The following is a 60561-nucleotide window of genomic DNA, read 5'->3' on the forward strand; positions in this document are numbered from 1 at the left end:
TGACCGAGTGCCACGCTTCCTCGTGGAGGATATAAGGATTAAAGAACATCGCGACTATGCGTATGGAAGGTACATTAGATTCCATGACCATGTCCGCCTAGGAGAAACGCTGCTACATGATCTGCTCTCTCGATGAGATCTCATATTGCCGATCCCAAGGAACAATCATTGCATGTCCGATGGAGGATTTTTCGAGTATCGCGAGGCCGCGCATCCGCATCTAGACGATGATGGGGATGAATTAGTTGAAGACGAATAAAATGAGGTTCTTAATGGAATGTCGAAACCTTAGAATGATCATGATTCGGCATTGTAAGGATGGCTTCCCTTATCCTCCTTTTCGAGACCATCACTGGGCGGCGGCACTCGAAAAAGAGAGCTCTTCATTCTGGAATGATTTGTCCCAACGCGATAGACACACGTTCATTCATTCACAATGCTGCGAAAGGACGACAGCACCGTCTAAAAAAGTTTATCGTTGGGTGAACCACTCCCTCCCAAATCGTCCGCTAAGCCGAACGGCCCGCCGTGGCTAGATTCTCGAAGCACCACGTTGCGTCCTGCCTGACAGGTGATTTCCTGAGGACCACTTCGGTTGAACTGAACTACGACTTCTCGCCCTTGTTTGCTACGGGAATCTGCTTCTTATCGCTTGTCTGAACACTGTTCGTTTTCTTATGTCGGGATTATGGCTGACGATGTATTAGGCGCAACTCGTTCTTTTTTCTTCACGGAGTCCGGCATCCTTAGCTTGCTAGTCAGAAGGTTCTCCGCCGGTGTCCTTCCACGACCATCGACATCGACCAATGAGGGGAGGAAACGCACGAATGTAGTAGCCAAGGCTAGAATGAACGACGAGAGTCCATTCTCATAAGAGGAGATATGAAATGAAGAACGCGCGCACATCGTTTTTCGCTGTCATTGTACAACCTCAACCGGAGGTGTTAGTTGTCTTCAACATCATCGCAGGGTGGAGGGAGAATCGAGGAAAGTTTCAACGATTAATTTAGCAAAAACTGAGGCGATCCTGAAGAAATAGATCCATCTCTAGCGGAGGAGAGATTCTCCGCAAAATATATGTTTAAAATCAGAAACAGGGAATTTCTGGGTCCATCAATGGACATAGCGTTTCCAGAACAGTTGATTAGGACTAATCAAGGTATGCTGAGGGTTTCTTGCCCTCAGTTTTTTCAGCCTCCGAGTCTTCGTTCCGACGTTCTGCGAGAACGAGCCTACTTCTTGGCCTGTATTTTATGAAATAATCAAGATAAGGGGGAAATTGATTAGCATGAACGGTGCCTCATTCCCAGCCGGACATATTCAGCCATCACCATTTTCATTGTCAAACGCTCTGTTTCAGAGAAATAAGCTCGACAAGTTTGTTACACGGGTGACTCGCATGGAAAAAGTGCGTAAGCCTCCAGCAGACGGCTTCAGCACATACGCATGCTATTTCCGAGATTCGAATTTTTTCGAGCTTTGGCCCCCCAATACTCCCCATTGAAGTTGGTGCCCGTTACCGGGGGCTATAGCGTAGTTCTACGCTAAAATGTGTCCCGTGAATAATAAATAATTGATCAAATACCTCTGATCATGTAGAGCGATGCGCCGCCTATACACCGGAGTCCTCGGGAGGTACGGCGTAGCGGACCATGGATCAGAGGCTCTCCGGGCTGGAGGGTACAGCTGCGCAGGGCGCGTCATCTTCTTGATCCCTGGTTACCCTCCGGTACTCACAGCTGGATCTCAGAGAAGGGGAGGGGGATTTTCCGGAATCGTCGTCATTGATCCGAGAAGCGATGGTATCGCGATTCAATGAAAGGCTATACACGTTTTCTCCCCACCTCCGAATGTCGGTGTAGAATGAACGAAGAATAAATAATCTATCCAGCGGCGTTCACACGGTTTTTTTCCAAAGTTCTTCTCTACAATTCTCTCCTTGATTCTACTCACGGAAACCTCGACGCAAACCCTTACAAGAGCCCCAGAAAAACCTTCACGGAAATTCTAAAGCGAAAAACTACCGGGGAAACATTGCGGCGAGAAACACCAGATGCATTCGGTATGTGTTTTTTGTTCGGTGAAGCAGCTCGCAAGGGGTGACCCTATATTTCTCAGACGGAACTGCGAGAGCGGAAGGGGGGAGGGGACTGAGGTGAAGGTCGAATGAAGAGGTGAGAGCCATAGGAAAAAATGCGTTCACGCACCACCAAGACAAGTGGAAAGTCTAGCTGGAGTGAGGGGCTCATGTAAAGAATACCAACTAAAAAAAAACATAAGGCTTTTCACCTGTAGGGAGAAAGCGGATGGTGTTGGATCTGAAGAGTGTGGGCTCATACGTTGAAGAGAAGACATGAGGGGGGAAGGCATTCCATAGAAGGGATGTGCGGGAGGAAAAGGTGGAGGTGAAATGAGTAGGTAGTCCAATAGGAAAAAATTTGGACAGTATTGGGGTGTTGCTTAGCACTCTTTCTGGTCACACGAGCGGGTACCGGAAGAGAGGGAGAACGACGGAAGAGCATTTTCCATGCGTTTTGTAATACGATGGGAGTAATTCGCGAGCCCGCGCTGAGAACTATATTCTCACCGTGGCGAGGGAATATCAGCGAGAACCTTACAAATACAGCATTTTATTTGTCCTGGGGAGGGAGGCTTTAAATGTCTCAGCTCTCTCCTTTAGAACTTTGCTCATTTCCGCTGCGAATTGTCGGGAGTAGCCTTCCATCCGCATACATACTTTCGTCTCGAGATCCGGACATTGAGGGATATCATCAAAGAAATGTTGCGCGCTTTCCTTTTGCTCTCGATTTTTCATCCAAGCCATTTTACCACAGTCGAGTGGATTGTCTGGAAAAAATGGGTGCTTCCAGATGAAATGCTCCCAATTTGCACGTCAAGCGAGGTGCATTCGAAACCTGTCTGTCCCTCGTTTTCCATCCTTGTCATCGTTCATCCCCCCTTACCGGCGAGCCAGAAGGCCGGCCTAGTATTTCTCTGTGTGTGATCTTCCGGTATACTCTCAATATGGTTGCTCACAAGGCCTAAACAATTCAAGCGCGGCGTCCTGGTCCAGATGTCAGGGTTGATGGTCTTGATGCCGCAATCCCTGTTGGTAAGTAATCAGTAATCATATCCATCTTGATAGACTTGTTGATCCCCATCTGATCATTCGCTTGCGCCAGCTCCGGATTTCAACTATTCACAGACTTTCCTTCCTTGACTCACGTAATGTAGACTTCTTCGAGCGATTCTGCTGAAAGATTCAAATCCGTTGTCTTCAGATCGGTGCTGTGAAAACTCGCTCGCCGCAGGTTTTTCAGATCTCGCAGATTCGGCTCCGCTGTAATAGAATTCCTGACGATGATCGACTCAATTGGTTCAGCAGATTCACACCTACGCACTTTCGACACAATCCTCAAGAAAGCACTGCTCGAAAGCGGAGCCGGCCCAATTCTTTTCCGAGGAAGAGAGAGACGCTATGTATTTATATCCAGGAAAACTGTGAGGCCACGTCAATTCAGTAGACCGGAAGAGAGCCTTACCGCCGAAGGTACTTTCAGCAACGGAAAGATAATAGAGTCCCCTCAAGTTCTCGAGTCCGGTGATATTCTCCTGCAGGTACAATTCGAGACCAAGATCGCGAGCGCTATTCCGGGAAGAACGAAAGATGCTTACTTCAAGGGACAAGCTACGATGGAGTCACATTTCAGAGAACGTAGGTCTCGAATCTGAGATCTCGGTCAGGTACCCAAGTAATGAAAGGGTGGGGCATGGATACAGTCAATCCTTCAAACCCACATGAAAATGAATGCGTCAGGCTGACGTCGAGGGTAAACGATAGCGGAAGTAACTGAGATGCCATAAGGAGATTCGAACATTCGAGCATACGTATTTTAGATTGAGCAGGGGCCGGAGCGCAAGCCCTCGACATGTGTTTCACGGCATTCCCCGCAGATCCCGAGCTGCATGCATCGATTTCAGCCCATCGAGAGCGGCTCGGAGCGCCTCCAGATTACCAAAGCGATGCCTCCGGAGCTCGGTCTCCAGCACATCTCTCACTTCAGAATAAATAGGATTCGAATTCGGGGTTAGTGGAGGCCACGCATGTTTGTCGACCAAAGCCGGTTTGATTATCGCAATCATTTGCTTGCGCTCAGCCTTGTTAGGAGAACCAATCTCTGCTGGGACGGTTGGTGTTTGCCCAAAGGACGCAGCACGATTTCAAGATCTTCGATTTCTTATACGATTTCTTTCTCGATGTTCTGAAGGGCTCCGGGGGACCCAATGAAGTTCTTCCGAGGGCAGTGGATGCCGGATTTTCCATGGTGGATAGATCCAACATGATATTCTCTATACAGAGTTGCGTGAGCTCGAGGTGTCAGTATTCATGCCCCTTCCATTGTATGGATGTAAGGTGATGAAAATGATGAAAATGGTGGTCAGCGCAGTGTGGCAGGATTGGATACTCAATTGGAGAACGGAGCTCGAAGCCGAGTTCTCGACGGCTGAGGTCCACGAGGCTGCCACCAGACTCCCTCGGGGCAAGGCATGTGGAATGGACGAGATCTACAATGAGTTCATCAGCAGGGCGATAGAGCTCATCCCCCTCTGGAATGGCCTGTTCAACGAATGTCTCAGAAGAGGAGTGATCCCGGAAAACTGGCGGAACGCCCTCCTGGTCCTCATCCCAAAGGGCAAGGGGTGCCCTACCGACCCTAAATCCTGGCTCGGAATAGCCAAGAAGTCATGCGTCTACAAACTTCTGTCAACTCTCTGGACTCGCCGTCTCACGCCGTTCCTCGAGGCCTGTGGCGCGATTCCCGCCGACGAGCACGGTTTCAGAGCAGAGAGATCCACGCTGACGGGCTGTAAGATCCTCAAGGATAAGATCGAGAAGAGACTTGAATGCCCGCGGCGATCGCTCTACGCGCTGTTCGTGGATTTCAGGAGCGCCTTCGATACAGGCTCGAGATCGACTGTGATCGAAAAACTAGCCATGAGCGGCGTCCCGACGAAGATCCTCAACCTCATCAGCGCAATACTGCAGAAGAACCTGCTCCTGATCGATGACGGAGTGGCTGTAAGAGAACCGATCGAACAGACGATCGGTTTCGCAAAGACCACAACCTTTCACCCCACTATTCTCCGTCCTGATCAACGATCTGCCATCGTCAATCTCCACGAGGCATCCGCTCGTCGAGACTTTGATGTACGCTGACGATGTCTGCGCGTTCAGCCCCAGTCGCTTCCACCTCTCTCGAGCTCTCGAAACGCTGAATGAACACGCGAAGCGCCTGGGCCTGTCAATAAACGAGGCGAAAACCGACGCCATGAAATTCCGGCGTGGAGGCAGGCTTTCCACCGACGATAAGATTCAACTCAATGGAACGCCAATCAAGTTCGTCAACAACTTCACGTGTCTTGGGATTGTATTCACGTCTAGTGGGTCGTCCTTCTCTCGACACATCGAGGAGAGATACAGGAAGACGCTCGTCGCCGCAGCCACTGTCCCAAACCCATACCGTCTCTCGGTAGGAACCGCGTCGAAACTTTTCGCGCTCAAGCTAGCCCCGTGCGCTGCGTACGGAGTCGAGCTAGTGTGGGAGCACCTGAGCGTGCGAGACCTCGCGATGCTAGACAGAGCTAAGTCCACATTCCTAAAACGAGTTCTCGGAGTTCACCCGAACACGCGAAACCGCCTGGTCTACCTTCTGATCGGCGCGAAGCGATTCGTCGAAGAGATCCGCCAAAAGTTCAACCTCGAGGAGACAGCCGCGTACAGGAATTTCATGGACAAGGAGAGGGAGGAAGTCGATAATGTGAACCCAGCCATGACCAATGCCGCCTGGAAGAGACCCGACCGGACGAACAGACACGTGGTGGTGAAGTTCTCAACCCATGGCTACCACCATGTGGTTTGCCAAATGGACCTGTACCACGACCCTTCGGAGACTTGCTTCTGTAAATATCGCGAAGCACCTTGTGATCTGTACCATGCCCAATCTTGTACATATCCCCAGTCCCTTAACCACCTAGAGAAGCTCAAGAAGACTCTCCTGTGATGCGACCCCACTGTACAATTATGTACCTCTTACTTAGGTGAAATATTACACAAACTGTGTGAACAAAAGATCATTGGAAAATGATGAGGAGGAGTAGACTTTACCAGTAATGGCACCGCGTCAGCTGGCGGGACGCTGCGCGCAGAATAGGAGAAATTCCAGATGCTAATAACCTGGTATACATATTTCAAACCAGGGGATCAACTAAACACCTAAGCTTTCCATCAAGCTTCAGCTCCAGATACCAAAGCATTGAGCTTCACAATTTTGAAAGGAATGCTGAGCTCACCTCATCGATTGTGTGAAGGACGGGAAGTCGACTTTGGCGTTCTCGAACTTCCAGAAAGGAATCGGGCAGTCAGGAAGTTCACCGTCGTAGATTACGTGGCTGAGTGTGATATATCTCAATCTGAGTTTGCACAGACTTGAGAAAGGATCCTTGCTGCCCAATCGCGTTCCTTTTCCGACCTTTGATATAAATGACGTATTGTAAAATACAATATATTCCGATATTGACTTACGGTGTGATATCATTTGACGACTGTCTTGTATCATGCCCCTCCAACGGGTGTTCGTGGGTCGACATCAAGGTGCCGTACAAGGGAAGGATGCTCCGCTCGGCGTACCGCTCGAGCGCGACTGATATAATCGAAATACTGATTTACTCGGCTAGTGAGAGAGGATAATCGCTGGAAGACGATGGAGTAATGCTCCGCAGCATCCTTGAACCTATTGTTCACTGGATTGAGGTGAATGCAAATCTCGAGATATGTTCAACGAAAGATCCGCACATCAAGCATCCCACGGAACGAATTGATTTCGTCTTGCCAGACCTTTCTGTGCAGTACAAACGGATGTGGATAGCCCGACTCTAGAATCGTCGATCAACTTTCTAAGGATCAACTCACTATCTTCTTAGGGAACAGGCCTCTTCTGGGTTCGTCCTCCATTCGGATGGTTGCGTTGCCCTTTAATTCGAACATCTGCAAGAAGGATGGAGTAAGAACAGCAATCGACTCATTCCCTCCGTCAAACTATCTGGCACTCCGGGCGACTCATTTAACATTGATCAGATTTCTGGATCCGAGCCTCGGGTGCCTTCCGTTGGAAACAATCGATGGGAATAACAACATGATTCAGAGTCGTCGTGGGAGTTCTTACTGATATTAAGGAGCCGCCGGCAATCTCCGCAAAGCGGCGTGAGTTTTCCAGGCTCCACATACGGGCATCACACGTGTAAGTGCAACCCTGCCAACCTTTACCGCCGGTGCATCCCAGAGTTTGCAGAGTGTCCTTGTCGGGGCAATACACATTCGCCTCAATCATTGCGGCAAGCACAGCCCAGATGAGCACAGAACGAAGCCTGGAAGGTCCATTGAAAATCATTTATTCTGAATACCAGCCGTCAACTTCTTCGGTCTTCGGTTCAAGCGGAACGCGAGAGCAACGAGAAACAGGATTCCGTTTCATTCTTCACTTGCGAAGACCCGTGGGTCGCGCCAGTGAGTGATGCCACTATTGGAGTCTGATTCCGGAGTCTCGAGCGAAGGTTCCCCCGCATGAATTCTGGAACTTCAGCACGTCGTGGCGTCGAAAAAAGATGGAGCATCCGACACGAGGTCGGAACGCGCAACAAATAAATAAGACATAAGAAAACTCACATGATTTCGGAGTTGTCAATCGACGAGACCGAGATATCCAGAGCACGAGTATAGAACTGAATTCGAAGTCTGTTCGTCCGAATCCCTGTATGCTGCTTTTATGTATGAGAACAAATCGTTCAAGCTTACTCGGTGTACTTTTCTTCTCTCATCAACAGACGCCACTCTTTCGGATCAGAGTTTCGCTCCGCGGTCTACCCTGCCTGGAGCGAACGATTTGTCGCTTCAACGTCAAAAGTCACTCGAAATCAAATTCATGCGGCTTTCTACTCGTGTTCGGCTCGATGACCGACCGAGACTCTCATTCAAGTACTCGTCTCAACAATCAAGCCCTTCACCCCAACCGAACGGCAGGATGAAAATCTCAATAGCCCCGAACCCATCAAGGCCGGTTTTTGAAGACAAGCACCGAGTGAAAAACTGCTCTATCAGAATCGTTCCGGTCGAGCACCTCTACATCATTGGGGTAAAAAGGTCGCCCCGAAAAAATCATCCGGAAACATCTCAAGTTCATCGCGCTCAACTCGCTGTGCGAGGAGCAGCACAAGCGGGGGTTCGAGGGTTGGGCTTCGGTCCAGAAACCCTCCGCGGAATCGACACATGCTACCGTTCAGCGCGAAGATCGGTGAAGGCCAGAAGGAGCTACACACAAAAACATTTTCTCGGGATTTTTCCTGATATGGATGGAACAGGTCCCCGGATGAGCTGCTAGAATCTTCCGAAGCCTGAAATCCGAACATCCGACGGTGCTGCTCTAACAGGGAAGAAGTCGAGTCGTCCTCGGGGCAAGTCTTGGTGAACGCAACTATTTTCCGCTATAAAGATCGGCTTGAGCACAATGACGAGTCTTTCCCACCCGTGGTAGGGCGAGAGCCACTGCGGGCCGTCTCCAGAGACGAGCTCATCGGTGGCTTCACGCTGAAATCCGCCTCCTAATATCACGCGGACAGTCTCCGAAGGGAAGGATCCGGCCCGAATCACAGGCGGAGATTACCTGTACGATAAGCCGGACAAGGAGCAGCTTCCTTCCTGACGCATTCGACACGCTTGAGAAAGATCCAGTTCCTAGGGATTCCCTTGCTCCGAGACATTTTGTTTCTCAAGAGGTATGAACAGCGGGAAAAAAGTTCTCTCTCGCTTTTGGAGCTACACAGGCGTGAACATTAGGACGAGTCGGTTGAATATCCAGATGCAGCTCGTGGGCTGTAACGATGACGGAGGGTTCGCCATGACGCAGAGGGAGGGGAACACCAGGAAAAGCGATCACGAAGCCCACCGTGTTACTACTCGATTCGAGGAACATTTTGGAGTCTCTTCGCTATCGAACGGTGAAGAGACTTGGGGATCGGGTTTCACGCAACGGATGCTCTCTCGCTATCTCGCCCCTGTCGTACTCTCTCTTGTTAGAAACTGTCGCCTGCAGACCCTGAGCCTGCGTGAACATCGGCAGGCGTCTCCCTCCGTTTCCCCCTTGATCGCCTCGGGATCCACGAGCGAAGCAAATAACAAGATGTTCGATGCAGAGAGTCGGTGGACTCGAAGCTTCGAACAACATGAGGAATGAAAAGTGGTACAGTGGATCCGGATTCCAAGCTATTCATTTGGCGCTCGAGTCATAGAGAATACCTTGCGCTAGAGACACAGGATACCGTGATTCCTCAAATCAAAGGGCTCCATGGCAGAACCAGGGGGCATGGAAGGTGATTTCTGGAGGCTCTGAGCAATTGTGGGCCATGCTCCTATTGAGGGGCATCCATGCCTCGGATGAAAAAGAACAGATAGAGGACATGACTCGTAGTGTACATACAACACATGATTAGATACATAGATCGTGATCGATCAAAACGTAATCTCACTCCATAGTCCACCACCCACCCTAAGACTAGCGTTCTCTCCGCCGTAGCTCGACGGAGCTCGAAAAAAGTCCGTTGTTCCATAATCTGATAGAAATTTGGAGGATATGCCCCGATCGGAAAGCATGTTCGACTTTCTGATCGGAGGGCCTCCCTCGCGAGGGTTGAGAAATTTTTGGAAAGAACCTTCAATTAGAGAAAACGCGGTATAACGAAATGTGAATTGAATGTACGAGAGTTGACTGTGAATGCCGAGCTCTCACCCGACCCTCTCGAAGTGCTGGAATGTCGGTTCGCGATGAGTGCCAGCAGGGATCGTTCAGATCATCACCGCTGAGAGAATAATTTCGGGGGATGAGGGGGCTCGAGTCTGAAGATAGTAACGGATTCCGGAATGTGCGGTGAGGGACCCTCTAATCCATGATCGACCATGGGAGCGAGGTGATTCTTGTATAAAACAGCCCCACTGGCACAGATGCGGCATGAAAGCACCTGGAGTCGAGAGATCTCCACGACTCCGTCTTATTCCAACAACTGAACCTCGAGGCTTCGGTACCGAAACTAGTCGACATGTCGCAGAACAGCCGAGACCTGGAGAAGGGCTTGAAAGATGACGCCGAGAATTTTTCGGGAGCTTGGAGTGCGAGCCCGGTCCTGATGACAGTGTTTCTGGTGTTCGTGGTGATCTCAATGCTCGCTGCCGTCGGCTTCGTGTTCACGATGACCTAGAACCACACCGAGAGGTTTACTCGGGAAATCGCACCGCGGGAAGCCTCTCCTCTTAGGGTACGCCGACCTGAAGATCAGCGATTCCGTCTTCAGACATCCGGCGACTGCTTCCGCTAGCGAAATAGGAACCGCTGCTTCATACTCGTTATACACAAGAAGCTCGCTCTCGAATTCGGACTGGCCCTCAACAGTGTTGAACATCTTTCCGTGGCGTCAGAGGATCGGTAAATTTGAATAAACAGATTATTATCTTTGTTCGTCGATCATATATGGAGCTTTCACTCAGTAGTTTGGGTCTGGGGCGATCTCTATCCTCTTCCCTGGCTTGGGAGGGAAAACAATCGGAAATCAATCATTAGGAGATTAGGAGCAATGGTTGTTGCAAGGGGGTGGGGAGGCTGATACTCATTCCAGCCAGCCTTTAGCTCCCCTCCCCCGAGTTTCTCGCTTTGGAAAACCGAGATTTCCGCGCTTCCAAGACCCCTGGGGGGTAAACCGTGCGCAGGGTCCCCACTAATACAGTGCAACCCGCTCCATAGGGACACGTCGGTGTCGATCCCTTTTGGTCAGAATATGAGGTTGGATCGATACCGCGGGCCGGGGGAAATGGATCGGAAATACCGTTTTCTCAACTCGAATCGCGGTCTCGACAGCTGATGAACGCTCCGACGATGGAAGCATTGGCGCCATGTGACAAGAAGAGCATCGATTAAAGTTTATGAGAGGAGCTTTTATTCCTATTTATTATGTCAGTCCCCTTACTCCAGTCATTTACATTTAGTCATTTGCGATTGCTTGATTCTGTATGAAATCGGCGCAGAGGCTCAGAGATAAATGCGGGCAAGGAAACTCGTGATCCTGATTGAAGAATCGCCGAAGAGTGTTGATGCATTCAGCAGCCTCGCGAACGCTGACGGAACAATATATTTGGCGCAATACAGTGACGCCAAAGCCTTTTTTAGGTGGACAAAATCAAAGATACGAGGATCGACTCCGGAACAGGCGGGAAAGACGCGCGGGGGGTCGGCGTTCAGGGAGCCAGAGGCATAAGCGTCAGCTGAGCGCTCACTGATTAATGCGCGGCTATCGAAGTCATCTCCCAATCAGTGGTATCATACGGAATTTCTTTTCCTATCTGCTACTTTCGCGAAATGTGTGGCTCTGACCGACTCCGATTAGCGGTATCAATGCTTTGACTTCAAGTTCCGTCCGAGTTCCAAGTTTCTAGGCGATTCAGACTCATTCGCTACTCTCTCATGTCCCCGAATCGGAAAATCTTTATATGTATCGAAATCATCAAAAGTGGATATTGACGAGGGCGGGAAAGCTTGTATTCCACATTATTTCACCCCGAATCTCTCGGCCCGGGAAGTCTCAGGTCTGCTTATATTTAATAAAAAAAATTGAGACCCGGTTCTACCCGGTTCCCGAATACCGAATATTCCATTCTTTGTTCAAAATGCGGGAATCCGAGGCAATCTGCGGAAATCCCAGCATATCGATCGATTAATTTCTTTTTTAGTGCGGAATGTTTCCCCCGAGATTCTGAAAGGTCATCCTGGGCTCATCAGCCGCTCCCTCTGATGCTCCGAGCGCAGATCTATACATCTTACGCCAGTCGGGATGCTCACGGAAGAGTCCTGAGATCGACGACGTTTTCGACTTCATAATACCCGGAAGAACTCGCGAGAAAACTCGGATTACGATCTCTTCTCTATGTTGATGATTTCGTCGGATCCGTAGGTCGCTAACCTCCGAAACGTGAATCAAAGAGCATCGACCCACAAGTTTCATCCTTGCTCAAATGCAGCTTCGTCACTGAGGAAGATACACCAATGGAAGTTGAGAATCCCTCAGGTTCAGAGGGTCCTGAGATCCCGATGGATTGCGACGACCCCGGAGATCCGAATTCACCGCTTCCATCCGGAACTTCCGGGGAAAGTTCCAGTGATAGCGACCTCTAATATCAAGAAAAGTGCTCGCGAGAATACCATCGTTCATCCATCAGTGTCAGTGTCTTGAATACCCCGATTCCATTCAGCGAATAGGCTATTAAACTTTTTCTCAAGCTTCTCCTTCTCTTCTGAGTCATTTATGATCGGAAAATCTCATATAATAATTTTGTCCACCTAAAAGTGGCTTTGGCGCCACTGTGCGTCCCTTCATCATCTGACACACTGTCTCGTTCAATTTCGGCAGTCGCTCTCATTTCCTCAACAATCTCATCCTCAAGAGGCCGAGACCGCACAAGATTGGATCTCTTCGTCGATGCGGACAAGGTCCTTCCGCTCATCGGTTCTGCCTCAAATCGAATACGGTGATGACATGACCTCTCCGAGCGTTCGGGGAGCTCCTATGGAGACATTACGCCATTCACCGATGGCATACCTCGAACGCATGGAATCTTCTGAGACCGACCGATCAATTTGGGGCATTTCGTGAGGAATAATCAAGAGATAGAAAACACGGTCTGGATCAGGACTGGTCCGACTAAGCGGGCTCATGGTCCGACTAAGCGGCTCGAGTTCGGCTTGAAAAATCCACTAATCAATTGACTAATTCCTCGTACTATTCTCTCGAACTTCCAGAATGCCGGACCGCGATGAACGCGAAACGGAATGAATGAGAGCATGCATCGTTCTACACCGCTTAGTGAATGATTCGGGAGGATCAGGGGGCACGCGTCTGAAGATAGCGAGGCATTCCGCAGGGTTGGGTGAGGGACTTACAATCTCCAATCGAACATGAGAGCGGGGTGATTCTTGTATAAAATAGCCCCACTGGCACAGATACGGCATGAAAGCACTTCGAAGTCGACAAAGCGCAAATTCATCCTCTCGACTCCTCCTTATCCCAATAACTAAACGTCGAGGCTGTGATACCGGAAAAAGTCAAGATGCCGCACAACAGCAGAGATTTGGAGCAGGGCTTGAAGGTTGACCTCGGAACCTCATCGGGAACTTGGATCACGAGCCCGGTCTTAATCACAGTGTTTCTTGTGTTCTTGGTGATCTCAGTGCTGGCTGCCGTGGGATTCATGTTCAAGATGACCTAGAACCAGATCAAGAGGCTGGCTTGAGGTCTGGCTCCGCGTGAAGCCCCTCCTATTTTTGTCCGCCGCCCTCAAGATCGGCGTCCACGGGCCCTTCGCAGCGGTGAACATCTCCGCTGTACGTTGGGGAATCAGAAAATTCCAATAAACAGACTATTTTTGTCCCCCAATCACTCATGGCCCTTTCACTTTGTTGTTTGGATATGGGGCGATCTCTATCCTCTTATCCAGCTTCATCCGCCTGACTTGAGGGTCAGTCCTTCCTCGCCTCTCCTGACATCTCCTTCGAACATGGGAAACTCGGTCCCGATGTCGACGCTGGGCCTCCCGAGAGCTCAATCAGAAGATCGTCCGCCTTTCGAGGCTAGCAAGGCATTACATGAGAACGAATATGGAATTAATGCTCAGAAAAAATCGAGTCTAGCATGAAGGCATCATTCACATGCATCTTCGGCGATGCGCGAGTCCTTCTCACAATCGGCTCGATTGTTGCGCGCCCTCGTTACTCTAAAGCGGGGCAGGTCGGAGTACGGACCGTGGTCCGCATGTGGCCCGCGGGATAGTCCCCGTGCGGTCCGCGAGCGGCTTCGGAAGCATTTCTCGCGACTGAATCTCGTTTCCTTTGCCCTTCGATCGAAGGGATCTGCCCAACGCTCGGAAAATCGAGCGTGGGATTCGCTCGAGAGATGTTCATATGAGATTTGACATCCCTACGATGACTCAAAATGGAGACTAATTCGATGCGGAGCGCCGGTGAACTTGAAGCTTCGAATATCCAGCGAGGAATGAAAAGTGATACAGTGGATCCGGATTCCAAGCTATTCATTTGGCGCTCAAGTCATAGAGAATACCTTGCGCTGGAGACACAGGATACCGTGATTCCTCAAATCAAAGGGCATGCTCCAAATAGAGGGTTCTTTTTGGAGCCTCTGAACAATTGTGGGCCATGCTCCGATTGAAGGGCATCCTACCCCCCGGATGAAAAAGAGCAGATAGAGGACATGACTCGTAGTGTACATATAACACATGATTAGGTTCATAGATTGTGATCGATCAAAATGAAATCTCACTCCATAGTCCACCACCCGACATAAGACTAGCGTTTTCTCCGCCATTGCTCGACGGAGCTCGAAAAAAGTCCGTTGTTCCATAATCTGATAGAAGTTTGGAGGACATGCTCCGATCGGGAAGCATGTTCTACTTTCTGGTCGGAGGGCATCCCTCGCGAGGGTTGAGAAATTTTGAGAAAGAACCTTCAATTAGAGAAAACGCGGTATAACGAAATGTGAATTGAATGTGCGAGAGTTGACTGTGAATGCCGAGCTCTCACCCGACCCTCTCGAAGTGCTGGAATGTCGGTTCGCGGTGAATGCCAGCAGGGATCGCGCAGATCATCACCGCTGAGAGAATGATTTCGGGGGATGAGGGGGCTCGAGTCTGAAGATAGTGACGGATTCCGGAATGTTGGGTGAGGGACCCTCTAATCTGTGATCGACCATGGGAGCGAGGTGATTCTTGTATAAAACAGCCCCACTGGCAGAGATGCGGCATGAAAGCACCTGGAGTCGAGAGATCTCCACGACTCCGTCTTATTCCAACAACTGAACCTCGAGGCTTCGGTACCGAAACTAGTCGACATGTCGCAGAACAGCAGGGACCTGGAGAAGGGCTTGAAAGATGACGCCGAGAATTTTTCTGGGGCCTGGAGTGCGAGCCCGGTCCTGATGACAGTGTTTTTGGTGTTCGTGGTGATCTCAATGCTTGCTGCCGTCGGCTTCGTGTTCAAGATGACCTAAAACCACACCGAAAGGTCTACCCGGGAAATCGCACCGCGGGAAGCCTCTCCTCTTAGAGTACGCCGACCTGAAGATCAGGGATTCCGTCTTCAGACATCCGGCGACTGCTTTCGCTAGCGAAGTGGGAACCCGCTGCTTCATATGGAGGTGCTCGTGATACACAAGAAGCTCGCTCTCAAGCTCGGACGGGCCCTCAACAGTGTTGAACATCTTTCCGTGGCGTATGAGGAACGAAAAATTTGAATAAACAGATTATTATCGTTGTTCGTCGATCATACATCGAGCTTTCACTCAGTAGTTTGCGTCTGGGGTGATCTCTTTCCTCTTCCCCGGCTTGGGAGGGAGAACGATCGAAAATCAATCACTAGGAGCAGTGGTAGTTGGAAGGGGGTGGAGAGCAGAGTGGGGCACATTCGTGTTCGTGAATACGAGTACAAATATTTACGATAATTTTATGTTTTCGTGAATACACCCGTATTCATACGAATGGGACTTCCACTGTATAATGAGGCTACGAAGACGAGCTGAGAGGCTAATTGAGGGTTTCTGGGCACGTCGAGGTCGATTCCGGGGTCAGGTCTCACCTGAGAATTGCGCTATCGCTTACAGCCCTATTCGAATGAATATTGGCGTATTCACAAATATCCTATGAATACAAGTATATTCGTACTCGTTTCCATATCCGTATTCGTGAACGAAATTTGAAATTAGTCGTACTCGTATTCGTATTCATAGGCTGATACTCAATCCAGTCAGGCTTTACCTCCCCTCCTTCGAGTTTCTCGCTTTGGAAAACCGAGATTTCCGCGCTTCCAACAACCCTGGGGGAGAACCGTGCGCAGGATCCCCACTAATACAGTGCAGCCCGCTTCATAGGGACACATCGGGGTCGACCCCTTTTGGTCCGAATATGCGGTCGGTCCGATACCGCGGGCCGGGGGAGATGGATCGAGAATACCGTTTTCTCAACTTGTATCGCGGTCTCGACAGCTGATGAAAGCTCCGACGATAGAAGCATTGGCGGCATATGACAAGAAGAGCATAGATTCAAGTTTATGGGAGGAACTTTTATTCCTATTTATTATGTCAGTCTCCTTACTTCAGTCATGTACCAGCATGTTCCTGAACCTTATGTCAGAAGAACCCGATGCTCTTCCCACTACAGAGTCGGTCGGATTTGAAATACTTCTTTAACACGTTCGCTGCTATGAGGTGCGCCGGCGGCCCTCAGGTTTGCTGACGCTTGAGGAGCGCCGGCGCACCTCATTGGACTTTGAGGTTTGGGCTCCCTGGCTGAGCGGGATTCCGCAGCAACATGCAGTCCAATGTATCGACGGCTTCTCCGATCCGCGATTGACCACCAAGTACAATGGTCAGGGGCTGGAGGCCTCAGAACAGTATTGGATTCCAGTGTTTCCAGACATGAATTTCGGGAAGTCATCCTTGTTACCTCAACGGTAGCGGCGGGCATGATCTCTCTCATTCCTCAAAGCTCTGAGGACGACGAAGCGGTTCCGTTACTGCACTTACTGCGTCATGACTTACTGCGCGGTGCGCCATATTGGAAATTCAAAGTCAAAGGGTACTCAGATCACGTCGGCACACGCACGCTGTTCTGTTATTTGCTTCGTACTCGTGGGTCAAGAAGGTCATGGATGAAGCGGGTTGCAGCCAAGATCCAAGCCGCTGTCTCCGATCTACTAGGAGGCGAAACAGCACAGTGGTAAGAGATCAGGAGACGTATGATTTCTTCAACACCTCCAGCGACAGTGAAGCAGGTCTCTACTCGGGTTCGAATCCGGAGTTCTCCCAGGACTGCGAAGACAGCGACACCGACGACACAATATCTTACCAGACCAAAGACGTGCCGACGGAAGAGACCCCAGTTTTCGTGTGGGGTGATGTTAGAGAGGATGCCCTGAACCGATTGAGCTTCTCGGGTCGAGAGCTCTTCCAAACCCACGTTTCCTACCCGCTAGATCTTGACTCCCTGCGACCTGCGCAAGTCTACAGAGTTTTCCTCGATCAAGATGTTATCGAGCTCATAGTATCCGAGACAAATCGTAACGCCAGGAGGTTCATCCAAGCTGGAGGGATCAGTTCGAACAGCAGAGTGAAGAAATGGAGAGACACGGACCCCACCGAAATGAGAAAATTCCTCGGCCTCCTCATGTACATGGGCCTCGTGAAATATCCGAATATAACCGATTATTGGCGCAAGGATTGCTTGTATCGGAATGAACTCGTTGCCTCAGCAATGAGCCGCAATAGATTCCAATTGCTCCTCCGGTTCATCCATTTCTCCGACAATGAAGAGGCTGACATCGCTGATCGATCTAACAAATTCATCAAGATTCTGACTCTATTACAAGATAAATTCTGTGAAGCGATCAACCCGGGCGAGAAGCTGACAATCGATGAAACCATGATCCCCTTCAGAGGTCGTCTGTCCTTCTTGCAATACATGCCCGGTAAAAGCCACAAGTACGGGGTAAAAGTGTTCAAGCTCTGCAACCCGGATGGCTATACCTTTCGGATGAGAGTCTACACAGGCAAAAGCGATGGCATTTCGAAGAGCCTCCCGTCTGGAATCGTTCAAGAACTTGCGGAGCCATATCTCGATGCCGGACGGACCTTGACAGCGGATAATTACTTCACCTCCGTGCCTCTCGCGAAGAACCTCCTACGGAGGAAAACACATTTCTTGGGAACTCTGCGCAGCAACAGAAAGCATCTGCCCAAAAGCGTTGTCAACTCACGCTTAGCTCGAGATCAAGTTGTTGGGAAAATGTCAAACGAGGGTATCGTTGTGGGGAAATGGAGAGATAAACGAGACGTGTATTTCCTGACAACTAAGCATGATCTACGAATGGTGACGTTGGGTCGGTCACGGCGAGACGGCGTCGAAAGGGCCAAACCAGCGGCGATACTAGAGTATAACAAGACCAAACAGGGGGTGGATAAGTCAGATCAGATGGCTAGCTACCAATCTCCGCTTAGAAAGAGCATCCGATGGTACCACAAGGTTGTTTTCGAGATCCTGCTCAACACGGCTGCTGTCAACTCGAGAATCATCTTCAATGAGCTCACGGGGAACAATATAACGATGAAAAACTTCCGAGAAATGATCGTGCAGGATTTTCTCGGGTTCCAAGACCGTGCCCCGACGCCCCTGATGCCACGTCGAGATGAACGTCACGAGCTCATCCGAAGCGAGGGCTCGGACAGAAGGAACCGGAAGAAAAGAGGCAGATGCCAAAACTGCTACGCCAAGATCGCGGCTTCCCAGGGTAGAAAAGCTGCTCAAGGCCTCAAAAGAGTGAATACAATGTGTGGAGAATGCGAGAAATGGCTGTGCGTTCCTTGTTTCGTCAAATCGCATTGAGGGCGCGACAGCTACGATCTGATGTTCAGCCTCCATTGTACTATTTCACTTATGCGCATTATTCGATGTCTCTTACTCAATCATGATACAATCAATACATTCAAAGCTTTTGAACCTTCTCAATCGATTTTTCATTCGAATTTCGAGGTTTGAGGGTCTCCATAAAATTTACGCTCTCCTATTGCCATGAGGTACGCCGGCGCGCCTCAGTCCCGTTAGTACGGGTGGCCCGTGGCGTACGGTTTCCGGTCAACATGGATGGCAGGGAAAGTGTTAAAGAGGTCTGTCGTTACTTTGCGATTGCTAGATTCTGTATGAAATCGGTGCAGAGGCTCAAAGATGTTTGCGGGCAAGGAAACTCGTGATCCTGATTGAAGAATAGCCGAAGGGTGTTGATGCATCCAGCAGCCTCGCGAACGCTGACGGAACAATATATTTACCCCGTCCCTTCATCATCTGACACACTGTCTCGTTCGATTTCGGCATTCGTTCTCATTTCCTCGACAATCTCATCCTCAAGAGGCCGAGACCGCACAAGATTGGATCTCATCGTCGATGCGGACAAGGTCTTCCCGCTCATCGGTTCTGCCTCAAATCGAATATGGTGACGACACGACCTCTCCGAGCATCGGGGAGCTCCTATGGAGACATTTCGCGAGTAACCGATAGCATACCTCGAACGCATGGAATCTCCTGAGATCGACCGATCAATTTGGGGCATTCCGTGAGGAATAATCAAGAGATAGAAAACACGGTCTGGGTCGGGACTGGTCCGACTAAGCGGCTCGAGATCGGCTTGAAAAATCGACTAATTAATTGACTAATTCCTCATACTATCCTCTCGAACTTCCGGAATGCCGGACCGCGATGAACGCGAAATGGAATGAATGAGAGCATGCATCGTTTTACACCCCGTCGTGAATGATTCGGGAGGATCAGGGGGCACGCGTTTGAAGATAGCGAGGCATTCCGCAGGATTGGGCGAGGGACTTGCAATCTCTAATCGACCATGAGAGCGGGGTGATTCTTGTATAAAATAGCCCCACTGGCACAGATACGGCATAAAAGCACTTCGAAGTCGACAGAGCGCGAACTTAACCTCTCGACTCCTCCTTATCCCAGAAACTAAACGTCGAGGCTCCTACACCGGAAAAAGTCAAGATGCCGCACAACAGCAGAGATTTGGAGCAGGGCTTGAAGGCTGACATCGGAACCTCATCGGGAACTTGGATCACGAACCCGGTCTTAATCACAGTGTTTCTGGTGTTCTTTGTGATCTCAGTGCTGGCTGCCGTCGGATTCATGTTCAAGATGACCTAGAACCAGGTCGAGAGGCTGGCTTGAGGTCTGGCTCCGCGTGAAGCCCCTCCTATTTTTGTCCGCCGCCCTCAAGATCGGCGTCCACGGGCCCTTCGCAGCGGTGAACATCTCCGCTGTACGTTGGGGAATCAGAAAATTCCAATAAACAGACTATCTTTGTTCCTCAATCACTCATGGCCCTTTCACTTTGTTGTTTGGATATGGGGCGATCTCTATCCTCTTATCCAGCTTCATCCGCCTGACTTGAGGGTCAGTCCTTTCTTGCCTCTAGCGACACCTCCGTCGAACATGGAAAACTCGTTCCCGATCTCGACGCTGGGCCTTCCGAGAGCTCAATCAGAAGATCGCCCGCTTTTCGAGGCTAGCCAGGCATTACATAAGAACGAATAATGGAATTAATGCCCAGAAAAAAATCGAGTCTAGCATGAAGGCATCATTCACATGCATCTTCGGCGATGCACGAGTCCTTCTCACAATCGGCTCGATTGTTGCGCGCCCTCGTTACTCTAAAGCGGGGAGTGCGGACCGTGGTCCGCATGTGGCCCGCGGGATATCCCCGTGCGGTCCGCGAGCGGCTTCGGAAGCATTTTTCGCGACTGAATCTCGTTTCCTTTGCCCTTCGATCAAAGGGATCTGCCCAACGCTCGGAAAATCGAGTGTGGGATTCGCTCGAGAGATATTCATATGAGATTTGACATCCCTACGATGACTCAAAATGGAGACTAATTCGATGCGGAGCGCCGGTGAACTCGAAGCTTCGAATATCCAGCGAGGAATGAAAAGTGATACAGTGGACCCGGATTCCAAGCTAGTCATTTGGCGCTCAAGTCATAGAGAATACCTTGCGCTGGAGACACAGGATACCGTGATTCCTCAAATCAAAGGGCATGCTCCAAACAGAGGGTACTTTCTGGAGCCTTTGAACAATTGTGTGTCATGCTCCGATTGAAGGGCATCCAACGACCCGGATGAAAAAGAGCACCCGAAGTGTATGTATAATGCATGATTAGATACATTGATTGTGATCGATCAAAACGTAATCTCACTCCCTGGCCCACCACGCACCATGAGACTGACGTTTCCTCCGCTATCGCTCGACGGAGCTCGAAAAAAGTCCGTTGTTCCATAATCTGATAGAAGTTTGGAGGACATGCTCCGATCGAAAAGCATGTCCACTTTCTGATCGGAGGGCATCGCGAGGGTTGAGAAATTTTGAGAAAGAACCCTCAAGTAGAGAAAACGCGGTATAACGAAATGTGAATTGAGTGTGCGAGAGCTGACTGTGAATGCCGAGCTCTCACCCGACCTTCCCGAAGTGCTGGAATGTCGGTTCGCGATGAATGCCAGGAGGGATCGTTCAGATCATCACCGCTGAGAGAATGATTTCGGGGGATGAGGGGGCTCGAGTCTGAAGACAGTGACGGATTCCGGAATGTTGGGTGAGGGACCCTCTAATCCGTGATCGACCATGGGAGCGCGGTGATTCTTGTATAAAACAGCCCCACTGGCACAGATGCGGCATGAAAGCACCTGGAGTCGAGAGAGCTCTACGAATCCGTCTCATTCCAACAACTGAACCTCGAGGCTTCGGTACCGAAACTAGTCGACATGTCGCAGAACAGCAGAGACCTGGAGAAGGGCTTGAAAGATGACGCCGAGAATTTTTCTGGGGCTTGGAGTGCGAGCCCGGTCCTGATGACAGTGTTTTTGGTGTTCGTGGTGATCTCAATGCTTGCTGCCGTCGGCTTCGTGTTCAAGATGACCTAGAACCACACCGAAAGGTCTACCCGGGAAATCGCACCGCGGGAAGCCTCTACTCTTAGAGTACGCCGACCTGAAGATCAGGGATTCCGTCTTCAGACATCCGGCGACTGCTTTCGCTAGCGAAGTGGGAACCCGCTGCTTCATATGTAGGTGCTCGAGATACACAAGAAGCTCGCTGTCAAGTTCGGACGGGCCCTCAACAGTGTTGAACATGTTTCCGAGGCGTCAGAGGAACGGAAAATTCAAATAAAGTAATTACGAAAACAATTACGAATTAGGAACGCTTACAGGAAGCCCAAAATAAGGCTTGCGATGGAGGAGTGATGGCTGCGTTGAGCTCACTATTGGCCAATACAAATCCTAACGCAAAACGATTCAGAATGATGATGGAGGTCGAAAGTCAATTAGCGTCTGGGGAGCGTCAGCAGCCATCGGTTCTCAGGATTGTTTTTGAAGAAACTACGCAGAGAGGTCTCGCTGCTAGACCATACGACTTGCCAACAGCGAACGAGGTCGCCGTAGTTTACGTCGCTGATGAGGACGACGAGCCCCCAGCGCACTCGCTGACAGTGCACCAGAAGCGAGGGGGTTTGCAACACATATCTGGACTAGACAGAAGATGCGACACCTTATCCTATCCGCTCTTCTTCCCCTCGGGTGTCGATGGCTGGCATATAGATCTCAAGAATGCCGAGGGACGCAGAATTCCTCAAAAAGTCTAATACTCTCATATGCTCTCGATCCGACCTGATGGATTCAATCCCTTACTTTGCGGTGGAAAATTGCTTGATTGATACAGGAATCGGTTTGCGGCCAGCGTGAATGAGGATCGAGATATAAGAGCGCAAAGTGCGACAAGTTAAGGCTATTTGGATGACGAAGTACATCGAACAGGTCACCCGAGCCTGGACAAAGACGTTTTCACGTCAAAAGGTACCTAGTGGGGAGGGAGGTATGCTAAAATGTACCCTTCGCTGCGATTTCACTCCGGTACTGAAGGCTCCGTTCTCGTTCGTGTTCATCCCGTGAGCGCGTAGTCTGCGGATTACGTGGGCACCCATTCGAAGATTCATGCAATTTTCAGTGTTCCTTCGTAAGTAATTAGTCTGTGAGGAAAAACGAAAAACTGTGATCAGGGAGAGGGAGCTTTCTGGAAAATCGAGCCCCGAAGAGGCCACAGCGGGGTGAGCTGAGTCTTTTAATAAGTTTAGCGACTTCGAATACGGTGGAAAAAGTGCGAACAGCCAGGTTGCCATAGGGAAATCGAGGTCCTGATTGGACAGAGATCAGCCTTTCATATATATATAGGGTGGTAGGGGGAATCTAGTCTCATCCCGGCTATCAGCCCCTCGCCGAGCCTGGCGCCGAAGGCGAACCACTTGCTTCGACATTGGGCGCTCTGGATCGAGATGATCCCAAGCTGCTCGCAGACAAAGAGTTCAAAAAACTCCGTACGTTACTCGGCTTTGCTGGGATTCATGCAAGGATGATACCGAACTACGCCCTGATAGCGGCGCCGTCGAACCGGTTATTTGGAGAAGTTCCATTCGTGTGGGGAACCTCAGAGCAAGAGGCATTTGATAAACTAAAAATGTTGCTGTCGAGCGAGCCTGTGATTCGGCCGTTCGACCTGAAGCTGCCGATCCGGGTGACGGCGGATGCGTCGGGCTCCGGCTGGGGGGCTGTCCTGGAGCAAGAGGGACGGCCAGTCGAGTACTGCTCGGGGAAGTGGAACACAACGGAAGAGAAATGGGGTATCTCCAGGAACGCGCCAAAATCTCCAAATCCTGCTACTCGAAGATCAGAAGGGAGCTAACAGCCAGGGAAATCTCCCTCGAGCCTCGATTCCTCACGGTCCGGTGGATGCGAGGCAGTCGCTGCGACTACTCTCCCGAGGGCTGACCATGGTCCGAGGGCGATTGTAACCAAGAGTGACTCTGCAGACGCGTTCGAGGCGCTCCGGAGGGAAGTCATCCATTGCTCCGATGAGTCGTTTCCCCGATTTCACTCTCGCTACACTCGATAATAATTCACGGTTGCTGAAGTTGCATCGGTGGCTTCTTCTGCACGCTGTTGACCGTCGACTCGATCTCCGACCCGGAGCATCTCGTTTGAGTTCAGGGTAGTTCATTAGCTCTTTCGCAAGAGTTTTGAGCGTTGTTGAGTCGTCGTCCAGTTTCCCGAGCGCACGCGTTTGGAGCTCAAAATCCTCTCCTAAGCGAATTGACGAGGATCCAGCATATGAGGTTCTCGGGCGTCATCTTCGCAAGACCCGCTGATTCTCCTCGCGTATTGATGATTCCGACGAGATCCGTAATGTACCGACCTTCTCTTTTGGTTTGGGGGAATTTGGACCGTCGCCTGAACAGGGGAGCTGGTTATCCGGTATCCGGTGTAGTATCTCCGGTAAGTGGGCGGAAGGTCTGAGGATAAGAGAAAACACGTGTGGTCGCATCGATAGGCAGCATCGGAATGCTGCGATTTTATTCTTTTAGCCTAACATGGAGCCCGCAACAGATAAAGAACACAACGAACGCGCCCGGCGGCTTCGTCGCTTTCGGCGAGCTAACAAGCAAGATTAAGAATCGGGCGCTCCAGCAATCGGGAAATTCAATTTCCAGACGTCAGCGATGACAGCAACTACGGATGATCAATGATCAATGATCAATCGATAGTCAATACTCCTCCCCCAATTCGGGGAGAATCATCGCTTCGATGAATCGAATCGTGATACTCCTGATCGCGGAACGAGTCTAACAAGGCGGCTTTTAACTCGGATCTCCGGGAGTTAGATGATCAGAACGAATGCTGGCATGACATCGGTAGCGTTTGCGAAGCCACTATCTCTCTTATGGTGGTTGCTTTTATTTCGTGTGCTCTGCCGCCGATACGGTCTCAGTTATTCTTCAGATTCGAATCAGTCGAATCCGACTCTACTCAGTCCTCAGTCGGATTCATGTTTTCTGAGCGGGACCTTCGGGCCTAGTTTGTACAACAGAAAATTATATGCTTTTATGCAGAATGGAATTGGTGGCGGGGCGATGAGCCTTTGGAAACAACGAGACTTTCGCTGGCAAGGTTCTGCCAGCATCATTTGCCAATCAGCCGCCGTATTTCAAACTACATAGGTCATAAGTCATAAGTCATAATTCATAACCGTAAAACGGAGGTGTTTCCTTCGGGTTCGCTTGTAGCATTCAGACGAGGCACCGGGAGCTCGCGAGGGCCACGTTCCCCTTGCGCGTCTCCGTCGACAAGGTATGTGATATTCGTCCGTTATTTCCGGACGATGCAGGGAGATTCGTTTCTGGCGGCCACGGCTCGAGCTCCTCCACCGTGTGACGCGATCGACTGAATTCAGCCCTCGAAGCTAGTGCGCCTCTTGTATTCCGAACATCTGCAGCTGGGATGAGGAAAGCTCCTCGGTCGCATTGGAAGCGGGAGCCCATAGCAGACCTGGTGGAGGAATATCAGATCCTGCCCATTTGGCCTCTTACGAGACGAGATTAGCTATCTTTCGAGAAAGCTGCGATAGACTCTCTGAGAGAATCTCGAGGCCAGGAAAGAGAGCTGCGCCGCCGATGAATCGAGTTCAGGTGAAATGGCTCCCCAATGTCCAAATGAATGAAGGCGCTTGTCTCATGTCGTCTGTCATGCTCGGCCGGCGGTTGGTCCCACGAGAGAGTCCAGGCAATCGGCCGCTGTCTTGGCTGGAATGCTGGCGACCTGGCGACTGGCGACTCATCGCACTGTTTTCTTCCGGATTAAGGTTCTGAAAGCGGGGATAGCTCGTGACTAGAGCTGGGATCTACATTCATGCGAATTCATAGGAAAATGCAAGCAGTAAACCCTCGATCATTCGTGGATGGATCCATATAATCGTATGATTCGCTGTGCAGAGATACTGCATTGGGCACCTACCAAGGCGGGGCGTAGTTCGGCGGGAACTACATCGTGCTAGATACCGTTCCCCGCTCGAGAATTGAATCGTCCGGCTTTCATTCAGAACATGGAAGGGATTTGCGAGATTTGGTCCAACAGTTGGAGCATCCCCCTTATATCCCCCTTATTTATATTTTTTCTAATAGAATCGCTCTGTCTGTCTGGCACCAAACTAATTTTTGGCGCTTTCCGTCTCCGAACAAACCCCGAAGCTTTCCCGATCGATGTGCAATCACCTCTGTGAGGTCGAGATGAATTCTTCGAACTGCTCAGCCGCATGTTCTCCGTGAAAATTACGTGTTTGTCCAGAAATCGTTATTTTCTACAAAATGTCAAGCCGCTTCATCATGATGTCATCAGTCACCACTCATCTCAGCTCCTTTGGCCCGAGCCCACAGGCTAAATTAAATCGCCGGTATCAAGGAAGGATTCTCTACTCCTTGTTGTTTTAGCCTTCGGTGAGCATGCCGATCAACGCATCCAGATCTCAATATGGTAGTGCGACAATATGGTAGTCAACGTCCAAGTCCACCGTTCGCTTGGAGGACTGAAGCGTCCACGATGCTGAAACGCCTCAATGTGCTCGGGCAATAATCATGGACGCTGAAGTGGCAGCCCAGGAGCTCGCGGGTCGACAAGTCCATACAAACTGCCGTGAGACAATCTTTAGTCTCTTCCATGAGGGTCAATAATCATTATGTTCAAGCATTCGGGCTAATGGCCGTTGGGGCGCGAAGCGCCCTCACGGCAAGTCTTATTATACAGACTCCGAATTCGTAGAAATTCGAGTCTCGCGGGAGACCCCGGAAGCTATTGGCCGCGGAAAATGAGGGTTTTCTGAATGTGCGGGCTCTGCGGAATTCCCTGCAGTTTTCCGCACTGTCAGCACTGGGTTTTTCAACTTTGCAGCGCCTCCTTCCGTCATTGTGTTACCGATCTCGAGGAGAGCTCACGGAGAACTAGGCCACATGGAACTGATGATGGAAGGGTTTTTATTCCTGCGGGGTGCCTGCCTTCGTCGAAAGGAAAAGTAAGGCAAAGCCTGCGCGTGGTGAGAGAGATACATCATTGTGGAGTTCAGCTTCCTCCCTGACCCGTCAGCCTCACAGCTGACTGAGAATCTTCGAAGATCTCGCGTCGGGCCCTTTCGTGTGTAGGATCCGCGGGCAGCAAAGCCTTATTTTTCAAATAGCTCAAGAGCCGATTGGTGGTCGAGAATAGAATGCCCAGTCAACACTCGAGGAAGCTCAAGAGCCGCTCATTATTGTTCCGGATTACTGCGTGACCGGGATGACCTCCGAGGAGACCTCGTGATTGACTTCTTTGAGAAGTCTGACACCTTTCGGACTCATCTGGCTCACGCGTTGGCGCAGGCATCGGGGCTACTTCTGTGGGATGATCGGGCAAGCTCGTTCGATCGCGAGATCGTGACGGCGTTCGAACTCCGCATGCAGGGGAAAACACGGATTGTTCCGTATGCCGTCGATTATGACTTCTCCGGTCGCGCGATACTCTTTGACGTAAGCCCCCGAGTCCAGAATTGGGTTGTGAATGCCAGAAATTCAAAATGAACATTGTGCCCGCTGCGACGATTTTCGCGTGTACGCGACACCGCGCGCTCTTTTCTCGCCTTCCTCCTCTTAAGAGTCGACTCAGTAACTGAGCGCTCAGGATGGGAAATTGAAAGCGAGGTGCCTGGCGCAATGCCGACTCTGAAGCGTCAAAACTGATGGCGCGAACCATTCTCATCTCCGAAACGTAGTGATCGCACTAGGGATGAACTCTCGCAATCATTTCGGCCTAAGTGAAGTCGAAGGTCGTTCAGCAGTCCGAATCTTTTCCTGTCGAACCGGTTATCACTCATTACGGGGGCTGGGAAGTTGGCGCGATCACGCCGAAAGCCGTGAATTTTCACGGTATTTTCAGGCAATCCTCCATAGGAATTCAATAGGGGTGAAAATTGCCGTGAAGTTTCGGGATAAATGCCGTGAATTATTCTCAGCCTTACTCATTATTGAGCGCGGGATCACTCCGGAGTCTCTGTAAAGAACGATGTTTCCCGACATGTTTCTAATGCGCGATCTCGCCCCGACACCTGCGCTCTGGGGGATGTACGGTGTGACATCCGAGTATTGGAAATCTCATACATCTAATGTCAGCATGTGATCTCGGGATACTCTTTCGAAGTTTCCGAAATTATTATTTACATTTCAAATTGACCTACGTCACTTCCCTATATATAAAAATCTCCGCAGGGTTTCTATGTTCCCTATGCTCGCCAAAACTGCTGAACGGATTCTCAAAAACTTGACAACATTAAGCATACCCATTGCGGGATGGTTTGTATACGGTCAAAACCCTATTTCTGATTCCCCAAACCCCCCAAGTTTGCCTCTTGCCTCAGTCGGCTCAACATAGTCGTCTTTTTTTGCGTTCCTCGAGCGGTACAATCCGCTCGGTGAGGGGTAGCGAGCAACCTTACACGACCGAACGGGTCACCCTACCCTATGACATAGTCTCGTCGTAATGGGAGTTCGATCGCTCTCTTCGTTTCATCGTCCCCGTGAAGTCTTGAGGGTCGGAATCAAGATCGGGGACATCGGGGGCCAACTCCATACGGTCAAAACGGGAGTCTTATCGCTCTCGCGGTCATCGTGCCCGTCCAGGCTTGAGAGTCAGGGTATCGAGAACGGGTGCCGTCCACGCGCGTGCTCTTTCTTCGATTTCCATCGAAGATATTGAGCATCGAGAATTGAGGCCAAGGATGCACCGCGTTCATCAGTCATGGCTCACGGCTCACGGATCACGGACTATCGAATCGCTCCGCGTTGCGTTCGATTTTGATTCCATGCACCTCCTGACGTGAAACGTCTCAATCGAAATGGCTTTCGAGGCGTCGGGAGGTGTGCTCTCGAGCATGGACATCGAGAGCCTCAATGACTGATTAGAGCAACGTTCCTCAAACTAAAGGGACGCGTCTCCCGGATTGAAGGAAAAAAACCTTGGCAGGTAGTGTCAGCGACACTACCGTAAGTTCGGACTTGAAACGCATTCTCGATTGCCCCAAAGGATCCTTAGGTCTAGATTCGTATATCATCGGAGTCATCGAGGTACGCATGATTCGGTTTCGTCCGATGTGCAGTTTACTTACACGAAGACGAAGTTTAGTTGGAAATACCCCTCAGTAAATTTAAAGACATTTCACGTCAAAAGACGTTTCACGTCAAAAGTTCACCAGGGCTCGATTTACACAATCGAGCACTGACCGCTCCTCGATCATGGGAACCCCGTCCAGGTTCCATGTAGAATCGGGAGGACACCGATTGAATAAAGAAAACTTCACATCGGACGAAACCGAACCAGTTGTACCTCGATGATTCTGGTGATATACGAATCAAGACCTAAGGATCCTTTGGGGCAATCGAGAATGCGTTTCACGTCCAAACTTACGGCAGTGTCTCTGACACTACCTGCCAGGGGCATTTTTCATATTGTCGACTCTCTGTTGTCGATGTCGGTGATAGGAGCGTCATATGTTCATCCTGCCGTGAGTTGTAAATCGAAAATTAATCCTGGGGAGCATGCGGCGCAGGTTAGAAATCGTGATGATTCTGTGTGGGAAATTTGAGGGCGGAATTCCCGATCATACCGACCGACAAAGTTCGGGTTCAAACGGCTGCGATTTGCCGTGCTTCCCGTGCGTGTCAATAAGGCACAAGGTCAATCACTGCAGGCATGCGGCCTGATCTTCGAGAATCCATGCTCATATCGCACGGATGACTATTCGTAGAATGTTCACGTGTCGGTGAATCATCGAATTCGTTTGTTGTGTACGCACCGGATAGTGAGACAAAAGACTCCGTTTATCTTCGAATGATCAGTTGAAGATTTATATGAGCATCATCTGCTCATGGTTGGGAATAAATCATCGGGGTACATTATGTGAAGGTGGGTGAGTGTGATGTGTAATGTTTCGGTATGGGATTCTGATGATGTCCGAAGTTCGGACTTCAGAACAATGCTTTCGGCACAAACCGGATGGTGAGACCAAAGGTGTGTGTGTGGTGCCCGTCAGGCTTGAGAGTCTGGGAATCGGGAACGGGGGCCAAATTCTTTCCGTCGAAACGGGAGTCTTATCGCCCTCGCGGTTATCGTGCCCGTTCAGGCTCGAGAGTCAGAGAATCAAGATCGGATTTATATGAGCATCATATATGTTCATGTTTGGAGATGAATCCTCGAGGCATATGATGCGCAGGTGGGTAAAACTGACGTGTACCCCCCATGCATACTTAGAGTGGATATGGTCAAATGACAAACGAGAAAGACTAGCTCAGTGAGGTCTGTTGCCGTCGGCTCAACAAAGTTCCCTCTCATTTTCCCGTTCGGAGAGATTCACAGCGATGTAATATTCTACCGTGACCATACGTCTTCGCCTAATCGGTTGACCATAGCGATCGAATAAAGAGTAATTGCGGAGAATGGGGAATGATCATCCCTTCTCCGGGACCCTTCTGTCTGTCGCTCAACCCATGATGAGGGTCTATGGTGTGGGTACATTTCAGGTATCGCTCCTGCGGATGACTCGACATCATGCCGAATAACTCACAATCAATGAGAGGATATCCCGGGCCGTTTTTTACTATCTGGGTTTAATTATCATCCGACATTGAATGAGCAATTCAAACATAGATACTTTTCCAAAATCTCACGGCCGCCCATCCTCGCTCTCCGAGTTCTCGGATCCTCGAAGGGATGGCGCGCGGTCGTGAGCGCAGCAGGATGTCATCAGCCATCATGGTTTGCGGGACTCATGTCAAACGTGGAGAAAACGTCTATCAATCGTGATGTTGACTCACGGCGATCGGAATCGGACCCGCTCTGGTTCTCACCTCTAGACTTCGGTATCACCCGATTCTGATCACCAATTCGGAAAAAGAGTAAATGCGATTAGCTGCAAGGGTCCGAGCAACTTTCTTGATGCGCTGCCCCGCGATTCCGACGGAATACTCTCGCGGCACATATGCAGTCCGCCCTCGGTATGATCAGCTATTAGCAGTGTGAGAGAATCGCGCAGCGCTATGTCCCCGCGAATTTCCAGATAATCCCGTGGCGATGCTCCATATTTCAATGAAATAAATGGAGGCCACGGAGTCACCGAGAAAAATTCTCACCCTCTTCTCCGGGAGGGCTCCCGCTCGGCTCCGCCTCGGTCGAGTTGTCCCATGGTTTGTTCAGTACTCGCGATCCGCTAGGCGATGCATCGACGCGTAGCACGACGAGTAAGTCCCGGAAATCCGTGAAGGCTCATCTTCATGAATGGAACAAGAGAGGGCGTAGGTAACCAGAGAGATTCATTCAATCCTCGAAGCCATTCGATATGACGAGGGGAGGGATCAGATTTTTCATCGAGCTCTCAATCTTATTCCAGATTTCCAGATCCATATATCTATCCATATATCCATACGTGCATAGTCAGCAAGCCTCGATTTCGTACGAAACTTCGCCCAATCAGTAGCTCCGGGAGCGTTTCAAACTAGCCTTATATGAAGAGCCGTTCTCTCTCCCCTCATTCAGCTGTACCCATATTTCATTCTGAGTTCGCCATCGACAACTGATGGATGTTGTTCCGTTGATTGATTTCGTCAAGAAATGCTTTGAGCCCCGTCGGGGACATACAACGTTTCGCACAGTTTCAGAAATCTTGCCGTTTTTGCTGTAGGAACAAGACTGTAGTAGATACAATCAGGACAATGAGCTCGTAGGTGCAATCCTGTACCGATTGTGAGGAGCTAATTGTTTGTCGTGGAAGGCGAATCGGCGGTCGTGAATCAGTCCCCTGATCACTGTTGTCGCGTTCCAGTCTCCCATTTGTAATATGTCAATGAGTGTGGGATCGCTCGCCAAAGCAAAACACGTACCGAATGTGCTGTTGAACGTCGTAAGAATAAGGTATTCGTACACTCATCGTGAACTCTGTCAAATAGTGTTCGATCCATGCTCGTAAATAATTTGACCCACTTGAAACACTACAGACTTGGGCACGAAGTTTAACGGACGGAAAAAATCGAAGATGAAATGAAGGGGAGTGGAGGCCAAGTGCGAGAGCCACCGCATATCCGACTTATTAATCTTATCCTGAGGGAATCCATTATCCACCTCGGAATAATATTCAGCAATCGGTGACCGTAGTCGATACGGCGGGCGAGGCAGCGGTTGTACGCAAAAACGGACCTCCGTGTTGCCATTCAGCTCGAACCTCGAAGAAGTACGACGACCGATCTCGATGACCCTGGTGCGCATTGAGACGCCCAAACCACGTGACTTTACTCGCTCCTGACGAGGTGCTAGTCTTTTCGTGCTGGCAGACTGACTCCGAGTGTTTATCAACATTTTTCGTAAGTTGTCGATCGAACTCGCTCAGGAGACAAAATTCGGTGGACGTCACGACTCGACATCGTCACGGATCCGAATCAAATTAATGGTGACAAGCGACAACCATGTTCGAGGAATGACATATTTGATGGATAATAGTTCTACGTCTTTCGTGTACAAAGTCGGAATTTCGATGGCATGAGCCCATGCCGAGTTTTTTTCGAGCGAGGCGTTGAAGAAACTCTGGCGGCGGGAGAGAATTCCCGATTATTCGATTACACGCGAGATTCCTGGTGGGGTTGATTCATCCTGGCCTTGCCCGATCGCGATCACATTGGTACGGGGCCCGGAGCAATCTGATCACAGCGAACGGGAAGCCTTGGGCAGGCGCTCATCCGGCTCATCTCGATGAAATAGTCTTGTCACCCGGGGAGTGCTGGGAACGTGAACTTCGCCTTGTATGAGACGATCGACTTCAGCAGAGTAGGAGGGGGACCTTGCGGCTTCGCCGTCTCTTCGGCGCCGCCGTGCTCTGAAGTTCGGTACAGGAAACAGAATCCAATCCGATTCCGGATGCTCCGTAGCCGAGGATCGAAAAGCTCCAATCTGCTGAGGCTTCTGATGGCATTTGCTCGCAGGTCTTGGTGCACACGAAACTCTTCACGTTTCCCGTTTAAATGCGCTGTCAGGGGCTCCACGATCCCCCACGCTTCGGTGCCGTTCTCGAGACCATACGTCGAGGCGCTACACTCGACAGGGAGATTTTGCGAGGAATCAAAAAAGGTCACGAATCCTCTCCATTCACGAGCTGAGCGTGGGAGAGATGAGCCCGCTCTTGCCATGACCCCTCGAGGCCGGGCTGTCTGACGAGATGCTTTCAAACACACTATAACGGTGAGGGGACACTCTTTGGCAACATCTCGCAAACAATAGGAAGATTTCACGAGGCCTGTATAAGAGCTGCATCGAGTACCCGCCGGCCATTCGGTGCTGAGGACGAATGTCAATCTTCGCTCCGAAGAAGATATCGTCGGTGGAAACCCCTCCCGGGGAAATTTTCTGAAAAACTCCTCTCTACGGCATGCCCGGGATGTTTTCGATTCGCCTGTGTCATAATCGCACCGACAATCGGTCGATAGCTTCACAGAGTACTAGTGCTTCCAGGTTGCTTGCTGAGACGGGAATGAGCCAGGATCACGAGGTATTGACGTGACTCTCGCGCTCCCGGAAGCTATCGATATCACCGATTTGTTTATCACCGATATCACGATTTGAAGCTTCCGTGACAGCCCTCGAGTTACCCTCGAGGTGCACGCTGCGCTTGGGATCAGAATTCTGGATATTCTGTTCCTAGAAACTTCTGCTCTCGGAAGTCACGGATGGCAGGTCCCCCCCGGACCTTCCATTCCAATCAGGGGCCGAATATTGGAGATTCCGCTCGGGTCGGGCCGGGAAAGGTACAATCGATGAGTTTTTCACTCGATCAGGTTGGAGTTCTTCCCTTTCCGTACTGGTACGGGAATTCAGCAGCTGAGTCGATCCTGTTTTGGGAAAGGGGACTTCAGGTCTATCCGAGTCAAAGCTACATGCGGGAATCGTCCATGTAGCTCCGACAATTTTGTACCAGACTAGCCGTGAGGGCGCTTCGCGCTCAGTAGAACTGTGATTACACCATACCGAGAAAGCTCCACATTTGTCAAAAAACTACGAAAGGAGAAGCGAGTGAATCTTGCGAAAGGCATGCGTCCTCGCAGCTGGAAAAGTATATATTGACTTCACTAAAGCGGTCGAGCATCGATTGAGGAAAACAGACATTGCGATTCTATTCTATGGGGCATTCGATCGTCCTCGAGTCCGGGAGCACCAGTTTCGGGAGAAGCGGAAATGAACCCGCGAAATCCCTAAACGGAGAGTTCTGAGCGAGAGCACTCCAAGATCAACACGATTGGGGAACAGTCTCTTGTTGGAGACTGAAAAGTTCCCTCCATTCTTCCACAAGGCATCCACTTCTACGGCCGAATTTATTGGGCCTCGATCACGCTCCTGTCGTTATATAAGGCATTACCTCCGTGACCGCACAACAGCTATCCCGTCGCATCCGTTCAGCTCCCGACATGGATAAGCTGGTACTCCTACTGTTCCTGGTAGGAATCGGATGTCGAGATGGACCCAGTTTCCTCCAGAATCTCGGGGGTGTCGACCTCGCTCTATCTGAAACCAGGAGCGCATTCGTAGGCGGCACAGTTGTCAACAATGGTTGGGTTCGGACAGCTCCAATCGCAGGTAGTGGGAATGTCTTGCAACAGCAACAACAAGCCGCCCAAAGCGTTTCTTCTGGTCTGAGTGCCTCCGTGGCGGGTGTCGATTACGAGTCGCAATCCCAGGGCGCCCCTCTTGTGCAACCGATCGCCGCAGATGATCCACCCCAGCCAGTGCTCAGCGCTAGGAAATACCACCAATCAGCAATCGAATTATCAACATCTCAGGTAGTCCCCTCGTGGGACGGCGCGAAATATCCCCAAGGCGGTCCCTCCGGATCGCTCACTCCAAGATGGGGACACGCGTATCCATATGATTATGCTGGCGCTTCTGCCGCCGCTCAGGCTCAAGCCCAGGCGGGCGCTCATGGCTATGGACCATATCCGCCGTACGGCGGCGCCGACGCTTCTGCTGCCGCTCAAGCGCAAGCCGAGGCCGGCGCTCACGGCTACGGGCCGTATCCACCGTACGGCGGTGCCGGGGCCTCAGCCGCCGCTCAGGCTCAGGCCGCGGCCGGCGCGCGCTATAATGGCTGGCCCCCGAATCCGTACTATCCGTACTACGGTGGTAACGCAAACGCCAACTCGAACGCTAACGCTAATTCCATGGGGATCACAATTATCAACACGGGCAAGGACTCCAACAAAACAGCGTCGTCAAGGAGCGCGTACCCGCGTCCTCGACAGAACCCGCCGCCGCCACCGATTTCGGGCCGTGCCCCAGCGTATCGGACCGGCGGCTCTCCGTCACTCACCCCACGGCACGGCCATGGACCATATCCTCCCTATTCGGGCGCTAATGCTGCAGCGAGTGCAGAAGCTGAAGCCGCGGCAGGGGCCTATGGCCGGGGTCCTTATCCACCCTACGGCGGTGCGGGTGCCGCCGCGAAGGCTAAGGCCCAGGCTGCGGCGGGAGCTTACGGTCACGGCCCGTATCCGCCGTATGGCGGGGCTGGGGCTGACGCCTCCGCGTCCGCTCAAGCGGAGGCTGCCGCCGGCGCCTATGGCCATGGTCCGCATTGTTTCCGTCCACCTCACGGCAGCGCGGGTGCCTCCGCTTCCGCGTCCGCACAAGCTGCGGCAGGGGCCTACGGCCGCGGCCCGTATCCACCCCCATACGGAGGTCATGCGGGAGCCTCTGCGAAAGCGAAGGCTCAAGCGTCGGCAGGAGCTTATGGTCATGGTCCGTATCCTCCTCCGTACGGCGGTGGCGGCCATGCGGGTGCTGCGTCTTCTGCTCAATCTGAGTCGCATGCCCAAGGAGGATATGGACCGTACTACGGCCGCCGTCGATGAGGTGTCTCCGCCGAAGCGGTACGATTTCGAATTCTCAGGAGGCGAATGGTCATCTCCAGCCATCCGGGGTCTGGATCACATCTACAGTTCTCCCGCAAATAAAAACGAGAGTCGTCCCGGAAACATTGGAGAAATAAAGATGTATCCATTTTCTGATAGAGGGATGTGTACACGATTTAGTAGCGATCGAATAAATATGCTTCGCTTTACAAACTTCACCGGTTGACCCTTTAGGCGGGAATACACTTTTCCAGCGATATGCCAATGCGATGCTTCTCCGACAGTCGATTGGAAAGATGCTGTCTAGAGGCAAGCTGAAAAATGGATACATTTCCTCGGATTCCCTAATTTAGGAGGACCTGGGTCGGTGAATGCCATCCCCGCCAGGAGGGCAACCTACATGTATTCGCGAGAGAAACGCCTTCTGTCCCTCTCACGCTCGTTGGGTTGAGAGTGACCAGTCGAGACGATTTCGAACTGCTCAATCGAAGGAATTCGGATCTGGGCTTTTGTCATCGTGGGCTTCTCGGGCACGCCTTCCTCTGAAACGTCCGAGACGATGTGTACCTAGTCAATGCGAAATGCTACGCTTCGGTCGGGAAAATAATATTGGAATTCTACAAGGCATCCGATTTGACTTCCTGTCACGCCTTCGCTACGAAGCAGCTCGCGAGCGCGACTCTTTAGGCCCGTGTTTGGTTCGACCCATGCACCACGGAACGAGCTTCACCTCCCGAAGCAATGCTCTACATTTCCGTAATCACTTTTCTCGTGGCTGTGAACGAGATCCGAACCGGCGACTGTGCAGATGCGTTAGAATCCAGTGTTTTCGTTTCCGTAGAGACGATGAGCGACCTGCGTGCTGCGACAATGGAATTCGATGCAGCTCTGCATATCAGGCAGTCGACAAGATACTCGAATGCAAGTTGCCTGCGTTTCCAATATGATCTCCTCCGCAGTGACGTTCTAACGAATGCATCGAGCCCAGGGAAGCCGATAAACTTGCCCTATAGGCTCGTTCAACAGCTCCAGTGGTGGAGACCGGATTTGTACATCGTTGAAGCCAAGAACGTCCGGCAACCGTCAGACGTCATCCAGACGACGAGCACCCAGCTGGATCTCAATGACGATGGGTGCCAGATCGTCGAATTGAGCAAAAGAGCCGTCACAATCGGATGCGAAGTGAACTTTGGGAGTTTTCCTTTCGATGAGCATATTTGCAATTTGACAATACGGACTTTCCTGTCTGACAGACGTGTCGTGCAGTGCGTCAGTACGAGGCTGTTCATCGACGCCCGGGTTCAGCTGCACGAGTTCCGATTCAACATCACGGCCATGACGGAAGACTCGCTACAGGACTGGGCGGTCCCGGATCGCGTGTTTAGCGGTTCCGTGTTGCAGTTTCGTCTCCGGCGAGACCCCAACAATCAATTCTTGACAGCACTGTTACCGGCGTCGCTAATCGTGTTCGTTACGATGGCGTCGCTGCTGATGGACCTGAGCGCAATGAGTGAACGCATAACTCTCTGCAGCACCGCACTCCTGGCCCAGTACACCGAAATAACCGGGGTGCGGGCGGACCTTCCACCGATATCGTATCTGACGACCGGTGACAGCTATATGCTGGCCTGTTTCGCTATTTGTCTCATCGTGACCGTCGAGAGCTGTCTCATCGAGAATCTGAACTCGGAAGAAAAACGAAGCGCCCTGGGTTTCGACGCGGAAACTTTGAAGGATGAAGCGATTGTTCACTCGGCCTTAAGTCAGACCTTGAGCTCTGCGGGGCAGAGATATTCGGACAAGGTCAAAAGGAATCGAAAATTCGGAGGGGGCCGCGACGGAGGAGGCGCGGCAGGAAATCCCCCGACACCCCGTGGGAACTATATGACGCGTCTCCGAGAGAATCGTCTCCGGCGGAAGGGCGAATCGACGAAGGTTAGAGAACCCATCGCCTTCATCACCCCGTGGAGCGGAACCCCGCCGATCTCCTTCCCGGCAGGTCTGAATCGAGCGTGGTGGCAAGAGGAACGCCCCACTTCTCTCGCGGGAGAGGTTTTCGCCCGCCACGAGGAGACCCTGAAGCTCGAACAGCTGTACACCCTGAAGTATCAATGTTTCCGCGGAGGCCTTGCCTTCAAAGTCGATATGGTTTTCAAGATCGCTTTATTTCTGACCGTTGGCATCTCAGGTTTAATCTTCTGGATCAGAGTTTCACAAATGAGAGAGAATGAAGGTTATGACTATATTTTCGGAGGAGTCGAGATCCGTCCCTAGAAGAAGTGATTCCTCCTTGCTATCCCGGGTCTTGATTTTCGTGATTATATACAAACTTCCACGATGGTCAGTACTATGGAGGCGGTGTCTACTCCCCGAGAATTCAAAGGTCGAAGCTTCTCCGAGACTCCCGGCAGAAATTAAACTCGAAGATGTCTGCCTAGAAATTGTAACAACATAAGCAACCCTGCCTCAACGCGTCGCAATGGAATTTCTCCTCATCGGGTCCTGTCTCCGAAGGGAGAAGAGCTCGTTCTGCAGACCACCGCCTCAGAGCAACTGAAGTTTTCGCGCCTATCATCAGCGTATGATCGCCGTCGGCAGCTGCCAGGCAATTTCGCTCGCCGTGTGTAGGTATTTTCCTCCTGATGTCCGATTGAATGAAAGTCATCCGAAGGGGATGGGGATACGTCGATAAATACATCGATATCTAGAGGTGCGACGATAAATCGAGACCTACATATATGACAGAAGATTTATGTGCGGTCGATAATTTATGTGTGTGTATTGTTCATTATCTAGCCTCTCAAGAGCGTTCTGCAATTGAGGACATAGGAGAGCGAGTATCTCGAGAGGGACTAGAGTTTCCATTCCGCAGAACCTTCCTCCCGAACGGTTTATGAATGTACGTATGTATGAGCGATTCGTGCCGCGGTCATGCGAACGCTCTATCGACTGAATTTGACTTCGGTCGAGGCACTTCTCATAGAGGCGTACGAGAGATCTATGCTAGTGGGTCCACGAAACATGTAGGACAGCCGTTTTTTCTGAGCGAAAGCTGACTTGTCTCGAAACAAGACATTCGATTCCCAGGCATAATTTATAGAAGCTCGATCACGCGCTCGCGGGGATAAAAGCTACGTCCTCCAAGATCGCGCTACAGCTATCCCGTCGTGTTTGCTGAGTTGGCGACATGGATAGGCTGTTAATTCTGACGCTCCTCACCGGACTGGGCTGCAAGGATGGGCCCATATTCCTCCAGCACCTGGGAGGAGTAGGCCAAGTACGGTCCCAGGATCCAACGCAAGCCGACTTCTCAGGCGGCGACGCCGGGCCATACGCCTGGGATGAGTCGCCCGCAATGGGTGCAAGTGCGAACGAGGAATCGAACAACGTCTTACAATCGACTCAGGGCTTCGCTCCGATGACTTCTGGCGACATGTCTCCCGAATGGAACGCTCCGAGTGATCATTTGACGGACGTCGCCTACGGCGAGCCAATCCAAGATGATGTCCCCTTGTCGCAACCACTCGTGACAGGCCCAATGACGCAACCAATCGCGACAGGCCCAATGACGCAACCACTCGCGACAGGCCCAATGACGCAACCACTCGCGACAGGCCCAATGACGCAACCACTCGCGACAGGCCCGAACGTGCAAGAAGTCGCGCCAGGCCCAATCATGCAGCCCCTTGGCCCAGATGGCGGCTCTGTGCGACCCAATCCTCCGGTGGGCGTGCCCGTGCAGCCTGCTGGACAAGCCCCGGCACCCGTGCAGCCCCCCACCCAGACTGGCCACCCCGTGCAACCCGCGCCGATTGACTCGCCCATGACCATGTCAGCTCTGGCGAGCCCGTCCGCGCCTGCACTCGCTGCAAGAAATTTATATTTGCGGCCGATGTACGGCGCTCCTCGAGGTTCTCTCGTTCCCCGTGCGCTGGCCGGGCGACAGTTCCGGCAGGATGCTCCCCGAGGGCAATCACTGAGCGCGCGTTGCGGGCACTACACTACGACCACAGCGCGTCCGACTCACCCGCCGCCACCACCACCACCACCTCCGCCGCCTCCCCCACCGCCGCCTCCACCGCCGCACCCGGGCGCATGGGCGAATGCGAAAGCTGAGGCGTCGGCGAACGCGGGAGCCTACGGCTATGGTCCCTACGGCGGTTGGGGAGGCGCTTCCGCCTCTGCCAAGGCTCAAGCCGAAGCAGGGGCCTACGGCTACGGTCCGTATTACGGTTACCGAGGCGCTTACGGCCGGTCAATCTCACCGAGGAGCTCCTTGTATCCACGTTCAGCGTACAATCCGGTCGCCGCCGGCCGCGAACAGCAGCTCCTCAAAGACGGTCCTGCAGTGCCATCGCTCACAGCAAGGTGCTCACATCCTCTCACGCCTGTTAAACCCAGACCCACACCTACCAAGCCCAAAGACATGACTCCTGCGTCAAAAATTCTTCACTCCAAGTACTATCCGCACCCAGGATCTTCTGCACATGCAGACGCGCAAGCTGAAGCCGCCGCAAACGCCTATGGCTACGGTCCATATGGTCCATTTAATGCGGGCGCTTCCGCCGCAGCGAGAGCCGAGGCTGAGGCGGAAGCTCTGGCTTCTGCTGCCGCGTTGAAGAAAGCTGAAGCAGATGTCCTGGGTGGCGCTTCCCTGTACGGACAAACCCCGTATGCCGGTCTCGCCGAGGCTGCCGCAGCCGCGAAAGCCCAAGCGGTGGCTTTGGGTCCCTATTACCCCATCGGATCGTACGGTGCCCTCGCCGGAGCCTCTGCCGCCGCAAAGGCCAAGGCCGAAGCCGCGGTTTTAGCGGCTGCTGCCGCCGAAGCGAAAGCTGAAGCCGCAGCTCTGAACGAAGCTTCTTACGGACCGGCCTCGTACGGCGGCATCGCGGACGCGGCCGCCGCCGCGAAAGCCAAAGCCCAGGCGGGAAGTTTCGGTACCTATCGCGCGGTCGAAACGTCACCGTATGGCGGTCTCGCAGGAGCTTCCGCAGCCGCAAAAGCGAAAGCCCAAGCGGCGACTTGGGGCGGCTACCGCTCTGTCCGAACGTCCCCGTACGGCGGTCTCGTTGGATCTTCCGCAGCTGCGAAAGCGAAAGCCGAAGCAGCAGCGGTAGCATCTGCTGCCGCAAAAGCAAAGGTCGAAGCAGCGGCGGTAGCGTCTGCTGCTTCGAAAGCGAGAGCTGAAGCGGACGCGGTGGCTTCCGCCGCTGCGAAAGCGAAAGTTGACGCGGCGGTCCTGAACAGCTATAACCACTACGTACCAGCCTCGTACGGCGGTTTCGCAGGAAGTGCCGCCGCTGCCAGAGCCGACGCCGGCGCGGGGGCCTTTGGCCATCTCTACGGCGGTCGGTCAGCCCAGCCCAATGGTGCTCGAGTCAATCTTCCGGCGCAGCCCAACGGACGACAGTCTCTGTATGCCCCTCCGGCCAACCGCCCCGCTCCACGGCTGATGAAACGAAGGATGGCGATGTTCGAGCAGCAGCAGTATAAGCAGAGGAGACCCAGCAAATCGAGAAAGACTCAGAGAAGGTCGGCGGCTCGCGATCCTTCGAAGCAGAACCAATCTAGGAATTCGAGCTCCAAAACAGGAAGGAACAAGCATTCCAAAGCAGAGAGCGAGCCCGTCGAGGGAGCGGACGTCTACCAGAACGGAGGATCTGAAGGCAAGCTACCGGAACCCTAGATGAGAGGACTCGCCGATCGAGAGATCCTTTCGAGCAATCGACTCGGTCATTTAGTTGAGGAGGTTCAAAGATCCGTATCCTAGGGATGGCATAATAGCCCCCAGCCAGCTTTTCGAAAATCCACAGTGTGTCATGCCGGTGTTCATCGAATTTGCTGTCTCAAGAAGTGTATCGAGAGTCCCACCGGGAATTCCCGGACGGGTCGGTGTCAGAGTCTTCCCCCGAGATTCTCGCGGTGAGGGCCCGACTGCTCGAGAGAATTCCGGAGCGTAGAGTCAATGTCGAGGCATTTCGACCTCGTTTCCCCCTCATTGCTCTCTTCACAGGAGTTCCGTCTCGATTCGTCGATCTTCTCGGGGTCTATTCCGCCAGAGAAACTTCCAAATTTAGAGCGAGGGAATATTAGGTACAGCGGAGACTTATCAAATCATCGTTCTGGCATGTGTAGTCGGGAACGCGAAGCCTGTGGAGCGCTCAAAACGAAAAGAATCGGGTCACCGAAGTGCCGCGTAGAAGGATCTCTCGCTTGGCTGCTCTTTCGAATACTTTCGAATTTTGTGGAACCTTCCTGGCCGATGATGGAGCCCTGGAACTCCGATATCTTCACACTCATAAATGATCGGTGGAAAATTCTGCTTCCTCATACGGTTTCGTTTTTCGCTGAAGTCCAATAAGCAAGCATTCTTCTACGCGTCGCTTCGCGCACGCGATACTTGAAGTTTAGAGCTTGGAGTATTTCGACCGTCGGAGTTTTCAGGGACATGACTTGGCTACATCTCAGGATTCGAATACGGTGTGAGTCAGAAATTCTCGATCAGGTGCGAGTCGCTTTCTGGGAAGGGCGAATTCCTGGAAGTCCCAGAAACATCACTCCGGAGCGAGCTCGACCGTACATGGAGCTCTTCAAGGGGAAAAGGGCATTCGGAACTTTTCTTCCGCCAATGCAGCGGGATCACGCTCAAGATATAGTCGCTGGTATTTCAAGCATTTTGCTTCAAGCGATATCAGCCGAATCTTCCGGTGATTGAGGACTGAGTCAGACTGAAATTTTTTCATTTATCCGTTCTCGGACAAGGCGCGAGGCGCTGTGGAGTTTGAGCTCTCGAAATGGGTTAGGGCCTCTTTCCTCCCTCAGCCGAAGAATCCACTGCCGGGGAAAAATGCAAGCGAAGAGCGCAGAGCAACTCCGGTTTCGGAAATCATGACTGCTCCCGGATGTCAACGGCACATCAGCGCAGTCGATGCGAACCTGAGAGTTAGTCAATGACCGTTCCGGCCCCCTCCGCTATCAGGTCGGCCCCTGGGCCAATCGTCTAGGAATTTGAGACACAAGCTTCGGGAAAAGCGTGGGAAAATCATTGCCTGGGGAATCGCCCCGTGTAGCCGACTCGGGAGAGAGCGTCATTCCTTAGCGCAATCCCCGAAGAGTTCTTCCTGATCGAACAGGCCGCCGAAGATTTACCATTCTGAGCTCCTCATCGCTGGCATCCTATGACAGCGTATGCAAGACCGAGTGCATACGTGCATACTCACATTTCTGTCCTCTGGGAGATCTCTGACGGAAATTTTTTCGAGTAAGAACACCCGTGATAGTGATACCGATGAGGTTGGGGGACGCCGCGCTCGACGCAGAGGAGCTGGAACTTAGTTAGAGGCCGAGCCATCGGCTGGAGCTTCAGAGAGACAGCGAATTCGATGCCACACCACATGACTTGCAGATATCCCGTTCCTACGCAGAAATTTCGGGTCCGGAATTCAGATTTCGGGCTCAGTTGGCTTCTGGCTTAATTGGGCAGGGCATACATCCGGAGGATTGCAAATTACTCGTGACCAAAATATCTTGGGGCAGAATCGCACAAGAAGCCAATTCCCAAGGGGCGGGAGTCAGATCGGTTTGACCCCGCTGAGGGCGATCCCCCATCCATGTCCGTCTGTCCGGGCAAAATATTCATCAGCATGTTACCGTCTATGACGTTCGACTTTCCAGATCGAGATGAGAGAATCACGGCAAATCGATTGCCGCCATCCCGAATGAAGGACTCGAAGGGAAACGTGCGGAAGAGACGAGCGCTGCAGCAGGGTAGGAGAAGAAGAGCCGAAATCAGCGATCCTGGCATCGAGTCACGACAACGACCCGTAGCACAGGTTTCATCGAACTTGGAAGAACACGAGTCGGGAAGGATTATCGAAGGAAAACCCAGTGAAGGAAGTTCGTCGAGTGAAACCGCAGAATCTCGAGGCGAGGAATATTTCGAGGAGACTCCCCACACAGATGTCGATGGAGGGAGTAAGGACTCTGAGTCCGAGGAGAGTAGCCAGGTGGATATTGACGACGGTGATGAGAACTCTGTGTCCGAGGAGGTCTCAGAAGATCCGTCACAGTCAACTCTCGACGAAGACTCAGATACCGAAGAAGAAGACGAGGAAGCAACCGAATCGGATATCGTCGAAGGATCTTCCGGATCGGGGCTCGATGGAGGGGATCCTACGGCGTCTGCCGGTGGGGACCCAGATGAGGCTCTGGAGGATGAAACCGCCCAGCGATACCCTCCAGATGCTTTCATGGACCGCCAACCAGGTACGGGTCCACTCGGAAGATCTCCATCTGCTCTGATTTCAAGATCTCGTCGCAGCACCAACGTGAAACACCCGTATGAAATCAGTCAGACCGAATCCAAGGAGCTAAAAATTCAGCTGGTGTCGAGAGTTTCAATGAAGAAGATGTTCCCTGATGGAATGGGCGGCTCTCCGAATGAAAGTGCTAAAGGACCGTGCGTCGTTGCTCTCCGATTCCCTGGTCGAGACTCAAGGCGTTCTGGCAGTGGGCCCCCGAGTCGTTCCGCTGTGGCACCGTCGAGTGAAGATCGGGAAGGTGCGAGAGGACCATCCAAAGATCGACAAAACCTCTATGAGACAGCGGCTCCGGCGCATTATGAAGAGTCATTCATAATCAGATCGGAAACCGGGGGAGACGCTGCTGATTCTCGGATTGAAGGAAAAACCTCAAAAGTGGATCAGAAGATCACCAGTGTTGTATCAGACCATGAACACTTGCCTTGTTTGCATCATCTCGCTCCACCAACCCGTAGCCTATCCGAAGGGAACGGAACGAATAATCTGACAGAAGAGTTCGGAAAATTCGATGCTCTGCCGACAGCTGACCAGTTTGGATCATCCTCGAAACCTGGAATCCCGGAGCCTGGGATTACAGATCCTTCGTCCGGACCGAAAGACTCTGATCGAGCGCTGGAGCCTGAAAAGTCGGAAGTACTACAGCGAGAGGAATCGGCTGTATTCCATGAGCGGGGAAAGTCCGATCCTTTCCCGCAGCCGAGGAAGCCCGATCCGGTACCTGATCGGGTGTGGAAACCCACAGGGATTGATGCATTGAAGGAGCGCGGTAAATCTGATGGCCTCGCAAAGACGGAGAAAACCGTCTTGGTCGGCAAGCCGGCGAAAGCTTTCTTGGTTCCTCAGCCGGAAAGTTTTTTCTGGAAACCAGGAAAGTCTGAAACGGTCTCCAAACAGGAAAACTCTGTCCGGGAGCCTTGGAAGTCCATTCAAAAGCCGGGCGAGTCTCTTTCCAAACTGTGGGCGTGGGAGTCGTTTCCAGTCCGGAAGCCGGGGAACTCGGAGTCCTCTCGGCATCGGAGCGAGTCAAATAAATCCGCGCACGCGAAGAAATCAGGATCGGAGCGCTGGAAGTCGCTGAGGAAGTCAGAGCCCGGAAAATCTAAATCGTCCCGGAAAAGATATCCCGTGTCCGGAACCAGAAACAAGGTGCCTGATAGGCGAATTCAAAGGAAGAAATCTAAAGTCGATTCCTGGAAGACCTCGGGCAAGCGAAGATACAAAGAAACGAAGAGCAGGCAGCCCCAATCGAGCGGATTCGCCGAGAAAAAGAGAAAAGCTTTCCGTGACCCCACATCTCCTCCGAGAAGGGTGAAAATCATAAAATTTCTTAGGACCACCATGACCCCGAAAAATGCGTCGGGCAACACGCAAGGATCCCCACGCGAGCCGATCAAGGATGGGACTCCTCCCGAATCGTCTTTCCATCCGCACGAAGGCGGATTCGGCAGCGCTGTATCAGCTCCCGGAGCGATTAGTGAACTCTCCAGCCTAGTCGTAGGATTTCCCGATTCTAGATTCCTCACGGCAAAGAACCCAATAGAGTTCGCTGCAACTGAAGGATCTGCGAGACCAGGCTCACAGGGAGGAGTTCTCTTGTCGCCACCCCAAGGTCTAAGAACTGATGAGCAATCGCACTTTGCCCCAAATCCAGGTTTGCGGCCTGCGTCCGCCGACATATTCAAATCCGAAAAAACTACAGACAGTGTGCGAGGTTCTGTTAAGACTTCCGATGACTTGGTACTCGAGGGTCAGCGATCAGATGTTCCGGGAGCGACTACGGAGCTCAACGCAGAGGGGGTTCAGCCCAAAGCTGGAGCTCCCGATGAGTCGCTCGGGCCCGCGGTGACGACACTCGCCGGACCTCTCGAGGAGAGAAAAGAGGCTCTAGGAGATGATTCTCATAAGTCGACGCCGCGGGAATTAACGGAAGTTGGTGCACAAACGTCGGAGTCGTCTTCGGGGATGTCCCTCCCGGACTCGATGGTCTCAGAGGCAAGGAGGGGAGAGAATGACCCGTCCGTGACCCCAACAGAACCTGCCGAAAGTGCCTCCCCAGAGGAGAGCAGATCAGGGTCGGATGTGGACGAGGCGACAACGGAAGAACCCGCGATAGCGCAAACCCCCGCGACAGAGGACCCGGCAAAACTCTCGGATGACAAAGTTGGTTAGTTCTAGCATACGCAGTATCGTCGAGGTACTTTGACTGGCCAGATTCAAGTTGACGTATGGGCAAACCTTTCGCTAATATTTTCCTCCTCTCCACAGTCGAGATCTTCAGGAGAAAACTGGGTCCCTCGTTTCCCGGACTAAGGCAACCGCTCATTTCACCGAATACCCCGAAGAAAGCAGGGAGAGGCTAGTTTCCCGATTCCCCTAGCGCATACGTCAGAGAAGGACTGCGAACACGCAGCCCGCCCCTGTGCCTCGACTTCCCGAATTCGAAATAAACTCATTCTGATTTTACGTGGAGGGAACGGATGTTCGTCTCTGTCTGTCGGCTCGGAACCGTAGAGGTTCGAGGACAACGGGACACAGGGGCAATGAAACCCGTGGACTGTTGGGTCGAGATCGGATAGAACGTCATCTGCCATTTCTCGTCGGCTTCCCCTTGTGAACTTCTATCTTCCGAGCTGAACTATTCGGCTTGGGGGAGCTCCTTATGCATTGTATCGATCGGTTTGTCGAATGGATTGTCGAATTTCACAATAAATGCCTCGCGGCATCAAGAGTCCCCCGCAGAAAGAAACTAATTAACTTCCCGAACCTTATCTTTTATTCATGTGACATAATATTACTAAATCGCTAGCGACGGACTCACAAGCTCTTCATGTATGCTCGGTGCTCGAAATCACATTCCCTCTTCGCTCTCTCGGCTGTTCAGGGATCGAAACGCAGGCCGCCTGCCGCACGAACGGCAAGAGCGTCGTCGCGACTAAGCACGTTCGCAGGGACCTAGGAGAACTTCTGCTTTTTACAGAGAAGATCAGAATCCGTAGGTTTCCAGCGGAGTTTCGAACCTAGCGCGTGTTGTAGGTAGCCAGCTCACTATACGCCTCGTGAGTTGAAAGTTTTCCTCGTGGGAAAAGTTCTTGTTGCCAGCTCATGGAGTCTTCGAGAGGGAAATAGGGGATTACCCTGATTCCCAAGATGCTTGAAACGCTCAGAGACGCTTTTTGGGGACTTCTCATCAGAGTGTGATGATCGCGATGCGCAGCAGTGAAGGACCCCACATCGCGAAGAACCTGTCGGTCGCGGTATGGCCAAAGGCTAGTTCATCGCGGAAACCGATAGGCGATCGCATGCCACAATCGTCAGAGCTCCGAAGGCATTTCTTGACCGAAGCCAACGAAACCGAAGAGGATTGAGGTAGTTCAGCTCTCAAAGACGGGGCGAGATTTGAGGAAAATCATCATTTCCAATACTCATCTCAAATTTTCTGTTCCTCGTTTCTCCTGGGTCTAATGACAGAAATGCAGTCTCTTATAGTGACTGCGAGAGTTGACTTGTCTTCGAGCGAGACATTCGACAGAACAATTTATTGAGCCTCGATCACGTATTCGCTGAAATAAAAGGCATCACTTCCCGGAGCGCGCTACAGCTATCCCGTCGTGGTTGTTCGCTCGACGACATGGATAAGCTTGTTATGCTCACGTTCCTTGTCGGATTAGGCTGGGAAAATGGACCTAATTTTCTACATCATCTATCTGGCTTGGACCAGGCCCGATCAGGGACGTCAGCAGTGTTTCCGAGCGGCGCGGAAGCGCATGGTGACGGACAACCGTTTCCGTACAGTTCTGATGGAAAAAAAAATCGAACGACGCTCTGCTCGCACGGCAGGCTTTCAGACCACTTGTACCTATGATGGCTCCCAGTGGTTCATATACTATGAGTGACAGTGTGGACAGTGCCAACTACGGCCGACGATATCCGCAAGTCAGTCCCTCGATTATGTTGCCAGATCCGGAAAGCCCAGCAATTCAATCGCTCAATCCACGATTGGGACCTGCGTCGGATCCTCAGGAATTTGTGCGCGGGGGTTATAGAGGCGCTGCTGCTCGGTTGAATGTAGTGCCAAGCCTTCAGGCCGACGCTGGCGGTGAGTTCTTATCCCCTCCGGCTTCACTGACATCGATGTATTATCCGGACGCAACTCAAGACAACCTCCCAGTACCGGACGGTCCTCATGACCATGCCGAGCCTCACGGTGATTCTTCACCGCTCACGTATCCCGTTGGACCTCTCCCGCAAGACATCCTCAACGAGGAATCCCTGACCTTAAGGAGTTTGCGTCGAAGTCCCATCAGTCCCGAGCAAGAGTTCCTGCACGGCGCTACACCGGTGCAGTCGCTAACCGCGAGGCTCTCACATCGCCCGTATCCGCCGATGACACTTTCGGACTCATCCGCTTACGCGAGAGCCAAAGCTGAGGCTGAAGCAGCGGCTTACGGTTCCTACGACGATTACGCTTCTGCCGCTGCGAAAGCTGCAGCCGAGGCGGAGGCATACGGCTACGGTACGTACGACGCTTACCTCGCCAGTCCAGGTCTTTCCAGTGATCTCGAGAACTCCTTGGAGAACCTACGCAAGCGATCGGCCTACAATCCATTAGCTCTGGAGAACGGGCTCCAGCCCCTACACGACGGGTCCTCGATGCAATCGCTATCATCGCGGTGCGGACATCATCCATATCCGCCGACCCCACGTCCGTACCCGTCTGCGTGGGCCAAAGCAAAAGCCGAGGCCCAGGCCCAAGCGGGGTCCTCTGGCTACGGCCCGTTCGGGAGCTGGGGAGGCGCTTCTGCTTCTGCGAAAGCCCAAGCTGAAGCCGAGGCCTACTATCGCAATCGGTATCGAAGTCGTTCAGCCCTCCTCGCTGCTCTCCAAGCTCACCCTTCGGCTGCTTCGGTCACGTCGAGAGATTCGATCACTTCTGCTAAAGACGCGCCCGGCGAGCCGTTGACAAAAGGGAGGCTGTCCATGCGCGAGAAGCAGCAGCAGGACAGCCAAAGGGAGCCGAGTGGGTCCTACCTCAAAACACAGAAAAGGTCCGGCACTCGTGATCCGTCGAAACGTTCTCGAGCGAAGGCTCCGATTCCGAGATCCTCTAAAGGCAAATCGTCCAAGGGGAAGCAGAAATCCAAGAAGAAAGGCCAGTCCGACCAGATCGGTGGAACTCAAGGCAAGTGATCCGAAGAATTTCAGGGCGCATCAAACGCTTATCCTTACCTCGTGATCCCCTCAGTGAGTCTCATAATGACACTCTGCCGTGGACATTGTCAGGTTTGATCGGACGAGTCAATGAATTGCTTTCCAGAGCCCACAGAGACGACCGCACTCAGCTCAACCCCGAAAACGGAGGCGGAGACATTCGACGGTAAATTGGGATCGAAATCGGAACCGGACGTAGAGAAACCATCGAATGAGGAAGAGAAGGGTCGAACCGACGACGAGCTGAGCGAGGACGAGGAGCAGGCCGCCAAAATCATCGCTAACGCCATAAGGGAGGCGATACAAGAGGAATACGGCGAAGATACGTCGATTGACGAGATCCTTAAAAGCAAGAAGAAAGTTCTGGAAGAGCACTTGAAGGCGTTGCGGGACGAACGGTCCGACTCAAAGGGAAAGCCCAAGAGGAAATCTCCATCGAACATCACAGAGGGTGCGGAGTTCGACGCGTTCGATGACGAGACCAAGGAGCTCATCGAAACACTAGCGGAGGTCTTACGCGAGGGACTGAAGGAGGAGATGAAGAACAAGCCCCCCAGCGATCCAACAGCAAAGGAAAACCGAACTGGGGACGAGGAGGAATCCGCGGGGAAAGCGGGAGATGGAAAATCGGGGAACTCTCTCAAGTCAACCCCGGAGCCAAGCGGGAAGGGGCCGTCAAGTCGATTCACGGAATCTCGGGACGAGAGAGAAGAGAACGGGGTTGACGAGACGGATACGGATTCGGAGAACGAGGACTTGCTGTTCGACATCGAATTGGAAGACGCTTCCCAATCGCCCGAAACAGTTTCGGAAAACGAAAAGGGGTACGAGGAGCCGCGAAAGGACGGGGATCAGAACTCCCAGTCAGAAACGACCGAGAAGCCAGGATCGAGTTCAGAGCCCGACAGGAAATCTCCATCTGAGCAGAAGCGAAGAGATCGAGCCCCGGATCCGAAGAAGAACGCGGTTCCTCCAACCTCATCTGAGCACTACGTAGGCACTCAATCCGGAATGGAAGTCTCGACCGAGCCCTCCGTGAGGGGTGACCTGCTGGAGGGAGAGACTGAAAAGAAAGAGAAACAGGGCAAAGAAAAAAAATCAAAAAACAAGAAACCGAAGGCCGAGACGGAACCTCGCAAAAAATCGCCGTCGGCTCCGGTCTCGAGATCTCGACGGAGCAAGGAACCGACTGGGGAGTTTGAATCCGACGAATCAGAGTCTGAAGAAATAGAAATGGATTTGGTGCCCAACAAACCCAAAGAACGAATTCCGTTCGACCAAGCCTCCGCAAGGCCGGGTCAAGCCGGGAGGCTCGCGGATCTGCCGGGGCCGGGGCCGCTTGCTCAACTTGCACAAAAACCGATCCCAGGTGCCTTGTCGTCTCAGATTCCGGGTTCTCGACCTTCGAAGCTCGTTCGTACACCTCAGGATTATCGCGCCAAGCCTCCAAGACGGAAGGAAGCGCTTTCAAGTCGAGGAGAGCAAAGCTCAGAGGACTCCAGCCAGTCCGAAGAGCAGCCACAGTACTTAAGCGGAGCGAAGGGTTCCAAATCGAGGAGCGACGATTCCGTTGGCCACATGGCTCTCAAGACACCTGATGACAAGAGAGCCCGCTTTCAAAGTGAATTCGATAGTCTCAAAGATAAAATTGCCAACAAGAAAAGCTCATCGGAACCGAGTAAGCAGAAATCGCGAACAAGAATGAAATTCAAAGGCTCGAGTGGTAAAATCCATCCCGGGTTAACGACCCGGCCCGCGGCAGAGGGCGAGCGTGGTGCGCTGTCTAAAATTAAAGACTTCGATAGAGGAACCCCTCACACCTCCACACAGTCGGATGAGAAATCACCGCGTCTCATGTCGGAGATCCATGAATTGGGAAACAAGCTCCATTACAGGTCAACGACTCCGGAGTCGGCGGTGAGCTCACCGGGTGCTCCGTCGGGACAACAAGAGGGAGGTAACGGGACCGTGCGCAATACGACATCCCCGGCATCAGTCGAAAGCACACCGGGCGTCATATCCAAGATTCAAAATCTGAAGAAGGGCTTTCTCGACAAGTCATCAACTGCAGCCACTGCATCAGATCCTCTGACGAAGATAAAAGGTCTAGGTGAGGGCTTCGTCGGTAGGACAACACCGTCGGCTCTACAGGAAGGTGTATCTAATGCAGGTTCCAGAATCAGAGCCATCAGTAATAACATCAAGGACAAACTGACGTACCAAGCACCGAATAATAGCAATGAGCTGGAGGATTCAAGCGAGAGAGACGACCCGAGTCCTACAAGACCGAGTCTGGCCCCAGACTCGCTGTTTGCATTGAAAAATTCAGAGGAATTGAAAGCACCGGCTCCGAATGGGGAGAAGGACCCATTGAACGGCATTGGGGGCGAGGGACTCCGGAAGGCGATCGGGGAAAAGAAACCGAGCAGAAAGAAATCCGATTCCCCAAAATCAGCGAGCAAGAGGAAGTCGGCGAAGAAGAAAAGCAAAAAACCTCTCCTCTCATCCGAGAGCTCCAGAAAGAAAAACAGACGAACATCGAGGAAACCATTTCCGAACGAAGAGACCGATCGGAGGTCATCGCCTCCAGACGGACGAAATATCACGCAATCGGATGTATCTCGGTCAACGCCCGGAATGACCATGACTGTCTCGAAATCGCCCAAGGATGACAGCAGAGCTGAACTCAAGAGGAAATTCACCGGTAAGCCAGGGGTGCAGGCAGGGAATGAGTCTTCCAGTGAGTCGCAGCAGAGCTCGCAGGAGGACTCGTCGGAAAGGCCCGGGGGGCAAAAGTCCACAAACAAAACGACTGTGGAGTCTCCTCCGCGGGGGAAGGGAACAGAAACATCCCGTGTGAGTGGGGGAGAGGGTTCCACGACTCCATCTTCGGGTTCTGCGGGGAAACTATCATCGACCCGGATCAACGGGTCGGGGGACCGAAGGCCCTCCAAGACTCGCGCTCCACGGTCGGAGAACCGCTACGGGCCTCGCCTACACCGAATAAGAGCGGGGCGGCCTCGAGTGCGGCCCCGGGTCTGCTTGAAACGTCCTCCGGGACTACCGCTCTGAAAAAAGGCAGACCATCCTTGGGGTCTGACACGAGCAAGGGGAAAGCATCCCCTGGAGCTTCCCCAACGGCGCCCTCGACACCAGCCGGCGTATCCGCAGGGAAGAAGAGAATAATACCTGGAGAGGGAGCGAAGGTACTGCTCAAAGCTTCGGCGGCACCTGGCTTGGGTCGCACAGAGTCTTCGCAGTCGCCATCGCTGGGCGGATCTAAGAAATCCACCGGTGATGATAGTAGGAAGAGAAGTTCAAGTCCGGCCCTCAACCTTCCGCAATCCACGCGCAGTCGACCGTCGGGAAGCACGAGGCCCGCGTCTGCAAATAATAAGAAGAGACCGGGACCGAACCGAGCACCATCGAAACCTGGAGTCCCCCCTAACATCCTGAGAGCGTCGACCCGCTCTCCTCTAGGAGCGGATGCTACCGGCGCAGGAAAACTCCGCACGCAGAAACCTGACAAGAAAGAGCCCGACACGGAGGAAGGGGATTCGATTCTCAGCATATGTAAGTATTAAGTTGTCCTGAGGAAATCTCGGGAAACATGTAGAAGATTCGAATCAACGTAGCTTCGGGAGATTCGCTGACGATTCCACGTTCTGTTTACAGTTAAAAACCTTTTCTCCTCGAAGAAGGAAGCCAGCAAGTCTTGAGCCTCCCTCGCGGCGCATGAGCGAAACCTTAGCATGTCTGGGATCCGCATTCAATATGTCAATGTAGAATTAACAGTGAATGTTCTGAAAACGGCGTGTACCTTCGAAGTGGTCGACTCGACGAATAAAATACATCTGTTCCTGTACATATTAAGGAAATGATACTTTTCGTCTTCATCACCTGCCTGCCTTGAAAGTTTGCTCGTCTCGGGGCCGATTCCGAGGCTCAAAGTTCTCCCACAGGTGACATCCGACGTCCTCGCTCCGAAGGTCTGTCGTAAAACTTCGACAGCCACAAGGATTCGCCGCTCCTCGGACCGGAATCCGTGACAAATCACTCTAATTAAACATGAAGTGTTCCGACCGTGAATTGAGGAGAAAATCCATCATCCAGATATTATGCTGCTAAATCCGTCCATCCTCCTCAATATCTCGGGGGTCGTGGATTTCGCCCCCTCTGATCAATCCACTGATATGCTCCCTCGGGGCAGCGGGATGTGAGGGGATATCTCCATGGTGGGTGGGAGGAGGAATCGCCAGATCCGAGAACTTCGAATTCGAGAAACGCTATCTTTCTATTCCGGCTCGACGGGAAAAACTTCGTCCCGGAAGTGTCGCAATCTTCGAGACGATCCCGAGGTCTCTCCCTCCCGGCGTGAATCTAATATTTCCAATCAGAGAATCCCAAATGTCCTCTGGACTCGAAAATTAATTCTCTAACTCCGAGGAGCTTCTCGGAATTCTCGTCCGGATGAAAACCTAGGGGCCCCTCAAAGTGGCTGCGGAAGTCAACTTGTCTTCGAGCGAGTCATTCTTAGTGTAGGAAACAATTTATTGATCTCTGGTCACGTATTCGCTGAAATATAAGACATATTTTCTAAGGTCGCGCGAGAGCTATTCCGTCTCGGTTGTTCAGTTGCCGATATGGACAAGTTCGTCGTGCTGACGTTCCTGGTCGGACTGGGTTTCAAGAGTGATCCCAATTCGCTCAAGCAGCCCAGCGGAGGAGACGGAGTGCAGTCCGGGGCGCTAAGTTCGCCCTCAGCTGTGCCAGTGGCGAACTTGCCGTGGATGCCACCTCGTCCACACGATGCTAGGAGACCTAGGAAATCGCACAATGCGCCACAGAAACCAGCAAAACAAAGGTGTGATTCATCAGCTCTCCGGAACGGTGCCGCGGAGTCGAACCTCGGGGATGACCCAACGAACGCCGCCCATCGGGACCTCTGGAACAACCGCGGCGTCCCCGCGGTGACATCGCTCTTCAGAAGAATTATACCAAAAAGTCCTGACAAGACCCCGCCAGCTTCACCGACTGATACTGCGATGCCCGCGTCGAGCAGTTCAGATGGGTCGATGACCGAGGTCAACCTCGGCGAGCGAGGTGCAGCAGACTCATCCCAGCCGGGCGGATCTTGGTCGAGAGTATCGGCCATGTCGGCCGACAGCCATAACGCCAGCGTGCCTCTGTTGGAGAAACGGAGAATGCCAATGTTCGAGCAAAAGCAGTACAAACAGAGAAGGCCATACAGATCGAAGCACAAGTTCCGGAATCATCAGAAAACTCTGATACTCAGAGCCGCACCTAGACGCCCCGAAGTCGTCGACCAAGGATACGGCCCGCGGAAGCCGTTCCGAATGGTGGCAGCGAAAAAAACGGAAGCTCAATCCGACAGTCCGACGAAAGAAGACGAGAGACGGTCTTTCAAAATTGTGGCAGATTCGTTCCTCCAACGTGTCAGACAGCTGAGCAATGGGCATCCGCCCCCTACGGAGCTGACCCAGGAGGAGGAGCAGGCTCTCGAAGTCGTCAGGAAATCTCTTGGCGAGACACGCCGAGAAGAATTAAGGAGTATCGAGCGTCTCAAGCGGAAGAACAAGTCCCGGAAGGACGGGCACTCAATACGAACACCAGGAAAAGGTCGAAATCTCCGGGACGAAATCTACGGATCTAGTCCTACGATCGGGAATATAGGTCCGAGGTCGAAAATCATCGACGGGAAATCATCGCGGACAAGCGGAACGGCTCCAGAGGAAGATATCGGCGGAGAAAGTGGTGAATCATCCTCCGAGGACGAGTCGGAAGAAAATTCCGTCTCATCCTTTACTGGAGCTCCCGACTTATCGGAGGAGGTTGGAAGCCGAACACCCGATGGGAGCGAAGAGTCCCGGGCCGGAACTCGGGCTGAGGGACCGGCTTCGAAGGAGGATTCGAAGGATGAGACGCCGATGGATACGGCTGGAAAACAAGCGTTCATCGAATCCCGTCGAACAGCAGGGGCCGCTGCCCAACCGTTTCGCTCAAAAGATTGGACGGCGAAAGCCCAGAAGGGAGGAGAATCAAATCGAAACAGCAAGTCTGCGAGCAGAGTAGCGGAAGGGAAACCAAAGTCCGACGCGAATCAGAGCAAGAAGTCGCCGAGGGCATCGGCCTCAAGATTGCGACGGAGCATCGGACCCAGCGGACGGTCCGGAGCCGGAACGTCGGAATCCGATGAGATAAGATTGGAATTAGTACCGAGTAAGCGGGTGGCTGTCAATCAAACCGCGAGAAACCCAATGCGATCAGTCGGGGCGTCCAGTCAAGCCAACGGAGCCATTCTCAGGGTTACCGAGAGTGCAGACAATGCGGCTCCAGTCGCCAAGGCCCAATTCAGGGTTGTCTTGAGCCAAAATCGAGGAGCGAGGACTCAAGACCGAAATCCCACGATGCCGAACGCCGCAGCTGGCATACCTACCCACGCTGGGAATCGTCCAACGAGTAGCTCCGATAATCTCGAGAAATCGATCGGACTCCAAAAGACATCTACCGTCAGTCCGGAACGAGCCGCCGCCTTTGGTCACACGATTCGGATCCCCGGTCGAGAAGCAGCCCCTGTTCCCCAAGCTACTGGAGCCGAGGGCTTAGCCGTAGAGTTCCCAGAGGCTTTCACCGGTCGTCCAGCAGGCGTTAGGCCTTCGAAATCGCTCCCCGGTCCCCAACATCCTGTAGCTGGAACGCCACAGCCTGGCGTCGGACCTGCAGAACCGGTCGCGGGACCTCCAGTCATCGTCGTCGGACTTCCAGCCCCTATCGGCGGACCTCCGGCGCCCATCCCTGGACCTTTGGTCCCCATCGTTGGACCTCCAGCACCTATCGTTGGACCCCCAGCCCCTATCGACGGATCCCTCGAGCCTGTCCCCCGACCTCCACAAGAAGTCATCGGGCCAACAGGAGGGGTCGTCGGACTGCCGGAACCTGTCGACGAAGCTCTGAGAGCAAACCCCGCATTCTCTGAAGCGATTGCTGGGCCTCAAGCGCAAGTCGCCGGAGATTCACGACCGCTAGTCGGATACGCGGCAGCAGGAGCCGGACCTCCGAAGGCAGTGAGTAAAATCACGGGAGAAACTGCCGGACCCGCACTGAGGACGCTCCAATCGACAGGATCTTCCGGTAAGGCCACAGGAGCCTCAGCGGTAGACGCAGGACTTCCGGGAACATCTGCAGACTCCGTGAGCTCCGCCGTCGAGGTCACGAGTCAAGCGGCGGAATCTCAAGCAAGCCTTGCTTATCTCTCTAAACGTTTAAAGCAAGCAGTGCCGAAAAAGGGAGAAACGGCACCGAGGTCCCGAGACGAGAATAAAAGGAAGAAGAACACGAGTGGAGAAAATAAGAGATCAAGAATATCGGTATCCCCCGCTGGGAAACGTCCCTTAAAGAAGACTCCCGCCGCCACAATGAACTCATCTAGACCGGCTGCGAGACTTGAAAACTCATCCGAAGCAAATGAGAAGGGGCCCGCCAAGAGAACTCCGGCGAGAAAGTCGAGTAGGACTCGGCTTCATAAGGGACAAGCGAAAAAGAAGACGAGCGACAAGCCTCCCTTGTCGTCGGAAGAATTTGCCGCAACTGCCGAAGATATCAAGAAAAATGCCGGAGACCACACGCCGGTGGGGGGCGGAGATTTCGAGAGCTCTTCGTCCCGCCCGGGAAGCGAGCGGACAATTCCATCGTCGAAGTCCATCGCAGGCGATGGAGAAGATTCGGAAGGCTCCGTACAGAGCGAGATTGGAGCCTCGGTGTTCGAGTCAAGCACTGGGGAGGCGATCATTGTCATCACTGACCCTTCTCCGCGCCTTCAGGACTCGGGTCGTGGTAGCGGACTCGACGCCAAAAAAATCGGAGCCTCCGAGAATCCTATCAGACTCGGATCAGGCCCGGGGCTGTCGCAAAAGTCCAGGCTCGATGATTACAGTTCCACCACTGGAAGTTCTGAGGGGCCGCCTACACCAGGGAACGAGGGGGGAGCATCCGCGACCTTCACGGAAAAGACCTCAGAAACGGCTCATTCCGTAGATTCAGACAGCGCATCGCCAAGCCCGCTTGTGAGGTCGAGCGAAGCCGTTCGAGAATCAGATGGAGCAGCCCGAGACGCCTTGTCCAGTACTCAATCCTCGTCGGAACCGGATGTCCATCAAAGGACCGTGAGCCCTACCAGTGGCTCGCTCGATGCATCGACGCCGAGCGATTAAGGACACTATTCTCGAGCGCAGTCGGCGGTGACTCCAGACAGGAGCTCAACGCCTACATAATACGGAAACATCGGGGGCGAGGTACTGGGTATATGGATACCGATCCCATTTTCAGATTGAGCGTCTGTTTCTCCTTGCGGCTCCGGAAAACTCAGTGTGACTGCAACACAGGCTATCGCCTCCGGCAGATGAGCTCTGACTCAAGTCGATAATAAATCGTTGCGTCATGTTGGAATGAACATCCTCTGGTGATGGAGCTCGAAACTCGCGGAAAAACTCGACAGAAGCTGGCTCAACTAAGGCGCATCTATGTATTTTTAGCTTCATCGGTGGACAAGAGCACGCCAGGCATCAGCAATGGGGAGTTTGACTCAGGGGTTATGAATAAAAAGGGGCTAGGATCTTTCGTGGGGCTGGCCGGATGAAAACTCCTGATCTCCATGATTCTCATGTAGTCCGAGTACCTCCACGATTCGCTCTGCTATCGCCAACGAAGGAGGGTGTGGAAGAATGGACAAAACCATCATATTGTAGATATTATTTCTGAGCTAGAATCGTCCCCGGTCAGGTACTTGGGCCCATTCAGAGAATAATCGAGGATATACACGTATCTTTGTATAATCGAAGAAACATAGGTACGTCGTGGGAAAATCAGCTCGATTCTCGGATTGCGTCTTACAGATCCAAGGGATGGAAATACAAATGTAAGCTCGTCCCCCTAAGGGGGCTCACTTTCCCCAAAGTCTCTCTCTCAGAATCTTGCCCGATGATGTATCTGAAAAATGATGATGTCGTTGACAGCCATCGAGTCGAGTACTTCCCCCCCCCCCCCTCGTCGCCCACAATTCATTGAAAGACCCTCGGCGTTCGCTTAGGTAGCGGGGGCAGGCGCCGAATGCGGCTTGCCTCACAGATCGATGCTCCGAGGACATCGAGGACCGCCCCCGTAGACAGGAAACTCAGTATTCGCGAGTCCGTCGTGTCTTCCCCAAGATTCCGTTCTCGCTTCGAGCGAGGAATCCATGATCTGGCAAAAAATGCAGAAGACTTCTGGGAGGGAGCTTCGATCATAATGAGCCCTCTCTATGAGTAGAGACCCTCGAGTCGAGTCCGACGGTTTCCTATGAAGGTCCAGGAACCCGACATGGACCCAGAGAGAGGAGAGACTGAATCTGAAACGAAGCAAGCCGGAGTGGAGCATGGACGGAAGGCGGAACTTGGATCAGAGAAGGCGAGACCTCCCGCCGGCGACGAGCCCGACGAAACGTGGAGGTTGCAGCTCGTGCGGGAGTCGCATTCATCTCCACGTTTCGAGAATCTCTCTTGTCGCGCCTGGTGGAGGCGATGCTTTCCGTCCGCAATCTTTCACGTTGGAGCTCGGAAAGTCCCCGGAATAGTTTTCAGCCTATAATTGTGGCTTGAGCAAACCTAGAACTTTTGTAATTAGGGCGGATGTGAAACTTCCGAAAATCATCGCTCCCGTAGTTTTCCGCTGAGCTTCTTCCCCGAGCGTCGAGCGACAGAGAGACAGCTCTCCCAGAGCGATCACAAGAGTCAACTCTCTCAATCGAAACAAAACGTTTCCCCTGACGCCGGAATTTATTGATCCTCGATCACGTATTCGCTTGAATATAAGACATAAGCGTCCGGGTCGCGCGACAGCTATCCGGTCGCGACTGTTCAGCCCACGACATGGATAAGCTCGTGGTACTGACGTTCATGGTCGGATTAGGTCTGAAAAATGCATCCGAATCACTCCAGCAACCAGCCGCTATGGATCAGGAGCCCGGAGCGCAGGCTCCGGACGCGACTCGCACCGGTGCACAGGGTATCTGGATACCGTCATACCCCAACAGTGCCTCAAGATATGACCGTTTGAACTATCCCACGAAACAGCATCGGGACCTAGGTTTGGATCCCTCGGTTCTACGAAACGCTCCTGACGAATCGAACCATGCCAGTAATCTTGTGGGAGGCAGTGGTTCTGACTACGGTATATCGCTGATATCTCGGTCCGGGGATAGTTCTGGCACCGTGTCGACCAGAGATCGGAATCGAGGTCCTGGGCTCCCTCTGCTGAGGACACGGAATCTGAAGGGGAGCCGGAGCTCTTCAGATGATAGAGTTCGAGATCCCTCGGGACGGAACATGTCGCGGGTCCCTCGAGCGCGAGTGAGAGGGAGTCAGAATGGGGATTCCGAGGAGGAAACCGGGAAGGCTGTGAGTGACAGTGAGGAGAGTGGAACCCGGGACCGGAAGGATAAGTCTAAGAAACGCGCGAAATCTGAGAGGTCCAAAGCGAAAAAAATCAAGAAGAAAGTCGACCCCGAGGAAGAGGCACCGATCGGAGGGGAGGAAACAACAACCGAGATGCCGGAAGGAATACCCGAGTTGGTTTTGGTGCGAAAGGACAACTTGAGACCCCTCGGAGATCAAGCCGGATACCACGAGCCCCTAGGGGAGGAAGCCGAGCGACTCCTGGAGGAGGTCTTCAGAGAAGCCATCCGGCAACAACTTGCAGAGAGGTCGTCTCTCGAGGACCCTTCGATGGAAGATCTGGGACTAGAAATCGAAACCGGCGAAGAACAGCAATCTGTCGATGGGAAAAAAAAGTCCAAGAAGAAACGACCGAAATCACGATCCGGGTCGATCTCAAGCAGGGGACCTCCTTCTGAGCCTGCCGTGCAGTCTCGAAGGAGCGGCGCATCGAAGAACCTCTTCGGGATCAGGGTTCGGAGCCCAGATCGGACACTGCAGACGAGCGACGCCTCGCCCGAGATCGGAGACGGAAGACCACGTATGAAGAGGAAAAAATCCAACAGGAACACGCTTTACCCTTTCGACTTACACAGGCTGAACAAATCGAAGAAAAAGAAGAAAAGCAGGAGACCGCTCACGTCATCCGAGGAATACGCCATGAGGGCCCAGAGGAAAAGGAAGCCCTCCTTTCAGCTAACTTCGAGTGAGGAAGCGGAAAATGGAGACCCTGTATCTCTACCCGGAGGTCCTACGATGCCTTCGTTGGAGATGTTCGCCACAACCGAAAATCTACCGCAAGCCCCACTCCGAACCTCGTTGGAGTCCGTTCCCGGCCCGAGCAAGAGGAAGCCTCTCCCGAATACCGCACCATCTGGAGACGTTGACGGCGTCGGGCCCAAGAGCAAAGCGGAGCTTGAGCCCATCCGAGCTCTCACGAGTCGTCCTCCCGGTATCTTAGGTGGAGAATCGTCGAGCCCGGGGGTCAACCTCAAGGAAACCGTCGGTGGACTCGAAGAATCAGAAGACTCGGTCGATGCGGGAGCAAATTC

The 60561-nt window shown here is 52.5% G+C and overlaps 4 protein-coding genes across 4 annotated transcripts; all 4 read left to right on the forward strand.

The window, feature by feature from the left end:
• Positions 1 to 17269: 17269 nt before the first annotated feature.
• Positions 17270 to 18538, forward strand: LOC108864904 (piggyBac transposable element-derived protein 4-like). Its single transcript, XM_029112817.1, has one exon. The coding sequence runs from the start codon at positions 17300 to 17302 to the stop codon at positions 18536 to 18538; it is 1239 nt and encodes a 412-aa protein (XP_028968650.1). The 5' UTR covers positions 17270 to 17299.
• A 15512-nt stretch (positions 18539 to 34050) lies between these two features.
• Positions 34051 to 35490, forward strand: LOC108864906 (skin secretory protein xP2-like). The gene has a single exon (XM_018641358.1). It carries the CDS (start codon positions 34051 to 34053, stop codon positions 35488 to 35490), a length of 1440 nt encoding a protein of 479 aa, XP_018496874.1.
• Positions 35491 to 38677: 3187 nt separating this feature from the next.
• LOC108864909 (proline-rich protein 36-like) lies at positions 38678 to 41179 on the forward strand. The gene has a single exon (XM_018641363.1). It carries the CDS (start codon positions 38678 to 38680, stop codon positions 41177 to 41179), a length of 2502 nt encoding a protein of 833 aa, XP_018496879.1.
• Positions 41180 to 43136: 1957 nt separating this feature from the next.
• On the forward strand, positions 43137 to 52741 carry LOC108864912 (treacle protein-like). Its single transcript, XM_018641367.1, has 5 exons — positions 43137 to 43758; positions 47773 to 48993; positions 49129 to 51726; positions 52503 to 52595; positions 52698 to 52741. The coding sequence occupies exons 1-5, from the start codon at positions 43137 to 43139 to the stop codon at positions 52739 to 52741; spliced, it is 4578 nt and encodes a 1525-aa protein (XP_018496883.1).
• Positions 52742 to 60561: the final 7820 nt, after the last annotated feature.

This window comes from Galendromus occidentalis, unplaced genomic scaffold (assembly GCF_000255335.2).
Source record: "Galendromus occidentalis unplaced genomic scaffold, Mocc_1.1 scf7180000075744, whole genome shotgun sequence".
Classification (NCBI taxonomy): Eukaryota; Metazoa; Arthropoda; class Arachnida; order Mesostigmata; family Phytoseiidae; genus Galendromus; species Galendromus occidentalis.

What these genes read in the sequence shown, in the direction of transcription:
- LOC108864904 (XM_029112817.1), top strand. Translation starts at nt 17,300, where the DNA reads ATGAGAAAATTCCTCGGCCTCCTCATGTACATGGGCCTCGTGAAATAT.
- LOC108864906 (XM_018641358.1), top strand. Translation starts at nt 34,051, where the DNA reads ATGGATAAGCTGGTACTCCTACTGTTCCTGGTAGGAATCGGATGTCGA.
- LOC108864909 (XM_018641363.1), top strand. Translation starts at nt 38,678, where the DNA reads ATGGATAGGCTGTTAATTCTGACGCTCCTCACCGGACTGGGCTGCAAG.
- LOC108864912 (XM_018641367.1), top strand. Translation starts at nt 43,137, where the DNA reads ATGTTACCGTCTATGACGTTCGACTTTCCAGATCGAGATGAGAGAATC. An exon ending in TTTCATGGACCGCCAACCAG is followed by an intron (nt 43,759 to 47,772) that starts GTACGGGTCCAC and finishes TTATGTTGCCAG; the next exon opens with ATCCGGAAAGCCCAGCAATT. An exon ending in GGATTCGATTCTCAGCATAT is followed by an intron (nt 52,596 to 52,697) that starts GTAAGTATTAAG and finishes TTCTGTTTACAG; the next exon opens with TTAAAAACCTTTTCTCCTCG.